The sequence below is a fragment of the Ursus arctos genome, unplaced genomic scaffold (genome assembly GCF_023065955.2).
Source record: "Ursus arctos isolate Adak ecotype North America unplaced genomic scaffold, UrsArc2.0 scaffold_6, whole genome shotgun sequence".
In the NCBI taxonomy this organism is placed as follows: Eukaryota; Metazoa; Chordata; class Mammalia; order Carnivora; family Ursidae; genus Ursus; species Ursus arctos.
This window is the reverse complement of record NW_026623078.1, coordinates 6865476-6937564: the sequence shown is the minus strand read 5'-3', so window position 1 is coordinate 6937564 and position 72089 is coordinate 6865476. Positions and strand designations below refer to the sequence as shown.

The 72089-nt window shown below is 36.9% G+C and overlaps 3 protein-coding genes across 3 annotated transcripts; 2 read left to right on the top strand and 1 right to left on the bottom strand.

Annotated features, from left to right (window-relative positions):
- The first annotated feature begins 18506 nt into the window (after positions 1 to 18506).
- Positions 18507 to 19466, top strand: LOC125281046 (olfactory receptor 4K2-like). The gene has a single exon (XM_048212467.2). The coding sequence runs from the start codon at positions 18507 to 18509 to the stop codon at positions 19464 to 19466; it is 960 nt and encodes a 319-aa protein (XP_048068424.1).
- Positions 19467 to 30078: 10612 nt separating this feature from the next.
- LOC113249633 (olfactory receptor 4K3) lies at positions 30079 to 31026 on the bottom strand. The gene has a single exon (XM_026491093.3). The coding sequence runs from the start codon at positions 31024 to 31026 to the stop codon at positions 30079 to 30081; it is 948 nt and encodes a 315-aa protein (XP_026346878.3).
- Positions 31027 to 53685: 22659 nt separating this feature from the next.
- LOC113249887 (olfactory receptor 4K2) lies at positions 53686 to 54633 on the top strand. The gene has a single exon (XM_026491331.2). The coding sequence runs from the start codon at positions 53686 to 53688 to the stop codon at positions 54631 to 54633; it is 948 nt and encodes a 315-aa protein (XP_026347116.2).
- Positions 54634 to 72089: the final 17456 nt, after the last annotated feature.

The following is a 72089-nucleotide window of genomic DNA, read 5'->3' as shown; positions in this document are numbered from 1 at the left end:
CCCTCTGGGAACCAAAGGTTTGTTCTCTGTATTTATAGGTCTGATTCTGTTTTTGTTTCTTTGTTTAGTATTCATTTGCTTTATTTTAGTTTGCATATATAAGTGAAATCATATGGTATTTGTCTTTCTCTCTTTTTTTTACTTATTTATTTAAATTCCAGTTTTTTAACATACAGTGTAATGTTAGTTTCGTGTGTACAATATAGTGATTCAGCGCTTCTATAAAACACCCAGTGCTCATCACAAGTGCCCTCCTTAATCCCCATCACTTATTTAACCCATCCCTCTATCCACCTCCCTTTTGGTAATCATCAGTTTTTCTCTATAGTTAAGAGTCTGTTTCTTGGTTTGCCTCTCTCTCTTTTTTATTTTCCCTTTGCTCACATGTTTTGATCATTAAATTCCACATACAAGTGAAATAATATGGTATTTGTCTTTCTCTGACTTATTTACCCAAAGAATACAAAAATACTAATTCAAAGGGATACATGCACCCAATGTTTACAGCAGAATTATCTACAATACCCAAATTATGGAAAAAGTCCAAGTGTCCATCAGCTGATGAATGGATAAAGAAGATGTATGTATGTGTGAGTGTGTGTGAGTGTGTGTGTGTGTGTGTGTGTGTGTGTATGGAATATTACTCGGCCATAAAAAAGAATGTAATCTTGCCATCTGCAATGACATGGATGGATGTAGAGTGTATTATGCTAAGCAAAATAAGTCTGTTTCACTTAGCATAATACACTCTAGGTCCATCCATGTTGTCACAAATGGCAAGATCTTATCCTTCTTAATGGCTGTGTAATATACCATTATATATATATATATATATATATATATATATATATATATATCACATCTTATTTATACATTCATCTATTGATGGGTACTTGGGTTGATTCCATAACTTGGCTCTTGTAAATAATGCTACAATAAACATAGCAGTGCACATATTTTTCAGATTGGAGTTTCATTTTCTTTGGTTAAATACCCAGTAGTGGAATTACTGGATGATATGGTAATTCTATTTTTAATTTTTTAAGGTACCTCCATAGTGTTTTCCAACAGTGCATGAGGGTTCCTTTTTCTCCACATCTTCACTAAAACTTGTTATTTCTCTTCTTTTTCATTCTAGCCATGTTGACATGCATGAGGTGATATCAGATTGTGGTTTTGATTTGCACTTCCCTGGTGATTGGTGATGTTGAGCATCTCTTTATGTGTCTGTTGGCCATCTGTCTTCTTTGGGAAAATGTCTATTTAAGTCCTCTGCCCATTTTTTTAATTGGATTATTTGGGTTTTTGTTTTTTGTTTTGTTTTGTTTTTGGTATTGAGTTGAATAAGTTCTTTATATATCTTGGACAGTAATTCCTTATCAGATATATCATTTGCAAGTATCTTCTCCTATTTAGTAGGTTGCCTTTTTGTTTTGTTGATGGTTTCCTTCACTGTGCAGAAGCTTTTTATTTTGATGTAGTCCCAATAGTTGATGTGTGCTTTTGCTTCCTTTGGTTATGGAGATACATCTAGAAAAACGTTGCTACAGCCAGTGTCAAAGAGATTACTGCCTATGTTCTCTTTTAGGAGTTTTATGGTTTCAAATTTCACATGTAGGTCTTTAATCCATTTTGAGCTTATTTTTGCTTATGGTGTAAGAAAGTGGTCCAGTTTCATTCTTTTGCACATAGCTGTTCAGTTTTCTCATCACCATTTGTTGAAGAGACTATATTTTCTTCATTGTATATTCTTTCCTCCTTTGTCATAGAGTAATTGACCTTGTAAGTGTGGCTTTATTTTTGGACTCTCTATCCTGTCCTATTAATCTGTGTGTCTCTTCTCTGGCACTACCATTCTGTTTTGATGACCACTTTGTAGTATATTATCTTGAAATGTGGAATTGGACACCTCCAGCTTTATTCTTCATTTTCAAGACTGCTTTGGCTATTTGGGTTCTTAGGTGGTTTCATACAAATTTTACTTTTATTTGTTCTCATTCTTTGAAAAGTGATGTTGGTATTTGGATAGGGATTGCATGGAGTCTGTGGATTGTATTGGGTAGGATGGGCATTGTAACAACATTAATTCTTCTAATCCATGAGCATGGTACATCTTTCCACTTTTTTGGTGTTATCTTCAAACTCTTTATCAATGTTTTATAGTTTAGAGTATAGTTCTTTCACTAACTTGATTAAGTTTGTTACTAGAGACTTTATTCCTTTTGGTGCAATTGTAAATAGAATTATTTTCTCAATTTCTCTTTCTGCTACTTTGTTACCAGTGTATAGAAACACAAACAATTTCTGTGTACTAATCTTGTATACTGCAACTTTACTGAATTAACTTATCAGTTCCTGTACTTTTTGGTGGAGTCTTCAGGGTTTTTTATGTATAGTATCATGTCATCTGCAAATAGTGACAGTTTAACTTCTTCCTACCAATATGGATGGCTTTTTCCCCTGATTGCTGTGGCTAGGACTTCAAGTACTACGTTAAATAAAGTGGTGATAATGGGTATCCTTCTCTTTTCTCCTTCTGGGACCTCTATAACGTGAATGTTTGTTTCCTTGGTGTTGTTCGAGAGATCTCTTAACCTATCCTCATTTTATTTTTAAAAATTCTTCCCTGCTGTTCACCTTGGATGCTTCCATTACCTTGTCTTCCAGATCACTGATCTGTATTTCTGTATCCACTAATGTACTGCTGATTCTCTCTAGTGTTTTTATTTCAGTTACTGTGTTCTTCAACTCTGGGTCCTTTTTATATTTTCTATCTTTTTATTGAATGACTCAACTGAGTTCTTCCACTCCAGCCTGGTGAGCATCTTTAAGATCATAACTTTAAACTCTTATTAGGCATATTCTTTATCTGCTTGTCATTTAGTTATTTTTCTGAGTTTTCTTGTTTTTTCTTTTAGGGCTTATTTCTCTGTCTCCCCATTTTGCTTGACTTTCTATATTTGTTTCTATGGATTAGGTAGAACTGCTGAATCTTTCAGTCTTGAGGGAATGGTCTTATGTATGGTTGTACCATATGCAGATTGTGTGTGTGGTGTCACTGGATGGCAGGAGCTGTGGCTGGTGTGGGCTGGGTCTGCCCTGGTAGGATGGCCACAGTTGAAGTTGGCTTGAGCTGCAGTGGCCCTGAGACTCTGTGGGTGCCCTGGAAGGACAGCAGAAGCTGAAGGAGGTGAAAGCTGAGGGGTCCCAGGGATCTCTATGTACTGTAAGCTCCAGGAAGAGTTAAAGCTTAAGTAGGTGCAGGTTGGTGTTAACAGTACCTGGGCTCACCAAGCAGCAGGTGCTCTGGCAGGAAAGCTAAAACTGAAGTGGGTGCAGGCTGGGTGGTTGGCGGGTAGGGGTTTTGGAGTTGTAAGCACAGAGGACACCCTGGCAGGACAGCTAAAGCTGAGGTGGGTACAAGCCAGGGAGTCCTAGGGCTCTATGTGCAGAGGGCACATGGACAGGATAGCTGAAATTGAAGTGGGTATAAACTAGGGTCCTGGGGTGCTCTGTGCTCTCCAGCAGAGCAGCTAGAGCTCAGGCAGTGTGCAGGCTGGGAGGTCCTGGGTCTCTTCATGCAGGTAGCACTATGGCAGGACAGTGGAAGTTGAAGTGGGTGCAAGCCTGGAGACCCCAGAGCTCTCCATGCAGAGGGTGCCCTGGCAGGATTACTAAGTTTAAGTAGACATGGGCTGCTATGGTCCCTGGGCTCTTCACACAGAGGATGCCCCAGCAGGGTAGCTGAAAATGAAGTGGGTGCAAGTGGGGGTGTCCCATGCACATAGGGCACCTTGGCAGGACAGCTGAAACTGAAAGGAGTGTAAACTAAGTTGTTCCAGGACTCTCTACACAAAGATGCCCCAGTGTGTTCCCTGGACTTTTCAAAATGTACCCTGACAGGACAGTTGAAGCTGATGTGAGCCAGGGTATCTCAAGGTGCTCAGTGCAGGGGCTGCCCTGGTGGGGTGGCTGGAACTGATGGAGGCACAAGCTGGGGGTCCGGGGGTACTCTACACAGGGGCACCTTGGCAGGACCACTGGAGCCAAAGTGGGCATTATTAGCTGGGAGGTCCTAGAGCATTCTGCTGCAGGGATGCCCCAGCAAGCTGGCTGAAGCTGAAGTGGTGTGGGCATGGACTGTTCTAGGATGCTTTGCCCTGTGTCACCTTTGCCCCTGTGTCACCTTGGTGCAAAGGCTGGAGCTGTGATGAGTGCTGATTAGGGGTGTCAGTGTGTACTAAACTGTGGCCACCTTGGTGGGACAGTTGGGGCTGGTATGGGCCAGGGGCTCTAGTGCTTGCTAAGTGCCTAGGGTACCTAGACCCTGCCCCAGGTCAGATTATTAAGGTAGAGGCAGAGCGTAAACGATGTCTCTCAGGAGCCCCTCTGACTTGCAGAGTTCCAAAAGCCCCCCCCCCCACTGTTTGGTGGAGTTCTAGGGCCAGGTTTTTTATATGCTAGTTGCTTTTAAACTGTGCTTTTATTCTGTGCCCCTGAGTGTCTAGGGCTGGTGTGGGCTAGGTGACCTGGGGCTGCTGAGGCAGCAGGCCAGTATGGCCTCTAGATCCTGCACTGGCCTGCACTTAGGAGGTGGAGGGAGAATGTAAACCACGGCACTCACCAGATACTCCAACCCTGAGAGAGTTCCAGCAGTGCCTCTGGCCATTTGGCAGAGTTCCAGGGTTGGATCTTTTATATACTAGTTGTTCTTTCAAATCACGCTTTTTTTTCTATGCCCCAGGGCAGAAGAATCTGTTCACAGTCCCTCATTATTATCCCTCCCACTGTAGTTCACAGTTTCAGGGATGGGCATTCCCTTCATTACCCTATCTCTGTCTCTCCTGCCATTTTCTTTTGCTGTCCTCTCTTTTGTGCAAATGCTGTTCAGTTAGCCCCCAGTTCTTCTTCAGGAGAAATTGCTCTATAATTAAATGTAAATTTGGTGTGTTTATGTGAGTTCAAGACCTCCCTACATGGCTATCTTGGACCAGAATCCCCCAAAACTGGTTATTTTCATATGAAAAGGTCATGGAAACTTTTTGTTTGTTTGTTTGTTTGTTTGCTTGTTTGTTTGTTTTTGTGTGTGTGTGTGTGTTTTTCTTTTTCTTTGAGTTCTAGCTGTTTGTTGATCTCATCCCCAGTTGATTTTACACTGAGTATAATAATTCTTTGGTGGGCCAGTCATGAATCTATTGCAGATAGCAGAAACTATCCTAGTTATTTTATTTTTAAAGATTTTATTTATTTATTTGACAGAGAGACAGCCAGCAAGAGAGGGGACACAAGCAGGGGGGGTGGGAGAGGAAGAAGCAGGCTCCCAGCCGAGCAGGGAGCCCGATGCGGGGCTCAATCCCAGGACCCTGGGATCACGCCCTGAGCCGAAAGCAGATGCTTAAGGACTGAGCCACCCAGGCGCCCCTATCCTAGTTATTTTAAACAAAGTATTGTCTGGTTTAGCCAGCAAACCCCGAGACAGCAAATGAAAAGATGACTCCAGACACCTTAGTAGGAGAAAGAGAGGGCCTGGGGACCAGACGCTCTAGTGTTGAAAGGTCCTCTGTCTCCGCTTTTATTGTGAGTTTATCGATACACCAAGAGCAAGTGCAAAACAAGAAGGAAATGTGTAGCTTTAATGATTAGGACGATAGTCTATGGGGCAACTGCGTGATGGGGTGAGCAGTGCTCGTGAAGTGCATGTGAGGCAAGGAGATGGTGAAATATGTGAGCAGCACAGGTGCCTGTTTTTCTTCAAAATGTAAACATGTACTCCTTAGATGAGAACCTGGAGCCACAGGAAGAATCTGGCTGCTTTCAGCCAAGAAATTTCAATGGAGGCCCAGGGTTCTGGGCTCATCTCTTTTGCTTTTCAATTAGTCTCATCCAGGGAGGCATATGCAAGTCAGATTTTATCTATCCAGACACTGTGAATCCCCACACAGTATGATTTAATATAGAGAATTATGTATTTACAAAACAACTGAAAGGTCTAGAAAAACTATAAGTTCGGCATCCAGAGATGTCTCCTAGAATAACACAGGAGACCCAGGCTGTCAAGCGAGCCATTCCTGCTATAATCTTTGTCCTCCGTTTGAAAAATTCCACCACATTAACCATAGGACTAGGGTCAAGAGAATGATCCAGAGCACTGTGTACCTATCAGATCTCCTCTACCAAAACAGAATCTTCTGCTACTGCCTCTCTGCCCCATTAAACTTACCCAAATTTAAGTCACTTATAACTACACTGAATAGGCAGTATCCAAAAAAAAAAAAAATCTGTAACCAAAAATGCAAATAAGTCTATGATTTTTTATATTTTATTTTTAAAAATAATAAGTTAAAATGTTTATGAATATAAATCATGTGCATGGTAAAAATATTCAGGCCATAGAAATGTTCTTATTCCTCAAATATCTCCTCCATCTTCACTCTCAGCTTATCATGTTGCTTCCTATTTCACTAAAAAAAGAAGAGAATTCCTCAAGCTCCTACCACTAAAACTACCCCTATACCTGCATCTGGGACCATGCTGCCTTTCATCCCTCCTGAAACTGAGTCACCTGATACTGCTCCTACAAAAATCCCCTCCCCCATCTACGCAGCAGAATCCATCCTCTCTTTGCTACTAAAGGCAATTACTCTGGTAATTCTTTTTTCTCTCTTCACCATTAACTTTTTCTTCCCAATTGTTTTTTTTTTTTCTTAGTGTATAACCACATATTTTCATATTAAATAAAACTGTTGCCTTTTCCCCTCTACATATTATCTCATTTCTCCTTTTTACAGCAAAATTCCTCAAAAGTTGTTTCTACGTAGACATTAGTAGACTTTTCCTGTGTAGTATTTAGGTTTACAGAAAAGTTGAGCAGGAATACAGAGTTCCCGTACTACTACTGCCCTCCACTACACATACATCACACACATATGTTCCCCTGCATTAGTGTAGTATATTTGTTACAACTGATGAGCCAATAGTGATATAGTTTTAGTAAGGTCCTTAGCTTATATTAGGTTTCGCATTGTGTGTACAACTGTATGGATTTTAACGAATGCTTGACATACATCCACCAATATAGTATCACACAGAGTAGTTTTAATGCCCTAAAAATCCCCTGGGTCTGCCTGTTCATCCCACTAAATTTGTAACTTAATTACAAATTAAAGCAATGAGATACTACTACATACCTACTAGAAGAGCTACAATGCAAAGAACCTGACAGTACTAAACGCTGCTGATGAAGTGGAATAAGAACACTTATTTATTGCTTGTGGAAACACAAAATTGTACTTTGGAAGTCTTTGGCAATTTCTTACAAAGCTAAACATACTCTTACTTTATGACCTGGCAATCATATTCCTAGGTATTTATGTAACTTATTGGAAAACATGTCCAAACAAAAACATGCTCAGGAATGTTTTTAAGAGTTTCATCCTAAAAGCTAAAGCTGGAAGCAACCACAATGTCCTTCAATGGGTGAGTGGATAAACAGACTGTGGCACATTCACACAACAGAACATTTTTTGGCAATATAAGGAAATGAGCTATTAAGGCGTTTATATATGGATGAATCTTAGATGCATACTGCTAAGTGAAAGAAGCCAGTCTAAAAAGGCTACATACTAAGTGATCTCAAATGTATGAAATTTTGGGAAACACAGAACTTTAAAGACAGTAAAAAAAAAAATCAGTACCTTGCCAAAGGTAGACAGGGATGTGGGGAGGGTTGAATCAGCGAAGCAAAAGGGATATTTTAGCATGTGAAATTTTTCTGTGTAATACTGCAGTGATGGATATATGACACTATGGATTTATCAAAACCCACAGAACTTTAGAGCACAAGAATGAACTTTAATTTAGGCAAATTAAAAAAGAAAGTCATTCAGGAAGTTAAAAGATTCCAGGATGGAACGTAGACTGTGACCACCCAAAATGTAACAAATGTATGAAATGACTTATTTAAGGAGATAGGAGAAAAGGGGCTGAGCTAAGTAACTTTGGAAATTAGTGGAATCTGTAAGACTAACGGCAAAAGGAACTGCACCTAAGCACTATATTCTAGTGACAGAGTTGTCTCCCATGGGGTATGGGTTAACAATTTTGACACTGCTATATATGTATCTACTGGAACTGAATAATTAAGTAAATGGATGATGGTAGCCAAGCTTCTCAATGCTGGAGTGGGAGTTTACAGATTATGTGAAGAGGCTAGAATGATCCATGAGATAATGGATTAAAGCTGAAGACATCGGTATAAATTCATATTTTAGCTCAATATAGATGCAGACTGTTACAGACAGAAAGACTTATAGATATGTGTGTATGTGAAGGTTGCTGTACAGGCATATATAGTCCCTCACTCTGTTGGCTGAGAGGGCCTAGGGCAATGACAGCCTGTGGCAATAAACACACCTAGTGTTAATCACAATGGTTTCTAATACCATTTTACAAGAAAAAGGACCAGGGCTTCTTAGGTTCTAGTAGTGGTCCAGGAAATATACGAAATGAGTGTTGGATATCTTATAGTACCAATGCTCAAAAAAAAGCATAAAAAAAAAACCCAAAAACCACGCTGTTGGGGAATATGTCAAAGTGACATAGGAACCAACTGAAGGAGCTCCCAGCTGAGAAAGCGCAACAATTTTGGAAATAAAATAAACGTAGTAGTGATGGATTATAACCTAAAGTATAAAATAAACATATGAGTCTTACTGCTGCTATAACAAATTCCCACAGACATAGGGGCTTAAAGCAAATAAAATGATCCCTTACAATTCTGGAGATCAGAAGTCCTAAAATCATGGTGTCTACAGAGTTGTGTTCTGAATGCCAGCCCTGCCAACCAACAAAAATCTCTCAGGAGGCAACACAGGGAGAGTTCCCTGCAGTTCAGTATGCAAGCAACTATGACAGAGTGCAGACAGCTAGCCTGACTGCTGACACTGCCCAACTACAAGCCCACAGAGGCCTCAGACCTCTCAACAGCACAGGGACCAAACACTGACCTATGCTCCACAGCCAGCAAAGTGGGCCACTGCAGCCAACTGAAGTGAAAGCAAACATGGCTCAGTCAAAATGCTAGGATACATGGACCCACACAGGAGACACCCATGGAGAGTCTGGTTCTGATGACCAGGTAGCACTGCACTACAGGGCAGGCACCACATGACTTCTTCATAAGGCCACTACATTCAAGATCAGGAGACACAGCGACCTTCCTAAACAGAGAGTTAGACAAAATAAGGAGACAGGATTATGTCCTAAATGAAAGAACAGAACAAAATCAGAAAAGAGCTTAGTGAAATGGAGATAAGGAATATGTCTGATAAAGACTTCAAAGTATGGTAAAAAGATACTCAGTGGACTTGAGAAAAGGAGAATCTCAATGAGACCTTCAACAAAGAGATCACAAATGTAAAAAAGAATCAGTCGGACGTGAAGAACTCAATAACTAAAGGGAATCAGTAGCAGATTAGAGGACGCAGAAGAAAGGACCAGCAGCCAGGGTAATGAAAGCAATCAAACTAAAAAGAAGAAAGAATAAAAATGAGAATAGGTTAATGAGACTCAGTGACATCATCAAGCATACTATCATTCACATTATAAGGATCCCAGGAAACATACTGGAAGAAGTAACAGCTGAATAGTTCTCTAATCTAGTGAAGGACACAGACCTCAGATTCAGGAGGCACAGAGAGCTCCCAACAAAATCAACCCAAAAAGGTCTACACCAAGACACAGAATACTTAAAATGGCAAGAAGTAAAGTGGTAAAGAATTTTAAGGAGAAAAGAGAACAGTTACATACCAGGGAAACTCTGTAAGGCTTCAACTGATTTTTCACCAGAAACTTTGGAGGCCACAAGTGAGTGACATCAGATATCCAAAGTGCTAAAAGGAAAAATAAACCTACAGTGCCAAGAACACTCCACCCAGGAAAGCTATCATTCAGAAAAGAAGGAGAGAGAAAGAGTTTCCCAGATAAAGAAAAGTTAAAGGAGTTCATCACTACTCAAGCAGCCTTAGAGAAAGGTTAAGGACAATTCTTTGAGTGGAAAGGAAAGTTCACAACTAGCAGTTAAAAAAAAGAAAAAAAAAACAGAAAAATAATTCACAAATAAATGCAAACACAGAATAAAGGTAGTGGATTAATCACATATAAAATCAGTAAGGAGGTTAAAACATGAAAGCAGTAAAAATCAGTTATATTGACCAAAATCATGAAAGGATGTAAAAACCTACATCATATATGTAAATGGAGGTGGGGAGTTAAATTTCGGTATTTTTAGAATGTGACCATCAACTTAATATAGATGGCTGTAGGCCTAAGATGATATATATGAACCTAGCAGTAATCACAAACAAAACCTGTAACAGACATACACCCAAAAAAGAGAACGAAATCCAAGCATAATAATAAAGCCATCAAACCACAAGGTAAGAGAATGAGAGAAGAAGCAGAGAACAATGACAAAAACAACCAGAAAACAAGTAACAAGGGCTTATGGCAATAAGTACATACCTATCAATAATTACCTCAAATGTAAATGAACTAAATTCTGCATCAAAAGACAAAGGGTGACAGAATGGATAAAAAAGCATGCTGCCTACAAGAGACTCACTAAAGACACATGCAGATTGAAAGTAAGGGGATGAGGGATGGCACCTGAAGTAATGAGCACTGGGTATTGCATGCAAGTGATGGATCACTAAATTGAACCACCGAAACTAATAATATGTTAAACTGATTTTAAATTAAAATTTTTTTAAAGTAAAGGGATGGAAAAACATTTATCATGCAATTGGAAGTCAAAAGAAAGCTGAGGTAGCAACACTTGTAACCAACGAAATACACTTTAAAGCAAAGACTGTAGTGGGAGACAAAGGACACGGAGACAGTAGACAAAGAGAAAAAGGAAACATTCCAACAAGAGGGTAGAAAAATTATAAATATCTATGCATCCCACATGGGAGCACCTAAATACATAAAGCAACTATTAACAGAGATAAAGGGAGAAACTGATACTAATACAATAGTAGGGGACTTGAACACCTTACTTACATCAATTCGATAGATCATTGAGACAGAAGGAAACAGGGAAACAGGAACAGGAACAACAAGGAAACAGGTCTATCTGGTCTTGTGTCACCCAAAGCCAAACAGACATATACAGATCATTCCATCCCCAAACAGCAGAATGCACCTTCCTTCCAGTGCACATGGAATATTCTCCAAGATATAACACATGTTAGCCCACAAAACAAGGCTCCATAAATTAAAGAAGATTGAAATAATAAAATACATCTTTTCTGACCACAGCGGTAAGAAACTAGAAATCAGTTACAAGGAAACATCTGGAAACAAACCAAATAATATAAGCTAAATAATATACATCTAAATGATGAATGGGTCATCCCAAGAAATCAAAGAGGGAAAAAAAAAACACAGGGAGACAAATCAAAATGAAAACACAACCATCTAAATTCTCTGGAATGTGGCAAAAGCTGCGCTAAGACACAAGTTACAGCAATACAGGCCTATCTCAAGAAACAGAAAAAAATCTCAAGCAACCTAACCTTACACCTAAAGGACCTAGAAAGAGAAGAGTAAACAAAGGCAAAGGCCAATAGGAGGAGGGAAATAATAATGATTAGAGCAAAAATACCAAAAATACCAAAACCAAAGACACTACAAAAAAACCAAAAAGCCAAAACAAAAATATAATAACCCTGCTGGCTAATATCTCTGATGAACATAGATGCAGAAATCCTCAACAAAATATTAGCAACCTGAATCAACAATATATCAAAAAATCATTCACCAGGATCAAGCGGGATTTATTCCCAGGATGCAAGTGTGGTTCCACATTTACAAATCAATCAACATTGTACATTGCATTAACAAGAGAAAAGATAAAAATCATATGATCATTTTAATGGACACAGAAAAAACACTGACAAAGTACATCCATTCATGATAAAAACCCTCGAAAAAGGTTTACAGGAACATAACTCAACATAATAAAGGCCATAATGAAAAAGTCACAACTAACCATCATAATCAATGGTGAGAAACTGAGAGTTTTTCCTCTAAGACAAGGAACAAGACAAGAATGTCTACTCTTACTACTTGTATCCAATTTATCTTGGAAATCCTAGATGCAGCAATCAGATAAGAAACAAAAGGCATCCAGATTGGTAAGGAAGAAGTACAGCTGTCATTATTTGCAGATGATTTAGTAGTATATAGAGAAAAACTTAAAGACTCTACCAAAAAGTACTAAAACTAAAATTCAGCAAATTCACAGGATACAAAATTAATATAGAGAAATCTGTAACGTTTCTATACACTAATAAGTAGCAGAAAGAGACATTAAGAAAACAATCCCACTTACAATTGCACCAAAAAGAATAAAATACTTAGAAATAAGCCTAACCAAGGAGGTGAAAGACCTGTACTCCAAAAACTATAGAACACTGATGAAAGAAACTGAAAACACAAACAAATGGAAAGATATTCCATGGTCATGGATTGGAAAAATGAATATTATTAAAATATTCATACTCCCCAAAGCAGTCTATAGATGCAATGCAATCTCTATCAAAATACCAATAGCATTTTTCAAAGAACTAGAACAAAAACACTAAAATTTGTGTGGAACCACAAAGGACCTGGAATAGCCAAAGCAGTCTTAAGAAAGAATAACAAAGCTACAGGTATTACAATCCCAGACTTCAATATATACTACAAAGTGGTAGTAATCAAAATAGTATAGTACTTGTTAGGTAGGAAGCTAGGCATGAGCAACAGAGGATGGACCACAGATGTCCTGACCGAGAGCCCCCAGGGAACACCCCATTCCACCCATCTAGCAGTCGGTTTGCAGTTACAACATCCCAGCAGAAAAGGAGTTAATTTGTTGTGCTTACTGCTCTTGGGCAGAAAGCAGCCTCTTGTCCTTATTTGACCTGTCTCTAGAATAGAAATAATGTGGTTTCCTACCCTGTGCAGGCATTTTGAATACATCTTGGGAAAGGATAGGCATAGTCGGCTATTATATAATCCCCTCCTGTCACTCAAATGTTGCGACCCTAGGACGCACCCAAAAGAAAAACATTGATCTTAACTCACACCCCAGAGTTTCCAGGGACTTTGTCTCTCCTGATTGGCCTGCTCCTCCCGTGGAGTGTACTTTAATAAAACTTGCTCTGCTTTACTTTAGTTCCATTGTACTTTCGTTTCTTTGCTGTGGCAGTGAAAAGAACCAAGACTTCTTTCCTTTTCTATCTAACTCTTGGTAATCGTACTCACGAAAATAGACACAAAGACCAATGGAAGAAAATAGCACAGAAATAAATCCACACTTACATGGTCAATTTATGACAAAGGAAGCAAGAATATCCAACGGGGAAAAGACAGTCTCTTCAACAAATGGTCCTGGGAAAACTGAACAGCTACATGCAAAAGAACGAAACTGGACCACTTTCTTAGACCATACACAAGCTAAACTCAAAATGGATTAAAGACCTACATGTGAGACCTCAAACTATAAAACCAGAAGAAATCCTAAGTCGCAATTTCTTTTATATCTGCCAGAGAAACATTTTTCTAGATATGTCTTCTCAGGCAAGTGCAACAAAAGCAAAAATAAACCATTGGGACTGTATCAAAATAAAAAGCTTTTGGACAGTGAAGGAAACCATGAACAACAACAACAAAACGCTGAATAGGAGAAGATATTTTCAAATGATGTATCTGATAAGGGGTTAACATCCAAAATATAAAAAGAACTTACACAATTTAATACCAAAAAAAAAAACCCAAATGCTCTGATTAAGTAATGGGCAGAGAACCTGATTAGACATTTTTCCAAAGACATACAGGTGGCCAACAGACACATGAAAAGATGCTCAACATCTCTAAACATCAGGGAAATGCAAATCAAAACCTCAGTGAGGTATCAGCTCACACCTGTCAGAATGGCTACTATCAAAAACACAAGAAACAACAAGTATTGGCGAGGATGTGCAGAAAGGGGAACCCTCATGCATTGTTGGTGGGAATAAAAAGGTGTAGTCACTGTAGATATCAGGATGGAGGTTCTCAAAAAATTAAAAATAGAAACTCCATATAATCCAGTAATTTCCTTATTGGGTATTTACCAAAAAAAACAAAAATACTAATTTAAAAAGACATATGCATCCCTATGTTTACTGCAGCATTATTTACAATAGCTAAGATATGGAAGCTACCTAAGTGTCCACAGATGGATAACTCAATAAAAAAGTGGTATATATATTGATATATATAATTGGTATATATTTTACATACATAAATATATTTTACATATATATATTTTTTACATACATATATTATATGTAATATATATATGATGGAATATTCAGCCATAAAAAAGAATGAAATCTTGCCATTAGCAATGGCATGGATGCAGCTAGAGAGTATAATACTAAGTGATATAAGTCAGAGAAAGACAAATACCATATGATTTCACTCATTGTGGAATTAAAGAAATAAACAGAAAAAAAGAGACAAACAAAAAAAACAGAATCTTAAATACAGAGAAAAACTGGTGGTTGCCAGAGGGGAGGTGAGTAGGGGAATAGGTGAAATAGAGAAAGGGGACTAAGAGGTACAAATTTTCAGTACAAAATAAAGTCATAGAGAGAAAAGTACAGCATAGGGAATATAGTTAAGGTCGTAATATGTTGTGTGGCTGATGGTGACTATACCATTGTGGGTGCTGATTATGTATAAAATTATTCAATCTTTATGCACACCTGAAACTAATATGCTGTATGTTAGTTATACTTCCATAAAAAAAATTTCCTTGTTGACCAATATTGTGTTTTTCCTTCCAATAACACAGCATGTATTTCAATTTGTTTTTTTTCCTTTTGTAGAGTATCACAGCTTGTCACACAGATACAACACATTTCAGATTAAGATTATTCCTATTTATGTATTCTGTTCCTTATCTGAAAAGGCTATTTTTTTAAACTATATATTTTAGCAGTTAATGTTGGTTTATCATGGTTTTATTTGCTTCTTTTGTAACAAAATTATCTAGTTTTGCTTTCTAAAATTCTACTTTATAAATTATCTTAAAGTAAAATTGATTTTGGTTTCTCTTGGTATTGTAGTGATATGAATTTTAATACATGTATAGATTTGTGTAAAGACCACTACAACCAAGATACAGAACAGCTGCATAATGTCCTCAAACTCTTTCATAACTCTCTTTCTGAATTATCTTTTATTTCTATTATTTTTTGTTGTTGTTAATTCTCTTGCCTTTCCAGGATAACTCTAGTAGTCTGTATACACTTACCTTTTGTTTTAAAGTGGGCAAATATTTAAAATTCACTGAATTTTTGCAACCGCTTTTGTGTTGGTTGGCCTTTTTTCCCCCTTTATTTCCTTTCTTTCTCTTTACAGATGAGAAATTTTTAAAATCTTCAAAACAAACTTGTTTTTTTATTTCAAAGCCTGTAAGAAATGTGGTCAGCTAGGGAAGATTTTCTTGGGCTCTACTGCTAGTCTTGTGGGGAATGTAGGATAGGTATCATACTCGTGAAGAGTTCAAATTACTGAGAAATTTGAGAAGAAATTTGTATTTGGAGAGCAATCCACAGATGAATGACTGGCCTTCAAGTAAATATGGTAAGACCCTCAGTGATGGTTTCAGGTTGAGAATCTACATTTAGTATCTTCCTGAACTATGTGTCATGGACATTTCCAAAAATAATGTTAATTAGAATCACCCCTGCTAGTTATTCCATATTTTATTCACCACTTTCTCTGTGTCGGTTATTGTGCTAAATGCTTTACATTTCTTTGTATAATTTAATTCATACACCATTCCTCTAGGGTACTTGCAAGTACCTGTCTTTACTTCTTTCTGTTACTTTGGGCTTTCCAGCTTCTCCTTCCCCAGATTTCACCTGCTGGTACCTACCAACCTGTACTACAATCTGTAGTGTCCTGTCAAAAACTTTAATGCATGATTTTTCCATTATACGATTCTTCCGGTAAGCAAGATTTCTTTTGGTGACGAAGTACCTAAGCCTACAAGAGTAATTTTCCAACTTTGAGACATTGAACACTGGGGTATAAAGGTGGGAATACTTCCACATTCAAAGGAACAATTTTTTGCTACTTAAATGCTCTTCAGACTGCTCAAAGGTGTCCTTCTCCTAGGCCAGTCCCAGTTGTGCTCTTCCTCTAACGAACACTGCAGCATCATAAATGTGTATCCTCACTTTAAATAGCAAAGACACACTCCACAATTCTTGCAACTTTGGGAAAAGTCAGAGGAACATTTTAATAACTCCTACTGCAAGTAGACAGGAGTATCCAATCCCTCAGCTCCTAAATGCCGCTGCTTTCTAGAGGCTTTTATACCAGGACTGGGAAAAACATATATCCATACTCCAGGCTTCTGATGCTTACTAAGGACCATGGTGATTTCAAAAGGCTTCTGAAGCTTGAAGGATGTAGTGTTTTTGATTCCTGATGTATAGCTGGTAGGTTAAAACCTGGAAATAATATGAAGGATCTTGAGAAGCAATCATGGTTTGTGTTCATCAGGTGGCAAAAGCAATTCATTTAATAATTCTATAGAGCAAATATAATGAAGGGGTAGTAAGGAAAATATATATATATAACTTGAAGACATAAAGATGGATGATTTCATTAAATAGGTATTAGAGATGCCTTTCTGGAAATGAAAGGAGAAAAAACCCAGCAACTGTTTATTCACTTATAAATGAATACACAATATATTCATCATATATACATATATGTGTATATATACATATATAAATTAGGTATAATAGTTTGCATTTTCATTACTAATTACATTATTAAGTTAGGAAAATAGAACAAATATTCAAATGAGTGAGGCTGAGATTTTTGATACATCAAGGTACTCATAATTTTCATTTGGAAAGAAGTAATTTAACTTCAAAAAGATGAAATGATTTTATAAGCACATATCTTTTTCTAAATCCCTGAATTAAAACTAGATTTGAATATTTTTACTGCAATTATTATAATTATTAATGAAATAAAACAAGCTGATTACTTTTGAGCAGTCTTCTTAAATTTGGATTTTGAAACCTAGAGAGTTCTTGAATGTTGTCCAGGAGATAGAAGGGCTTTATGCAAGCTATCTAATTTAATTATCTCAGGTGAAGACAGAGGCTACTCAGATATGATCAAAGTCACAAAGCAGGTTAAGGACACCTTAACACTTTTAACTACTTTGCCACAGTTCAGTTGTCAGATTTCTGGAATATTGTTCTCTGATAAGTCTTACAAATATTTATCAATATTGACAGAACAATTTGAATATGTGCAAATAAGTGAGGATGAAGACAAATTTTTCTCTAATGGGAAAACAGGAGGTTACTTAGATGAAAAACATCATAGAAGGTATTTGTAGCACTTGCAATGTGCTGCAAATAAAAAACTCAATTTTGAAAAATGAGTCTGAGTCCTTGAACTGTCTTTTTCTTCCCCCGCAGTGGCTCCTGTGTCACTTTGAAATACTACCACCTAAGTGGGTTTTTTGTTTGTCTTGTTTTGAGCACCTTATATTCTGGTATTACAAGATGCCAAACACTCATCTTGTATATTTCTGGCTAAGTTCTAGAATCTATTTTTCTTTTTAGTCTAAAAAAGCAGCTTTGTTGGAATAGCATGAGATGTAAAGGAGGGATATTCTCTCTTTTTTAAGTGTTTCTTTGAAATCATAAAATAAAATCGAGAATAACTTATGTTTCAGGTACCTTTTAGTTATCAATAGTTTTATGGAATTAAGAAATTATTTATATATTACATATTAAAAATAATACTTACCAATAGTGACAAAACAATTTGAAAATTTGCAAGTGAAGTGAGAATGGAACTGGATTTTTCTGTAGCTGAGAAAACAGGAGACCACTAAAAGAATCATTTATTACCCTCATAGGATACTTAATGGGTCTTTTGAAATTGTTATGTTAAACTATTAGTTACATCCAGCATTCAACAATGGATTTGACATAATTATATTTTTATTGTTGTTGTTTAACAGAAAGTTTGGAGATTCCAGCCCTCATTTAAACTTTTACATAACTGACTTATTAAGTAGAGCACACTAACTTAGGGTAAACTTACTCTATAAATATGGATTATGTAACTCCTTAGTATTCAGAATGGGAATATTATTGTGTGGGTATATGATAAGTATAGCCCAAAATGTACCGATGTTGGCCAAAACCAAGAAGATGTCCATTCGAAGTGCTATCTGATGGCAATTGTTAAGTTTGTTCCAAAAGGAAAAATCTTTACTGAGATAGTTATTAGTAGGCTTTGAGGTAATCAATGTTCTGGTGAATTACTAATTGATATAATAACTCCTTCATATGTAATCGTAAAAGTGTCACATTTTCTAACTATGTCATTTTGTCTTATTTTGTCATGACAGAGCAGTCTGCAGATCAATGAAGGGGTTCAACCATTCTAGAGTGTCTGAATTTGTATTACTTGGACTTTCTGATTCTCCTGAGCTCCAGACTTTCTTCTTTGTGATGTTTTCTGTTCTCTATTTGATAACTATGTTGGGCAATGACCTGATGTTGCTCACAGTTCTATCCACCCCACACCTCCACTCCCCCAAGTATTTCCTACTCAGCAACCTGTCTCTCATTGACGTGTGCCTGTCCTCCTTTGCCACTCCAAAGATGATCATGGACTTCTTTGCTGAGCGTAAGACCATCTCCTTTGAGGGCTGCATTTCTCAGATCTTCTTTTTGCACCTCTTTACTGGGACTGAGATTGTGCTGCTGATCTCCATGTCTTTTGACAGGTACATTGCCATTCGCAAACCTCTCCATTATTCAACAATTATGAGCCAAAGAGTATGTGCTGGGCTTGTGGTAACCTCTTGGACAGTGGGCTTCCTGCATACAATGAGCCAGTTAGCTTTTACCCTCTATTTACCCTTCTGTGGTCCCAATGTTGTAGACAGTTTCTTCTGTGACCTTCCTTTGGTCATCCAGCTGGCTTGTATAGATATGTATGTTCTTGGAATCTTCATGATCTCAACCAGTGGTGTGATTGCTCTTATAAGTTTTCTGCTTTTGCTCACCTCCTATGTCATTGTGCTTGTCACAATCAGGGACCACTCCTCTACAGGAACATCTAAGGCTTTGTCTACCTGCACTGCACATTTCATGGTTGTGTTAATGTTCTTTGGGCCCTGCATCTTTATCTATGTGTGGCCTTTCACCAACTTCCTGGTAGACAAAGTTCTGTCTGTTTTCTATACCATCTTCACCCCCTTTCTGAATCCACTTATCTATACCTTGAGAAATCAGGAAGTGAAGACAGCTGTGAAGAAGAAACTAAGTAATCAAAACTTAAACCTTGGGAAAACTACTCCAAGATACCCAGTGCAATGAATCTCCTGTCTGAGATTTACATCATCAGTTTTCTCCTTATAGCAAAAGATAATTAAACTTAGATCTTCATTTCAAGTTCTTTAGTCTAAATTCACAAAAATAAGAAGCCAGGGTTGAGAGATGTGAAATATCTTGCCTAGAAGTTAGTGAGATGTTTGCAAGCCTTTTGAGATTATAGATACATTTGAAAATCTGTTGAAATTATACGTTATTTTCATAGAAAAATGCAGATATCATCAAAACATAAATTCAGGGTTTCATATATCCCTGAGTCCTATCAACATTCCTCAGTCAACTTAGAGAAGCCTGAGAAAAATTACTATTCTCTTGTCTTCTAACCCAGAACATTCCCACTCAGTGGCAGCCTTGTGGCACTCTGATGGTGTCCATTTGCAGAACTCTGATTAAGAGTATTGGGCATAACAAGGTTTTTTTCATACATTGGGGATATTTTTGTGCGGAAATTCATATCATGAAGAGTTTCTTCTGAATAAAGCTGAACAATCCTGATTTATTACAACTAACTCCTTGAGTTCTGAGTCAGCTTTGAACAAAACAGAATAGTTTGGAGGATGTGACATTTAACAATATTTTTTTTAAGAAGTGTACAGATCACTACCACACTTGATATTTAATATAGCAAATAACTGATTAAATGGCCATTTGTGAAGTTTAAAATGTAGAAAGTGAACGGCTGAAGTCTGATTAACTTTTAAAACCTGACTGAATATTAGAGATATGATGAATTCATTTAATATCAAGACTAAATGTTTGGAAAATTAACTAATTCATTCATGACAAGTCTGTCCTTTCCAAAATATTATTAGTCTTAGTATGAGTTTTGTTTCTCATTTTCAATATAATGTAGCCTATAAGAAGAAAAGATGAAACTAATTTTAAAAACATATAGCACGATTCTCCCTATTCTGGTTTATTATGTGTTAAAGATATTTTTTATTACAAGATAGTCTTTGGAAATCAGCTGACCAAATCACTTCCCTAACAGCTGATGAAGAACCCAAGATGCAGAGAATTCATAGAGCTGGTCAAGACTGAATCACTGTAAGGGGCACAGATCATTTCTCTGAATATACGTAGAACTCAGAATTAAGTTTTGGGTCTGTCATTTCATAGTTGGGCTATCCTAGGATATTCACTTTATATCTCTAGCCTTTTTAATTTCTATTGTGAAGATAATAGATTGTTTGTTGTGACGATTTTATGGGAAGTGGACAGAATAGACTCTAAAAATGTCATTTTCTTTACCTTTCCCACCTGCACAAACTCTGACTGAAAATGCATCTTATTTGTAAGTAGTATGCTTTTAACGAATAACTGCATTCAGGTGAAACCAGAAGCTTATAAAATTTGATATTCTAGTTTTAGGATGTCTCTTTGTGGCTTCTTAAGACATATGGCAGAAAAACAAAAGAACACTTTCTATTTTTCCATTGCTGACACGGAGGGTAGTTGGAAAAAATTAGATTAGATTGCCAGATACTTTGATTTTTATGAATAACAGTATACTGATAGGCTGTATCTCTTTGAACTGACTAAAGTATATGAAAATAGTTTAGGAAGCAATCTGTTATGATAGATTTAGACAGTTTGGCATTAATGGTATTAATAGTTTCTGACATTTATTCTGTATCTCTAAGGTTTCAGCATGCTTCAACAAATCTCCAAACCAAATATTTAATATCCGAAGTTAAATAATGTGGCAGAAGTTTATGAAGAAATGTAGAGTTGGAGTTAGGTATAAAACCATATTCTATTTTAAAATACTAGTTCATTTTTAGCCAAATCATAAACTCTTCCTTCTTGCCTCAAAGTCAATCAGACAAATGAGAAAAAGTTAAGGTAAAAATGTCCTTTTGTCTCAATTCCATTCTTCAGTAAAAATTATCATCTTTGTTTTAGTTTTTTAAATTTAATTTAATTTTAGATTTTATTTAAATTCAAGTTAATTAACATATAGTGAATTATCAGTTTCAGGGGTAGAATTTAGTGATTCACAGTTGCATATAATACCCAGTGCTCATTACATCACGTGCCCTCCTTAATGCTCATTACTCAATTACCTCATTACCCCACCACCTCCACTCCGGCAACCCTCAGTTTGTTTCTTATAGTTAAGAGTCGCTTATGGTTTGTCTCTCTCTCTCTGTTTTTATCTTATTTTTCCTTCCCTTCTCCTGTGTTCATCAGTTTTGTTTCCGAAATTCCACATGAGTGAAATCATATGGTATTTGTCTTTCTCTGCCTTATTTCACTTAGCATAATATACTCTAGTTCCATCCACCTTGTTGCAAATGGCAAGATTTCATTTTTTGATGGCTGAATAGTATTCCATTGTGTGTGTGTATATATATATATATATATATATATATATATATATACACCACATCTTCTTTATCCATTCATCTGTTAATGGACATCTGGGCTCTTTCCAAATTCTGGCTATTGGGAACACTGCTGCCATAATGATTGGGATACATAAGCCCTTCTGAATCACTATGTTTGTATCCTTTGTATAAATACCTAGTAGTGCAATTGCTGGGTCATAGGGTAGTTCTATTTTTAGCTTTTTGAGGAATCTCCACGTCTTTGTTTTTAAATATAAACCCTGCTTCTGAAAAGTCTTTAGTTCAATAACTGCTCATTGAGAACCTACTCTGTTTAAGGATTTTTTCTGGGTGCTTGTGATACATTAATGTACAAGATCTGTTTCTCGGTTTTTAAGAAACATATATCTAATATTAGATGGGACCAGTCTGTTATAGGTGAAATTCCAGTCTCACCACTTTCTTGCTGTACAACTTTGAGCATGTATTCTTAATGTTTCTGAGACTCTGTTTTTTCACCTATAAAATGTAGACTAGGAATATCGTAAAAAACTAAACAAAAAGACATGTAACATAATTAACAGTGCTTGGCACTCATTTAAGGTTTAATGAATGCTAACTAATAATATCATTGTTATTGTTGCCATTGTGTTAGACATGCATAAATGACAGGGTAAATGGAATAGAAATAGATATGCTTACTTGAACTTCAAGAACATGGTTGTAAGACTGTAATAGGATGTGTCAATTTACCTAATATTAACTAATGTTAAAATATTGGATTTGTGCCAATTATTAATCTTTGGTGCATTGATGTAGTTAATGTCCTTTATAGGTCTGTGTTTTTCAAAGGAAGTATTATATTTTATGGACTCTGAGAAACAAACTGAGGGCTTCAGAGGGGAGAGGGGTGGGGGAATGGGATAGGCTGGTGATGGGTAGTAAGGAGGGCATATATTGCATGGTGCACTGGGTGTTATACGCAACTAATGAATCATTGAACTTTACATCAGAAACCAGGGATGTACTGTATGGTGTCTAACATAATAAAAAAATATGATTATAATAAAAAAAAGAAATTTCTTAATCATTTTAAGTTGAAATATATACCAAGATGGCATGAAAGGGGAAAATAATTAATAAATGTTCTACAGGTCAGTGTCTTGTTTTATCACAATGTTTTTAAGTAAAATTTATATGATTAAAAAGTGATAAAATATTGTTCACATATTTCGTCTCCCTTTATCTTTTACCAATTCAAAAGATAGTAGTGAAATGTTTAAAATTCTTATATAACTAGATTTATCATAAATATTAACTGAGAAATGAATGGTGACAATTACCTATTCACTTTATATTTAGCACATTAATAAAGTTACAACTACAGGCAGAAAGATTTTGTCCACATTTATGAAAATATAAGGGAATAGTTTATTTGGAGACATGGTAGAAGTATTGTTTAAGAAACTATAAAATTGGAACCATGAAGCATCAAGTCAGACTGGCTAGAATAAATCTGAAGCTGTAGGATAAATACCTAATTTCCACCAGGGCATTTACATGGTAAAGCCAATTCCTGGGGAATCGATTAAACCCCAAACGGTCCACATAGCACATTTTGATAACTATATTTCAATGTAATTGGTTATTCTTACAGTGCTATGTATTTTAGTTTATGCATTTGGAGTATTATTCTAATGAGGAGGCTTTGAGCTTGACTGAAGCTCAGAGGGGTCTGCGGTACACACAAGACTAAAAACTCTTGGAGTGGGGACTGTATCACCAGTGAAGCCTGGTTGTCTGATTGGAACCCAAGCTCTATACCACTTACTAGGTTTCTGGTTTGGGGCAAGTTTGTCAACTTCTATCCCAGTTTTCTCATCATTCTTTTAGCAGAGTTTGCAAGTCAACAGCCTGCATTCCCAATATATAGCAGAGTTTGCAAGTCAACAGCCTGCATTCCCAACATGTTTTTGTCTTTTCTCAAAGGTTTATAAAGAAATCAAACTAATTTAATAAATTTAGATAATGGGAGATTTCATAAGAAAATAGAGCTTGATAGATTTTCTTTAAAAATGAAAGAAAAACAAACCTGCCAACATTAGGCCAGAATCCTAAACTGTAAATGAGTTTTTAGATTGGGCTAACACCAGAGATCTTATCTGTTTTGTCTTGCACTAGGTAATATGCACTTTTTATAGCCTTCTCAGGTGATCTGACAAAAGCCTTGTCTTACTTATTTTTTCTACGGTGGATCACAGGGTACTAAACATATAGTTTGCACTTGAAGACTACATTGGAGCTACAGAAGAAAAGTTATCCTGGTCTTCTTATCTCTTTACAACTTTCCTGTATAATCCTGAATTTGCATATTTAACCAGAACACTGAATCTTAGGTTATAAGGTGAGATGACTTGGAACTGTTAGCCCAGCAATTTCTGGAACTAGGGTTCCCTTTTACCTCTTCTCTTCTTTTCCCATCACCTTGCACCTTAAAGCTATGCCCCAGAATCTCTTCTCCTCTCATACCCTGAAATAATCTTACTGGCTTATTGATGTCAGTTCTGAATGGCATTTTGGTGTGTTTTCATTGGGGGGATGACATGCAAGTTGGTGGAAACCTTTACATTAGGTGACAGAGAATACCTGGAGGGGAGCAGGAAGGATTATAGAAGAGACTTGGACATCCCCAGTGAGGCATATACAGCTCAGCACTTGTCTCTCCAAGGGTGAAATATTCTGATTTAATGCTGATTTTAACATTGCTCATTTTATTATTGATGAAGATGATGTATGTATTTACTCTCAGATATTTATTACTAAAAGCTTAAAATGTGACAGGCTTCATTCTATGTATCACAGAAAAAAAATACTAATGTGGCTAGGGAATATACAATAACAAATTCTTACAATGTATAGTAGGACATGAATCATCTGACTCTTGCTTACCTCCTTATTTTACATTCCTTTCCCCCTTAAACATTAATTTTACTCTTTCTCCCATGTGCTACACTCCATTTTTTTGAGGGCTTTAGACATGCTATTTTATCTGCTTAATTGTTACAACAACACTGCAAAGTGTGTGTCAGGGGGTAAAAGTATAGTTTTTGTACGCAATTAAAGTTAAGCTGTAATCAGTCCAAAACAGACAGTTATAACAAGAAGTTTTTTTGCAAGCCTCACAGTAACCACAAAGAATAAAATCTGTAGCAATACAAGAAAAGATAAAGAGAAAAGAATCAAAACATACTGTTACAAAGAACCAACACATCGAAAGTAAAGATGAGAAGAGGAACAAAAGGAACTACAAAACAGAAAACAACAAAACAGCTATAGTAAGTCCTTATCTAAAAATAATTACTTTAAATGTAAATAGATTAAACTCACCAAACAAAAGACATAGGGTCACTGAAGGGATAAAAAGCAAGATCCAACTATATGTTGTCTATAAGGTATCTGCTTTAGATTTAAGGACACACACAGGCTCAAAGTGAAGGGATGGAAAAATATATTTCATTCAAATGAGAACCAAAAGAGAGGCGGAGTATACTTATATTGAAAAAAAAAATAGATTTTAAGTCAAAAACTGTCACAAGAGCAAAGGTCATTATGTAATGCTAACGGGTCAATTCAACAGGAAGATGTAACAATTAGAAATATATATGCACATGAGAACACCTAAATATATAAAGCTAACATTGACATATCTGAAGGGAGAAATAGCAACACAATAAAGTAGGCTTCAACACCCCAAATGATAATGGACAGATGATCCAGACTAAATATCAGTAAGGAAACAGCAGGTGTGAACAACACTACAGACCAAATGGACCTAACAGACATATCCAGAACATTTCACCCAAGAGGACCAGAATATACATTCTTCTCATGTACACATGAAACACTCTCCAGAAAAGATCACATGCTAGGTCACAAAACAAGTCATTACAAATTTAAGAAGACTGAAATCATCCCAAGCATCTTTTCCAACCATACTGGAATGAAACTAGAAATCAATACCAAAGGGAAATGGAAAAATTCACAAATATGTGTAAATTAGCATACTTTCAAACAACCATTGTATATAAAAAAAACAACAACAACAACAGATGTTAGACCGTATCTCAAGAAAAATGAAAATGAAAACACAACACACCAAAATTTATGGGACCCACACCTTCCTGGGTATCCAGGATTATTTAAAGGATATAAAACCAGAGTCCCTTTTCCTATAGATTCTGACCTTCTCAATTTCCCTTGACTTTTAGGAAGTTTCATACTTGAACTACTACAGGATAAAATGAATCGACAATTAAAAGTCCTACACATGATAATAGTGCTTGAAAGGACCTCATAGAAGATCTAATCAGATCAGAGGTTTGTACAAGGTCCCATAATTAATGGCAGAATTCCAGAGTCAGAATTTGATACGGGCAACTACTTATCTCTGAAATTCTCTCTACCTCAACATTTCTGTGATTACTATGATACAAAGAATGGTGGAACAGTACCAAAGAAAACACAAAAGGACAGTTAGAAAACATAATTATTTTAAAAATTGTACCAAATCACTGCTTCTGACTGTGCTCTGAGTCAAATGCTATGGCAGATACTAAAAACAGATTTACAAGCAAATGAATAACAACAACAAAAACAAGCAAGGGCAAAGTTTCTGTTCTTAAAATGCTTATAAATTACAAGAAGAAAAGACACAGACTTAAGAAATGGTTAAGCAACAATCTAAAGCAATGTATAAAATCAATAATGCAGGAAATATTAGCTGTGAGAAGAGAGAGAAGTTAATAAAAGAGAGAGAGAAGTTAATAAAAGAATTGAAAAAGCCTCCCCTGAAGAGGTGGGGCTTAGGTTAAACCTTGAAGGTGGGTGTTATAAAATCATACTATGTCTTGGTTCTAAAATCACTGCAGTTTTTTGAAATGCAAACTGTAACATCTTCTAAGTAAAGTAGGTTTTCTGGTACAAAGGGACGGGGGAGCACAAACTGTTAACTGACCAGAAAAAATGGCACATGAAACAAATCACTTTTTTTCAAGTTTTTGATAATAAAGTGTCACAAATCCCCAGTTATATCATCAACATCATCAAATGAAAGGCCACATTCCTGATTATCCTTGCTCCTAGAATGAGCCGGGAACAGTAGGTCTTTGAGCAGAAACAATGGGTCTTTCTTTCTTTCTTTCTTTCTTTCTTTCTTTCTTTCTTTCTTTCTTTCTTTCTTTCTTTCTTTCTTTCTTCTTCTTCTTCTTCTTCTTCTTCTTCTTCTTCTTCTTCTTCTTCTTCTTTTCTTTCTTTCTTTCTTTCTTTCTTTCTTTCTTTCTTTCTTTCTTTTTCTTTCTCTTTCTCTCTTTGCTGGGAGAGAAATACATCTAAAGGGATTTTGGTACTGGGAACTCTGGGGCTGATGGCTTGCTGCTGTAGCTCATCCAGTCTCAAACAAATCTCAATTTTATTGTGTATGTGTACATTTAATTTTTGAACAATGTTAAGTATTCTGATATCCCTATATACATTTATTCCTGGTTGCATTTATTAGACTATAATTAGAGATCAACTTGTAAAACAAGCTCAACAGAGGTAAATGGAGAACATGGAATCTAATTACTTAAAGAATAAAAAAGAGAAGAAAAAATTTGCTCTACTGAACCACACTACACACAATTTCAATTAGGCTAATGACTCTCTGAGGTGAAGAGATGGCATCATAAAATCAGGTTATTTCCTGAAATTGTTTGCTAGGTTTGTCTTTCACAGAGTTGGGACTCAGTGTTATATGACAGGTAAAAAGGGATGCTCAGATAATTTATTGTCAGCAGAGAATACGAGGCAAGGAGGGAGAGGCCCCTGTAGGTGGAGGGCTTAGAATGGAGAATGGGAGTCCGTTATGCAAATTTTCCTAGGTTGATGCTTATGCCAACCATCTAGATTTTGTCTTTGGGGTTAACTTCCCATGTTGTTCTCCTAATACTTGGAATCTTATTTTCAAGCACACGTAAATTTCCAGATAATGAAACTCATGACATTTATATGGCTATAATCCTAGCAGTGTGTATGTTAAGATGCTAAACTGGAACACAAAATCTGCAGTCTGACAAAAGATTTGCAGCATTCCTTACCCTGATGAGCCAATCGTATGCTGTTGATCAGAACGAAATATGAAAGACTCAACTTGGAACCTTGATCTCATCACCAGAGTTGAGAAGGTGGGAGAACAGATTTGTAATATTCAGAGAGTCATAAATAAACCAAAGGTATTTAAATTATTATTTTAAGATTTTATTTATTTGACAGACAGAGAGACAGCCAGCAAGAGCGGGAACACAAGCAGGGGGAGTGGGAGACAAAGAAGCAGGCTTCCAGCAGAGGAGCCTAATGCAGAGCTCAATCCCAGAACACCCGGATCATGCCCTGAGCCGAAGGCAGACACTTAACAACTGAGCCACCCAGGCACCCCATAAATTATTATTATTTTTTACTAATGTTAATTCATTGGTGGATCTCTCAAGTGACCGTTAAATATATTCCTAAACCGAACTGGTTGTACTTCATCACAAGAAACACACTTCAGAGTATCCTGTTTTGACTTTACTAAATTCAATAGCCTTTCAAACAATTTTAAACAAGTGACAGTTGCAATCTATAGTTGTATAGATTCAGCACACGGACTATTGAGTCAATATAGTAAGATATTTTTTCACTTATTTATGATTTTAAGTATTTGTCTATCTTGCTATACAGCCATCCCCCCATCCATCTCCTTTTCCATTTATCTGCTCATCCATTCCCCTAATGATTGGTTTATCTTTCTTTCAACTCTTTACAATGTATTTATCCCATCAGTCATCTCTATATATTCATCTGTCTTTATCTAAACCCAAGCTAGTACAATATTACAATGTTATGCTAACTTTGACAAAGGCAGGCAGTTAGAAAATTATTTGTGGTTACAGTTCATCCACTTACATGCATTAAACATTTCTTCTATGTGTAGCTCTCAGAATGACAATGACCAAATGCTCTTGAAGATAACCTAGCCCTTGTTCAGTTGAGAGAGACAGAGAGAGAGAGAGAGGGCAAGAAAGAGGGAGACAGAGAGAGAGAGAGAAGACAGGCACATTCTAGGATAGACTGTCATTATATAGATACATGACCTTTGGAAAGTTACTCTATTCCCCGATTCTCACTTTCATGATCTGTAAAATCAATAGATACTGCTAGATGATTTTTATCTTCTAAAAACTCCCGTTATTATCTATATCAAATATGTCGAAAGACCACTATTTCATAGGTCCTTTAAGTCAAATACTGTGTTTAATCAGGGGGAAAATGGCTCAGACCCTTTAGGACATAACTATTTATCTTTTCATTACAGAAACAATATAACAAACAGTATAGCACCAAAATAACTTGTTACTGCTTAGAAAATAAACATGTATCTCTATTTGTAGGTGGATGACCTAGATCCTGCCTCTAGCATGACTCTGAAAAAGCTGTGTCCTTGGGTCTTAGTGTCATCTTTTAGAATGGGAGAGTGGATAGAATTTACTGTATACCACATATTAATCTTTTATATATATATAAAAGATTATATATATATATATATATATATATATATAATGACTATAAGAATTTTCTGGAGTTAACTGTACTACTTTAAAATTGGAAAATCCACTCTAGGGAACTTAGGGACAGAATATAAATAAGATACATTCTTATTCTCATCAAAGATGGGTTACAAAAACATTAAATACCGAATATTTTTACTTACCAAGAACCTTCCACTTTTTCCTGACTTTTAAATTAAAATAATCCATTCATCAGCACCTTTGTCACCAATAAAAATTTTCATTGTAACTTCAGTGTACAGGGGTACTATACTAGGTGTCGGTGTTTTCACACTTGCCTCTTTTCTTAGAGGCTATTACAAGAGACTAGGAGAGAATCTACTCTTAAAACATGCATATGTCTCAGGGGAAGGAATACTCAAATATATGTTTATATCTGACAGAAGTTGAATATTCCAAAAAGTGGGTCTCCGTGCAGTAAAATGTTGAGTATAGGTTTGATGGTGCCCTGTAGTTAAGTTATATTGTATGAGGAACAATTAACATGACCAGAACTCAGTGACTGCGGAGACTGATTACATAAATAGTTCTGCCATGAACTACCAGTTTCTTGCAGTAGCATCACTTTGCTGACGAATGAGGAGGATAAATGCGAAACAAGTATTTCATTTTTGTATGAGGAAATCAAGGGGTATGATCAGTCTTCCTAGACTTAAAGATGCGGCTACTAAGTTTTCTCATGGAATCCTTGACATCTTTATTTCTAAGGGTATAGATCACTGGATTCAAGAGGGGGGTGAAAATGGTATAAAATACTGAGAGCACTTTGTCTATTGGGAAGTTTGCGAAAGGCCATACATAGATGAAAATGCATGGGCCAAAGAAAAGAGTCACAACGGTGAAGTGGGCACTGCAAGTGGAGAGCGCTTTGGAGGACCCACCAGAGGAATGTTGCCGAACAGTGACCAGGATGATCGTGTAGGAAATCACCAAGAGGATGAAACACACCAGGGCAATCATGCCACTGGTTGAGATCATGAACACTCCCAGAATGTATGTGTCAACACAGGCGAGTTTGATCACCAAGGGGAGGTCACAGAAGAAGCTGTCCACTTCATTGGGTCCACAGAAGGGCAGATTCACAGTAAATGCTAACTGACTCAGAGCATGAAAGATGCCAACAATCCAGGAAAGCGTGACAAGCCCAACACACATTCTTCGGTTCATAATGGTTAAGTAACGTAGAGGTTTACATATAGCCACGTACCTATCAAAAGACATAGATATCAGCAGTACAATCTCAGCACCCCCTAACAGATGCAGGAAAAATATCTGAGTGATGCAGCCTTCAAAAGAGATGGCTTTGCACTCACTGAGGAAATCTGCAATCATTTTGGGGGTGGCGAATGAAGCCAGAGACATGTCAATGAAGGAGAGATTGCCCAGCAAAAAGTACATGGGGGAGCGAAGGCGTGGCTCTGACATGATGGTGAGCACAATAAGGAGGTTGCCCAGTACAGTGGATGCATAGACTATGGAGAAAAACAGGAAATAGAAGATCTGGAGTTCCCAAGAACTGGAGAGACCCCGTAGTATGAATTCAGTTACGACTGACTGATTATTCCAGGCCATTCAGTTTCATTTCTGGAAGGACTCTGACATTTCCAGATGGGAGGAGAACTAGGAAAAAATACAGTGATCAAATTCAAAGTGAGATTTTTTGCATGAAATAATTTAGTGGTAGCCTACTACCAGATAGTTCCGTTTTATCACTGCCCTGCTCACAGTGGTCAAATATTTCCCCATGTCTTTCCAGATATATTAATTGATTCAATTCAAGATGAATTCTTATGACTTAGAAATTTGCTTACAGGGGGTGTCTGGGTGGCGCAGTCGTTAAGCGTCTGCCTTCGGCTCAGGGCGTGATCCCAGGGTTCTGGGATCGAGCCCCACATCAGGCTTCTCTGCTAGAAGCCTGCTTCTTACTCTCCCACTCCCCCTGCTTGTGTTCCCTCTCTCGCTGGCTGTCTCTGTCAAATAAATAAATAAAATCTTTTTTAAAAAAAGAGAGAGAAATTTGCTTACAAGATGCAAATCTTCATAGAAAGAAAGAAAAATTCAGCTATTTTAAGATTTACTCCTCAGTTTATAAAATATCTAAAAAAAATTTCACAGCTAACTTCCAACAAGTTTTGAAGGGAAAGGGAATGGTAACCTTTTTCAAAACATCATGATGACTGAAGGACTGGAGTGAACAACGTTCGAGAATCATGATAGTGGGAACACAAAAGTGGAAAGGAATGTGGGCACTGTCTCCTTACAGTGGTTAGGATAAAGGAATAGAAATAAGGGGAGGGGAAATGGCTATAGAGAAACATAATATATTCCAATTTTCTAATGGAGATTGTCTAGAATAAAAATGAAATAGCCTCTCATTTTCAGTTTATTTCAGTTATGCAGACATGAATAACCCTTGTTCCATACCACCAAGGCCAAACATTTTTCAAAGGTTGGTGAACATTATGTAGCTAGAGCCTGAAGGTTTCATACATTTCCAAGTATATTTTACATAGAAAGACCATTAAGTAACATGCTGCCTGAATTTACATATTTTTTTAACTGCTAGATTTTATAGACTTTCACCAAAGCAGTTTGAAGCAGAAAACTCTTCCTGTTTCAGGAGTTCACTTGGAACAAATAGGAGACAGGTTTATATAGAGACAGAAGATGGTAGTGGTGAATCTAGGAGAAGTTAGATAATACTATATGCCTTAAAAAATTAAAACGAGACTTCTTAGGTAAACTAGTTCCCACTGAGATCTGAGACTTTACAAACTGCACTGAAAGCCAACTGAGAGGATGTGTACTTAAAATTCATGACAAACTCCTTTCATCTTGCCACTAAACTAGCTTTTTTTCTTTTTTCTTTCTCAAAACTCTGCCATAAGTATATTTTAAATGAACTGTTCTAAGACTAAACCAATTATTACATGCAATTACCTGTACTTGTTGGCTTTTTTCCCCTCCTGAAGTTTGGGTGCCCCTTCTTTAATTCCACATTGTTCTTCTGACTTTATCTATTCCAAAAACTTTTAGATTTGTTTCTTCGCCCACATACCTGATATTAAAATGGACGTTACAGCTCTCACTTAAATTGGCATAGCGGAAATAGCAGCAGCCTAAGATTCAGAAAATGTGAATTCAAATCTTGTCCTTGATATGTAAGATTGGATAATTTACTAAATCAACTGATGCCTTGATTCTTCATAAATAATGTAAGTGGGTTGATTTGGATGATTTTAAGATCCTTCCACACACATATTAATATTGCAATATTCAACTAATACCTGCAAGCAATGACAATTGCTCCAGAGTGACCTCACATCAATACTGTGCCTAATTTCTAAGTAAAGGAGGCTCACAATCCTTGGGACCATTGTATTTATAATGTCTGTATTGGTAAGAATCGATTCAGTAAATTACATGGCATGAAAAAGACCAGCTGCTGCTTGGGGAATAAACAGATGTTCAAGTTGCAGTGAGAGTTATTAAAACACTCAAGTTAGTTTGGTCAGAATTAAAGATGGATCACAAAATATTGTGATTGTTCTTAAGTGCTTTATGTACGCGGTATGGATACTGTGGGGCAGGGAAGCCATAAGGGATAATTTTTTTCTTGGACCACAGCAAAGATAAGTCAAGTAAGCTCTTTTAATTTGATTCGTGGAATTGCAAATGTTATCTCTCAGTTCCTCCACTAATTTTTAAGGATAAGGGCTGTGTTTACCTGTTTGGAGAAAAATCTATACTGCAAATAATAAAATCAATGAATGGTTGAGGGTTTAGATTTTATAATATTCACTGGAATCATTATGAAGTAGGGGAAGAAAAGAGAAATGAAAAGTGAGGAAACATCTGACATATAAGGATGTTAAGTGGTTATCAAGTCTTTAATATCTCTACATACTCAGAATAAAAACCAATAAAATTTAGATGACTATTAAATATTTCTATATTAACAAGAAATTTTGAAATATTTACATTGTGCTTAGCTTGTACTCATAAGGTAAAAGGAAATAATTCAGTGAAACTATATTATATGCAGCTGATGTAATATTAAGCACACTGGATGTCAGATTTGGAGGCCTGGGTTCACATCACAGGGCAAGATTTTACTACTTACCACATTATTTTGGGTTTAATTTCCTCATTTGTAATGAGAAATATAAAGCATACTCAGTTTCAGAAAAAATACTCAGCTTTTTGTAGTGAATTTTAAATGAGATAACACTAATTTAAAAAATATGCTAACCAAAACCACCCACACCTGTTAGAATGGCTATCATAAAAAAGATAGTGAGTGTTGCCCAGGATGCAGAGAAAAGGGAACTCTGGCACACCACACCACTGGTGGTGATATAATTGGTTCAGTCACTTGGAAGACAGTATGGAAGTTCCTCAAGAAATCAAAAATAGAACTATCATATATGATCCAGCAATCCCACTTTTGAGAAGATAACCAAAAGAAATGAAATCAGGATCTTTAAGAGATATCTGCACTCCTATGTTCAATGTAGCATTTTTCACAATAGCCAAGATATAGAAACAACCAAAGCATCAGTCAACAGATGAATGGATGAAGAAGATGTGGTAACATATACATATACATACAGAGGAATATTATTCACTCATGAGGAAGAGGAAATTCTGCCAGTTGCAGTAACATGGGTGCACCTTGACAGCATTATGCTAAGTGAAATAAGTCAGACAGAGAAAGAAAAATGCTACGTGGTATCACTTACATGTGAAATCTCAAGAAGTTGATCCTACAGACACAGAGTATAGAATGGTGGTTACCAGGGACTGGAGAGTGAGGAAGATGGGGAGACGCTGGTCAAACTTTCAGTTATAAGACAAACATGTTTTGTGGAGCTAATGCGGAGTGTGGTGATTATAGTTAACAATACTGTCTTACATACTAGAAGGTTGCTAAGAGAATACATTTTAAATGTTCTCACTACAAGAAGAAATGGTAATTATATGAAGTGATGGAGGGGTTAGGTAACTCTGTGGTGGTAATCATTTTACAATATATAAATGAATCAAGTCAACATGCTGTATACCTTAAAGTTATATAATATTATGTATCAATTATATCTCAGTAAAGCTGGAAAAAAATTTAAAAATAAAAAGGATATGAACCATGTAGATTTTAAAAATATCTTCTATTAAACCCTGGTGGCTAATAAATAAACTATAAATCAAAATTAGAGATTTTCTTAAAATTCATGATAATAAATATATGACATCTCTGAATCTATAAAGAATATTTAAAATAGTGATCAGAGGAAAATGTATAGCTTTAAACACATATCAAAAATAATGAATTAAATTCCAAACTCAAAATTTAGGAAAAGAATGTAGCACAAGCCAAAATAAAACAAAGCTGAAGAAATTAATGAAATAGCTAAGGGGAACAGAATTTAGTAATAAATCAAAATCTCAGTTCTTTAAAAAAATGTCTTTGAATATATCTGGGTTGTTAGTTTTTACTTAGGTTAGGGACTCTATCAGTCAGTGTTCCGTTTAGGAAGCAGAGCCACTATGCATTAAGAGATAAAGGATTTAATTGTAGAAATCAGACCTTGAACAACTGTGGAAGGACCTACAGAAGTGAAAATATGAAATGAGGAGTTGCAGAATCAGAGGCAACATCAATGAGTCAATCTAAGAAATCAAGCCCATCTAGCCAATGAAGTAGGGTCATAAAAGGGGTGTTGGTAAAGAAATTATGTGAGGCTGTAACTTCTGGGCGTAGGCAGCAAAGCATCTGGTCATGGCCTGTGGCTACTATAGATCCTCAAATCCAGCAGTCCAGAAAAGGAACTGGGATGCAGTGTCACAGAGCAAAACAAGCAGGAACCTGCTGGCATGTCTGCTGCATCTGCATGTTTTGTAACGTAACCATAATCATTAGAGCATAACGGCTACTGCTTTATGCTGACTCCGCTCACATCTCAAACAAACCTCCTTTTAGACAATACTAACCCAGAAACCTGCAGGGAAGGGAATTAAGGGAAATGCAGTTCTTACATAACCACGCTGACAACAGAAAAATGCAGTACACTTAGGCCACAGTCTACAGGAGAAACTCAAAACAGTTAAATTTACTAGGGAGCTTGCCTGGTGCTGGAACCTCCAGGACGGGTTATCTGGTGCTCAGCTGGAGTGACTGAAATGGCTGGGGACTTCCTCTTTCTACATGGTATCTAATTTCTAATAGTCTAGCCTGAGCTTATTTACACGCATGAGGGATGTAAAAGCTGCAGGGTTCAGCTCTGGAACTCAGGCAACAATCCTATAGCCACATTCCATTGTGCAAAGCAATTTACAAGGCCAACAAAGATTCAAGGGGTTAGGCAAAAAAACGTTTCTTATTTGAGGGAGATGTGAAATATTCTGGTTGTTTTCAATATGTCACTACCCACTGTCTGGACGCAATTATTTACATTCCTCCCACATAGAAAACATGCCTACTCAATTGCAAGACCCCCAAAGTCTCATGCAATTATGGCATGATCTTTTCTTCTGCATCCACTCCAGAAATACATGTGGCCCCATGGGTGCAGATCCTCTTAATATTTAGGATATCTCTGAACTGCTCTATTCTCCACATACTAGTCCCACATCAGGCTCCTCCGCTAGGAGCCTGCTTCTTCCTCTCCCACTCCCCCTGCTGTGTTCCCTCTCTCACTGGCTGTCTCTCTCTGTCAAATAAATAAATAAAATCTTAAAAAAAAAAGTTCCAACACAAGGGGCAATGGTGAATTTTTGGAGCTAAGGCAGGGATACCAAAAGCAGTTAATGAATAATACTACTCCCCCCCAATATATATATATATATATATAAAACATTTTATTTATTTATTTATTTTGACAGAGAGAGACAGCCAGCGAGAGAGGGAACACAAGCAGGGGGAGTGGGAGAGGAAGAAGCAGGCTCCTAGTGGAGGAGCCTGATGTGGGGCTCGATCCCTGAACACAGGATCATGCCCTGAGCCGAAGGCAGACGCTTAAGAACTGCGCCACCCAGGTGCCCCCCCCAAAATATATTTTATCAAGTTAAAAATTGTATACAAAAATTGTACCTGGCACAATTTAACCCCAATTATGAAAGGTTTGTGCCTTTTATTACCACTAATTAAAAATACAGTGATCAAAAAGAGGCTAACCAGGAATCCAGTACCAACCAATGGAGAACTATCGACGAAAAGTGGCATTTCTTGCTTCGCATTTCAATTATTTCACATTTCTCATCTTCCTTTTTTTGGGGGGGAGGGTCTACTCAGATTACTTGTACTCCAGCCAATTTAAGTAATTTGTGTATTTCTAGGAATTTATTCATTTCACCTATTTAATTTATTAGCATATAATTATTCAGAGTATTTATTATAATCTTTTTTATTTCTGTAAGGTCAGTAGTGGTAACCCTTGCTGAGCTTATGTTCATCATTTGACTCTTATCTCCTTTTCTCTGTCAGTCTAGGTGATGGGTTGTCAATTATGTCGCTCTTTTCAAAGAACCTGTTGGTTTCATTCATTTCGTCTATTATTTTACTATTTTCTAGTACATCGGTTTTTGCTCTAATCTTTGTTATTTAGTTCCTTTTCCTTGCATTAAGTTTTGTCTTTTTTTCCTGTGGCTTAAGGTGGAAGATTAGGTTATTGACTGGAGATCTTTATTCTTTTTTTAAATATATGTGTTTACAGCTGTAATTTCTCTGTAAACACTGCTGCTTTAGCTATATCCCATGTTTGGGTATGTTGTGTCTTCATTTTAATTCACCTCAAAGAATATTATAATTCTTTGATTACTTCTTTGAGTTGATTATTTAGAAGTATATTTAATTTCCACATATTTGTGAGTTTACCAAATTTCTTTTTTTATTTTTAATTGATTTCTTAACCTCATTCCATTAAGGTCAGAGAACACGTTTGTTACTATTTCACTCTATTTATGGATATTTGTTTTGTGGACTAGTATATGGTCTATTCTGGAGAATGAGCCATATGCTCTTGCAAATATATATACTGCTGTTTGGTGAACTATTCTACTGATATCTATTTGATCTAGTTGGTTTAGAGTATTGTTTGAGTCTTCTTTTCCTTGATATTCTGCCTAGTTGTTCTACCCATTATTGAAAGTGAGGTATTGAAGTCTCCAACTATGATCCAACTATTACTGTTGCGTTGTCTATATCCTCCCTCATTGTTGTCACTTTTTCCTTCATGCACGTTGGTGCTCTGTTATTAGGCTATATACTTTATGATTGTTATATCTTCCTGATGGATTGACCCTTTTATTATTATAAAATGTCTCTCGTTTTCTCTAGTAGATTTTTGTTTTAAAGTCTATTTTGACTGGGGCGCCTGGGTGGCTCAGTTGGTTAAGCATCTGCCTTTGGCTCAGGTCATGATCCCAGGTCTTTGGATCGAGTCCTGCATCGGGCTCCTTGTTCAGCGGGGAGCCTGTTTTTCCCTCTGCCTGCCTCTCCCCCTGTTTGTGCTCCCTCTCTGATAAATAAATGAATAAAATATTTTAAAAAAATCTATTTTGTCTGATGTTAGTATACTCACTCCAGCTTTTCTGTGGTTGTTGTTTGCATGTTACATTATTTTCCATTATTTGCTTGCAATCTCTATATTTCAATCTACAATGTGTCTCTTTTAAACAGAACATAGCTGTATCTTATTTTGCTTTTTATCCAGTTTGGCAATCTCTGTCTTTTGATTGGGTTATTTAATGCATTCACATTTAAAATTGGTATTAATATTATTGGATTTACATCTGCCATTTTACTTTTTATTTTCTCTGTGTCTCATGTTTTTTAAATTCTTCTACTTCTCCTTTACTATTTTCTTTTGCATTGAATATTTTTAATGTAAATGTCTTTAATGATTTAAAAAAATTTTTTTGAGGGAGAGAGAGAGAGAGAAAGAGGGAAGGAGAGAGAGGTGGGGGAGGGGAAAAAGAGAAGGAGAGAGACTCTTAGGCTCCATGCCCAGTGCAGAGCCTGACCCAGGGCTAGATCTCAGGACCCTGAGACCATGACCTGAGCCAAAATCAGGAGTCGGATGCCTAACTGACTGAGCCACTCAGGCACCCCTATTTTTCAATTATTTCCGTAGTGGTTGTTCCAGGTCTTACTGTGTATTTTAACTTATCAGCATCAGCTTCAGATTTATATTAACTTAATTACAGTGAGAACAGAAATAGTACTTCTATATAGTTCTATTCCCTTTTCTTCTTTTTTGTGATATTATTGTTACACATATTATACCTATAAATATTATACTATGTTACAATTATGGCCTTATATAATCTTTTTAATTTTTAACTTCTTAATTTTTTTTAACTTCACACCAAGGGAAGAATCTATTTTTTAAAAGTTTTTATTTAAATTCCAGTTAGTTAACATACAGTCTACTATTAGTTTCAGGCGTACAATATAGTGACTCAACACTTTCATAAACACCTGGTGCTCATCACAAGTGCCCTCCTTAATCCCCATCACCTATTTAACCCATCCCTCCACCCACTACCCCTCTGCCTAGTGAATAAAGAATTATTGGCTGCATATTTTTCCCATTCAGCACATTGAATATTTCCTTCCACTGCTTTCTGGCCTGCTATGCCTCTGGGGACAGATCTGCTGTGAACTTGACCTGTCTTCCCTTGTAGGTTAAGGACCTTTTTTCCCTTGCTGCTTTCAGAATTCTTTCCCAGTTTATTTCCTTGTGTATTTTGTGAATTTGACTATGATATGGCTTGGTGATGGCTGGCTTTTGTTGCATGTAATGGGAGTTCCCTATGCTTCTTGCATTTTGATGTCTGTGTCCTTCCCCAGGTTAGGGAAGTATCACCTATAATTTGTTTGAATAAACCTCTGCTCCTTTATCTCTCTCTTCATCTTCTGGTACTCTTATGATATCAATGTTATTATGATTTACTAAGTCACTGAGTTCTCTAAGTCTACCCTCGTGGTCCATTACCTTTCTTTCCCTTTTCTTTTCTGCTTCATTATTTTCCATAATTTTATCTCTACATCACTGATTTGCTCCTTTGCTTCACCCATCCTCGTTTTTAAGGTCTCCATTTATTTTGCATTTTGGTTATGGCATTTTTAATTTGGCCTGACTTGATTTTAGTTCTTTTATCTCTGTATCGAGGGATTCTCTAGTGCGTTCTATGCTTTTTTCAAGCCCAGGCAGTATCCTTATACTCAAGGTTTAAATTCGAGTTCAGACATCTCACTTATATCTGTGTTGATTAACTCCCTGGCTGTGAGTTCTACCTTGTGTTTGTTCTTTTGGGGTAAATTCTTCTATCTTGTCATTTTGTCCAGAAAAGAAGAAAGAGAAAAAAGAACAACAAAAACAAAACAAAACAAAAAAACCAAGAAAAAGCAAAAAACAAAAAAAGAACAAGAAAACAAAAACACAAAACAAGAAACAAACAAACAAAAATCCTAGGATCCTGGTGTGTTTTGGTTTGCTAGTTAAAAGAATTAAGATCCCTAAATAAATAAATAAATAAATAAATAAATAAATAAATAAATAAATATAGAAAAAAAACCCAAAAATATATCTATAAAAAGAAAATCTAAAAGAGTAATAAAAAATTAAAAAGGTATTGGGAAATATAAGAAAATAAATGAAAAAATAGTAAAAATAAAAGAAAGGGGTGCCTGTGTGGCTCAGTCAGTTAAGCCTCTGCCTCTTGATTTTGGCTCAGGTCATGATCTCAGAGTCCTGGATCTAGCCCACATCAGGCTCTGCACTCAGTGCAGTCTGCTTGTCCCTCTCCCCCCACTCTCAATCTTTCTCTCTCAAATAAAATCTTAAAAGAAAAGAAAGAATAAAAGTAAAAAGGAAGCTCAATCCTATTTCCCCTAGAGCTGAAGCTTTGTAGCACTCTATGATCAATAAATTTGGCGTGAGTGAATTGATTACGCTGGTCCTCTGGGAGAGGGGCCTGGGGCTGATTCTCAGGCTGACCTGTTTCAACGGAAATGCTCCTCCAGGGTGCAGGGGGGCGGGGCCTGGTGTAAGCTGCCCCCACTTCCACTAGGTGGTGCTGTTTTCCTCCTTGGAGGCTTTCAGTACTGATGGGCCAGATGAAAATGGCTGAGCCCAGCTCTCCAACCTTGGAGGTGAAAGTTCATGCCCCTACTCTTCAGTGAGCCCTCACAGAAAACCAATCAATCACCCTATTTGTTTTTCCTGGTTTCCCTATGAACCCCATATTTACCCTGGCCATGTCTGAGCCTTTTTATCTTAGGTGCATGACTGAGTTTCAAAATTCCAATTTTTAGGGACGTCTGCAGCATGGACCTGCAATGTTTCTCTGGAGGAGGGTCTTTCCAGGCTTGCCAGACGGTCCAAGGAAAGCAGCTGCAAAACTGTGCTGTGGTTCACAGTTTATACCAAAAAGCTGGCACCAAGACCCGCTGCCCTCAGCCAGCTTCCCAGCTCCTATGCCTGGGAACAGCACAGCACCTTGGTGTCACCTGTTCTTCTATGATCCAGGGGATCCTCAGACCACCCTGTCACTCCTGGGATTTTGCCCCACTTTGCCACCTGGACCACCTTTCATCGAGGCACGTCCTTCCCGGTAACCAACTAAACAGTTCAGATTTTGCGCTCCACTGCTTCTGCTACTTTGTGGTATCCTCCATAAGCAGGCTCTCTCCCCACCATTGCATCCACAGTTCTCTCTCTCCCAAGTGAACTTCCACACCTCCTACATTCCAAAAGGTGGTTGCTTTTCTACTTACAGACTTGCAGTTTTGTTTTCTCAGACCTCCAACTGCCTTCTTGGGTGTTCAGAATAATTTGATAACTATCTAAGCTGTGTTTGAGGGACAAACTCAGGGTCCTCCTACTCCTCCACCAGCTTAACTCCTCCTCCTATGTAACATAGATATTGTAATAAAATCTGTTCTTCTAATCCATGAGCATGGAATGTCTTTTCATTTCTTTGTGTCACCGTGAATTTCCTTCACTGGCGTTTTATACTTTTCAGAGTACAGGTCTTTCACCTCTTTGGTTAGGTTTACTCCTATTATTTTTGGTGCAATTATAAATGGGATTGTTTTCTTAATTTCTCTTTCTATTGCTTCACTATTACTGTATAAAATGCAACAGATTTGTGCACATTGGTTTTGTATCATACAACTTTACTGAATTCATTTATCAGACCTAGTAGTTTTTTTGGTGGAGTCTTTAAGATTTTCTATAAATAGTATCATGTCATCTGCAAACAGTGAAAGTTTTATATCTTCCATATCAATTTGGGTGCCTTTTATTTCTTTTTGTTGTCTGACTTCAGTGGCTAGGATTTCCATTACTATGTTGAATAAAAGTGGTGGGAATAGACATCCTTGTCTTGTTCCTGACCTTAGTTCAGTTTGTTACCAGAGGGTTTTCCATGTATGGACTTTATTCTGTTGAGGTATGTTCTTCTTTTTTTTTTTTTATAATTATTTTTTATTATATTATGTTAGTCACCATACAGTACATCTCCGGTTTTCGATGTAAGGCTCGATGATTCATTAGTTGTGTATAACACCCAGTGCACCATGCAATATGTGCCCTCCTTACTACCCATCACTGGCCTATCCCATTCCCCCACCCCCCTCCCCTCTGTAGTCCTCAGTTTGTTTCTCATAGTCCATAGTCTCTCATGTTTCATTCCCCCTTCTGATTACCCCCCTTTCTTTATCCCTTTCTTCCCCTACTGATCATTCTAGTTCTTATGCTCCATAGATGAGAGAAATCATATGATAGTTGTCTTTCTCTCCTTGACTTATTTCACTTAGCATTATCTCCTCCAGTGCCGTCCATGTTGTAGCAAATGTTGAGAACTCGTTCTTTCTGATAGCTGAGTAATATTCCATTGTATATATGGACCACAACTTCTTAATCCAGTCATCTGTTGAAGGGCATCTCAGCTCCTTCAATGATTTAGCTATTGTGGACATTGCTGCTATGAACATTGGGGTGCATATGGCCCTTCTCTTCACTACGTCTGTATCTTTGGGGTAAACACCCAGGAGTGCAATGGCTGGATCATAGGGTAGCTCAATTTTTAACTTTTTAAGGGACCTCCACACGGTTTTCCAGAGTGGCTGTACCAACTTGCATTCCCACCAACAATGTAGGAGGGATCCCCTTTCTCCACATCCTCTCCAACAATTGTTGTTTCTTGCCTTGTCTATTTTTGCCATTCTAACTGGTGTAAGGTGGTATCTCAGTGTGGTTTTGATTTGAATTTCCTTGATGGCTAATGATTTTGAACATTTTTTCATGTGTCTGTTAGCCATTTGTATGTCTTCATTGGAAAAGTGTCTGTTCATATCTTCTGCCCATTTTTTGATTTGTTTATTTGTTTCTTGTGTATTGAGTTTGAGAAGTTCTTTGTAGATCTTGGATACCAGTCCTTTATCTGTAGTGTCATTTGCAAATATCTTCTCCCATTCTGTGGGCTGCCTCTTAGTTTTTCTGACTGTTTCCTTGGCTGTGCAGAAACTTTTAATCTTGATGAAGTCCCATAAATTCATTTTATCTTTTGTTTCTCTTGCCTTTGGGGATGTATCATGAAAAAGTTTGCTTTGGCCGATGTCATAGAAGTTGCTGCCTATGTTCTCCTCTAAAATTTTGATGGATTCCTGTCTCACATCGAGGTCTTTCATCCATTTGGAGTTTATTTTTGTGTATGGTGTGAGATAGTGGTCAAGTTTCATTCTTTTGCATGTAGCTGTCCAATTTTCCCAGCACCATTTATTGAAGAGACTGTCTTTTTCCCACCGGATGTTTTTTCCTGCTTTATCAAATATTAGTTGCCCAAAGAGCCGAGGGTCCATTTATGGGCTCTCTATTCTGTTCCATTGGTCTATGTGTCTGTTTTTGTGCCAGTACCATGCTGTCTTTGTGATCACAGCTTTGTAGTACAGCTCGAAATCCGGCAATGTGATGCCCCCAGCTTTGTTTTTCCTTTTCAACAGTTCCTTGGCAATTCGGGGTCTTTTCTGGTTCCATACAAATTTAAGGACTATTTGTTCCAGTTCTTTGAAAAATGTCCTCGGTATTTTGATCGGGATAGCATTGAAAGTGTAGATTGCTCTGGGTAGCATGGACATTTTAACTATGTTAGTTCTTCCAATCCATGAGCATGGAATATCTTTCGATCTTTTTATGTCTTCCTCAATGTCTTTTAAGAGTGATTTATAGTTTCTAGAATAAAGGTCCTTTACGTCTCTGGTTAAGTTAATTCCAAGGTAACGTATGGTTTTTGGTGCTATTGTAAATGGGATGGATTCCCTAATTTCTCTTTCTTCGTTCTCGTTATTCGTGTACAGAAATGCAACTGATTTCTGAGCATTGATTTTGTATCCCGCCACGTTACTGAATTGCTCTATAACTTCTAATAGTTTGGGAGTGGCTTCTTTTGGGTTTTCCATATAGAGTATCATGTCATCTGCAAAGAGAGACATTTTGACTTCTTCTTTGCCGATTTGAATACCTTTGATCCCTTTTTGTTGTCTGATTGCTGTTGCAAGGACTTCTAGTACTATGTTGAATAATAGTGGTGAGAGTGGGCATCCTTGTCGTGTTCCTGATCTTAAGGGAAAGGCTTCCAGCTTTTCCCCATTGAGAATAATATTAGCAGTAGGCTTTTCATAGATGGCTTTTATGAGATTGAGAAATGTACCTTCTATTCCTACACTCTGAAGGGTTTTAATCAGGAAAGGATACTGTATTTTGTCAAATGCTTTTTCGGCATCGATTGAGAGGATCATATGGTTCCTGAGTCTTTTCTTGTTGATATGATGTATCACGCTGATTGATTTGCGAATATTGAGCCACGCTTGCATCCCAGGTATGAATCCCACTTGATCGTGATGGATAATCCTTTTAATGTATTGTTGGATTCTATTAGCAAGTATCTTGTTGAGGATTTTGGCGTCCATATTCATTAGGGAAATCGGTCTGTAATTCTCCTTTTTGAGGGGGTCTTTGCCTGGTTTGGGGATCAAGGTAATATTGGCCTCATAGAATGAGTTTGGTAGCTTTCCTTCTGTTTCTATTTTTTGAAATAGCTTTAGGAGAATAGGTATTATTTCTTCTTTGAATGTTTGGTAGAATTCCCCAGGAAAACCGTCCGGGCCTGGAGTTTTGTTATTTGGAAGGTTGTTTATCACTGACTCAATTTCTTCATAATTAATTGGCCTGTTTAAGAAATCAATTTCTTCCTGTTTCAATCTTGGTAGTTTATAGGTTTCCAGGAAGGATTCCATCTCTTCCAGATTGCTTAGTTTATTGGCATATAGCTGTTGATAAAAATTTCTAATAATCCTTCCAATTTCAATGGTGTTCGTCGTGACCTCTCCTTTTTCATTCATAATTTTAATAATCTGAGTCCTTTCTCTTTTCTTTTGGATAAGTCTTGCCAGTGGTCTGTCAATTTTATTGATTCTCTCCAAGAAACAGCTTCTAGTCCTGTTGATCTGCTCTACTGTACTTCTGGTTTCTGCTTGATTGATTTCAGCTCTAATTTTGGTCAACTGCTTCCTCGTGCGTGGATTAGGCCTGTCCCTCTGTTGCTGTTCCAGCTTCTTGAGGTGAGAATATAAAAACTGCATTTTAGATTTTTCTATTCTTTTGAGTGAGGCTTGGATGGCTATGTATTTCCCCCTTAGAACTGCCTTTGCAGTATCTCATAGGTTTTGGACTGTTGTATTTTCATTCTCATTGGTCTCCATAAATTGTTTAATTTGATTTTTGATTTCCTGGTTTATCGAGTCATTCCTGAGCAGGATGGTTCTTAGTCTCCAAGTGTTTGAGTTTCTTCCAAATTTTTCCTTGTGGTTGAGTTCCAATTTCAGAGCGTTGTGGTCTGAGAATATGCAGGGGATAATTTCAATCTTTTGGTATCGGCTGAGACCTGTTTTGTGTCCCAGAACATGGTCTATTCTTGAGAATGTTCCATGGGCATTAGAATAGAATGAGTATTCTTTGGTTCTAGGGTGTAGTGTTCTATATATATCTAAGAGGTCCAACTCGTCAAGTATGGCATTCAAAGCCTTTGATTCTTTGCTTAGTTTTTGCCAGGGTGTTCTGTCTATTTCTGAGAGTGGAGTGTTGAGGTCCCCTACTATTAATGTATTTTTATTTATATGTCTCTTTATTCTGGTTAAGAGTTGGCTTGTGTATCTTGCTGCTCCCCTGTTGGGGGCATATATATTTATAATTGTCATATCCACTTGTCGAATACTTCCTTTAAGAATAATATAGTGCCCTTCTGCGTCTCTAACTATAGTCTGTAGTTTAAAATCCAGTTTATCTGATATGAGAATTGCTACCCAGCTTTCTTTTGAGGTCCATATGCGTGAAAGATGGTACTCCATCCCCTTACTCTCAGTCTGAATGTATCTTTGGGTTCGAAATGAGTCTCTTGTAGACAGCAAATGGATGGGTCATTTCTTTTTATCCAATCTGCAACCCTGTGTCACTTTAATGAAGAATTTAAGCCATTAATGTTAAGACTGATTACTGAGAGATATGCTTTTAATGCTGCCATGTTGTCAGTAAAGTCTTTGTTTGTATTGGCTATGACTTTCTGTTCTGTATCACTCTTGGGGCCTTTTTACTTTTATAGAACCCCCCATAATACCTCATGTAGGGCTGGTTTCACGGTTACAAAATTGGTTAGTGACTGTCGTTTCTGAAATGTCTTTATTTCTCCATCAATTCTGAATGACAGCCTTGCTGGATAAAGGATCCTTGGCTGCATGTTTTTCTCTGAAAGAGCTTTAAAAATGCTCCCCCAACCCTTTCTCTCATTCCAGGTCTGTGTAGACAGGTCTGACGTAATTCTGATGCCTTTGCCTTGGTACGTGAGAAATTTCTTTGCCCTGGCCGCTTTCAATACTGTATCCTTGGATCTAATATTTGCGAAATGCACTATGATGTGACGTGGCGTAGGTTTGTCGTGGTTGAGCTTGGGAGGGGTCCTCTCTGCCTCTTGGACACGAATGTTTGTTTCCCTTGCTAGATTAGGGAAGTTTTCAGCTACAATTTGTTCAAATATCTCTTCTAGACCTCTGTTTTTCTCCACCCCCTCGGGGAAGCCGATGATTCTAACATTGGATCATTTCGTTGAGTCAGTAATCTCCCATAGCCAACATTCGTGGGAGTGGATTTTTTTTAAGACCATCTTCTATTTTCACTTTTTCCTCTATTAACCCATCCTCCAATTCACTACCCCTTTCCTCTGCTTCCGTGACCCTGGCCGTCAGAGCCTCTAGTTTTGCCTGCATTTGGCTCATAGAATTTTTAATTTCTGTCAAATTCGCTCTCATTTCTGCCCTTAGGGATTCTATATTCTCAGTAACATTTTCTTTAATACTTTTTTCAAGTCTACTCATCATCTTGACCATTGTTACTCTGAATTCCATTTCTGATAATTTGGTTACATCCATATTCGTTACTTCTGTGGCAGAGGCCACAGACTCACTGTCTTTTCTTTGCTGGCGGGGGGGGGCTTCTCCTTCTTGTCATTCTGATGAGGAGAGGTTGCGGGGTTGTCCAGAGCCCAAATTATTGACTGGGTCCCAGGCCGTGCCCCTTGTTTTATAGGGATCTTAGAGATGTGGGCTTCTTCTTCAAAGATTTTATTTATTTACTTATCTGAGAGAGGGAGACAGACAGACAGCAAGAACGGAGAGAGGAAGAAGTCGGCTCCCAGCGGAAGAGCCCGATGAGGGACTCCTTTCCGGAACTCTGGGATCACGCCCTAAGCCGGAGACTGGCGCTCAATGACTGCACCACCCAGGCGCCTCGGGTTGTGGGCTTCTTGATTTTTCAGCCTGCCTTCTGTGTTCTGGGGGAGGGGCCTGCCGCGCCAATACTCAGGCAACCCTGTTTGGTTAGAGTCTCCGCGTCCCCTGTGAGGGGGGATGGGGATGGGCACTCTCTGAGCTGGTATTTCCAGGCTTTTGTTCTCTGGCGGCTTTCCCTGGCGGCCGGCCATGCCTCTTCTGAGAGTCAGAGCAGCAGAGGCTGCATTGTCACAGAACAGAGGGATTGCGGCCTGTTCTCCACTGATATTCTGGCCACTTTAACTCTGTTACTGTTGGTGCTGCTCAACCCTGCAGCGTCCTGGGATGTGCGCACCAACTCGGCGTCCCTGCCCTCACTTCCAGGGCCGGGGCGTCTCTGTCCTTTGTGTTTCTAATGCCGTCAGCCACCGGCCACCCCGCGCGCTCCCGGGTCTCCCGGTCTCAGTCTATGCCCGGTGAGCACACCGCGATTCCAGAGTTCCGTGAGAAGCCTGGTGGTGCGCGCACCCGGTTCAGGGTCTCAGTCTGCTCTTTCGTGGGTGCCGACTGCGAGTCCGCCCGCTCCCCCGTGTAGGTAGCCCGCCAGCTGCCAGCCGCCCCTTGCACGCTCCAGGAGCTCCTGGTCTCAGTATGGATCCCGTGAGCACACCGGGATTCCGGTGTTCCGGGAGATGCCTGGTGGCGCGCGTTCATGGCTCACCGGTCTCAGTCCGCTCTCTTGCGGGTGCCCTCCGTGAGTCCGCCTGCTCCCCCGTGCAGGTGGCTGCTGCTTTCCGGCGCCCAAACGCGGCGGCTCCCTCCCCCTTCCGTTTATCTTCCGATATCTGTGCGCGGTTTTAGGGCTCCCCTCTTGGTACCTCAATACTCAGCGCTGGAGATGTTCATTTGTAGAGATCCAGATGTATCTTCCTGCGTCTCAGGCTGATTCCATGGTTATTTAGGCTGGTCTGTTACCTATCCAGCTCGACTCAGGGGACCAGCTGAAAATGGGGTCCCCTACTCCTCCGCCATCTTAACTCTGTCTCTCGAGGTATGTTCTTCTAAACCCACTTTTTGGGGGGCTTTTATTATGAATGAATGTTGTACTTTGTCAAATGCTTTTTCTACATCTATTGAAATGATCATATGGTTTTTATCCCTTCTCTTATTGATGTGATTGATGTATCACATTGGCTGATTTGCAAATAGTGAACCACCCTTGCATTCCTGGAATAAATCCCACTTGATGGTGGTGAATTATTTATTTTTTTAAATGTATTATTGGATTTGGTTTGCTAATATTTTGTGGAGGATTTTTGCATCTATGTTCATCAGAGATATTGGCCTATAGTCCTCTTTTTTTTGTGGCATCGTTATCTGATTTCAGTATCAGGGCAACAGTAGCCTCATAGAATGGATTGGAAATTGTCCTTCCTCTTTGATTTTTTTCGAATAGTTTGACAAGAAATATGTAGTAACTCTTCTTTGAATGTTTGGTAGAATTTGCCTACAAAGCCATCTGGTCCTGGACTCTAGTTTTTTTGATTACTGATTCAATCTCCTTGCTGGTAATCAGTCTGTTCAAATTTTTTATTTCTTCCTGCTTCAGTTTTGGGAGGTTATATGTTTCTAGGAATTAATCTGTTTCTTCTATGCTGTCTAATTTGTTGGCATGTGGTTTTTCATAATATTCTATTACAGTGGTTTATATTTCTATTGTGTTGGTTATTAGTTTTCCTCTGTCATTTGTGATTGTGTGTATTTGGGCCCTTTCTCTTTTATTCTTGATGAGTCTGGCTAGAGGTTTTTTAAAGATTTTTAAAAAGATTTTATTTATTTATTTATTTATTTATTTATTTATTTATTTATTTATTTAAGAGAGAGAAAGCATGAATGGAGAGGGGTAAAGGGAGAGGGAGAAACAGATTCCCTGCTGAGCAGGGAGCCCAACGCAGGGCTTGGTCCCAGGACCCGGAGGTCAGGACCTGAGCCAAGGGCAGATGCTTAACCAAATGAGCCACCCAGGCACCCTGAGGTTTATCAACTTTATTAATTTTTTCAAAGAATCAGCTCCTGGTTTCACTGATTTGTTCTTTTTTTTAGTTTCTATATGATTTATTTCTGCTCTAATCTTTATTACTTCCTTCCTTCTGCTGGTTTTAGGTTTTATTTGTTGTTCTTTTTCCAGCTCCTTTTGGTGTCAGGTTAGGGTATTTATTTATTGGAAATTTTTCTTGCTTCTCAAGGTAAGCCTGTATTGCTACCAACTTCCCTCTTAGAATTGCTTTGCTCTATCCCAAAGGTTTTGGACCATTGTATTTTCATTTTCATTTGTTTCCATGTGCTTTTTGAGTTCTATGATTTCTTGGTTGACCCATTCATTGTTTAGTAGCATATTATTTAACCTCCATGTGTTTGTGGTCATTCCAGATTTTTTCTTGTGGTTGATTTCTAGTTTCATAGCACTGTGGTCAGAAAACATGCATGGTAAAAAAAAAATGCATGGTATGATTTCAATCTTTCTGAATTCGTTGAGACTTCGTTTTGCGGCTATGTGATCTATTTTGGAAAATGTTCTGTGTACCCTTGAAAGGAATGTTTATTCTGCTGTTTTAGGATGGGATGTTCTGAACATATCTGTTAAATCCATCTGGTCCAATGTGTCATTCAAAGCTACTGTTTCTTTGTTGATTTTGTTTGGATAATCTGTCCAGTGATGTAAGTGGAGTGTTAAAGTTCCCTACTATTAATGTATTACTATAAATTAGTTTATCTTTGTTATTAACTGTTTTATGTATTTGGGTGCTGTCATTCTGGGTGCATAAATATTTATAATTATTATATCTTCTTATTGTATTGTCCTCTTAATGATGATACAGTGTCCTTCTTTGTCTCTTGATACATTGTTTGTTTTATTTTATTTATTTTTAAAGATTTTATTTACTTATTTAACAGAGAGAGAGAGACAGCCAGCGAGAGAGGGAACACAAGCAGGGGGAGTGGGAGAGAAAGAAGCAGGCTCCCAGCGGAAGAGCCTGACGTGGGGCTTGATCCCAGAACTCCGGGATCACGCCCTGAGCCGAAGGCAGATGCTTAATGACTGAGCCACTAAGGCTCCCCACATTGTTTGTTTTAAAGTCTATTTTGTCTGATATAAGTATTGCTACTCCAGCTTTCTTTTCATAGCCATTTGAATGATAAATGTTTCTTGATCCCGTCACTTTCAATCTGCATATGTCTTTTGGTTTGAAATGAGTCTCTGTTGGCACATGGACAGGTCTTTTTTTGTTTGTTTGTTTGTTTGTTTGTTTGTTTCATCTTTTGACCGGAGGACTTAGTCCATTTGCCATTTTATTACATTCCTTGGTGTGGACCTCCTTGGGTTGATTTTGTCTGTGGCTCTCTGTGCCTCCTGGATCTGGATGTCTGCTTCCTTCCCCAGATTAGGGAAGTTTTCAGCTATTATTTCTTCAAATAAATTTTCTGTCCCTTTTCCTCTCTCTTTTTCTTCTGGAATCCCTATAATGTGAATGTTATTTTGCTTGATAATGTTGCTGAGTTCACTTGACCTACTCTTCCTCCTCCTCCTCCTCCTCCTCCTCCTCCTCCTCCTCCTTCTTCTTCTTCTTCTTCCTTCTTCCTTCTTCCTTCTTCCTTCTTCTTTCTTCTTCTTTCTTCTTCTTCTTTTGTTCTCCTTGGTTGCTTTCCATTATTCTACCAGCTCGCTGATTCATTCTTCTGTTTCCTCTCACCTACTATTTATTCCCTCTACTGTATTTTTTTTAAGGTTTATTCATTTGAAAAATAGAGCACATGCATGAGTGGTGGGAGGGGCAAAGGGTGAGAGAATTCTCAAACAGACTCCCTGCTGAGTGTAGAGCCCAGTGTGGGGCTCAATCCCAGGACCCTGAGATCATGATCTGAGCCAAAATCACGAGCCAGCCTCTTTAACCGACTGTGCCACCAAGTGCCCCATCTAGTGTATTTTTAATTTCAGTTATTGATTTCTTCACCTCTGATTGTTTTTTTTTATATTTCCTTTCTCTTTGTTGAAGATTTCTTTGAGATTCTCCACTCTTTTCTCAAGTCCAGTGAGAATATTTATGACCATTAGTTTGAAATCTTTATCAGGCATATTGCTTTTCTCCACTTAGTTAAGTTCTTTTGCTGTGATTTTATTCTGTTCTTTCACACCCACATGTACAGACCTTTTTCACTGAGAATGTTTTTAAGATTCATCCATGCTATAGTAGGTATCACTCTTCATACTTCATTTCATTTTATGGCTAAATAGTAATCCATTGCAATCATGGCTCTACCACATTTGTTCATTCATTTATCAGTTGATAGATGTTTCCACCTTTTGGTTATTGTGAATAGTACTGCTATGAATATTTGTGTACAAGTTTTTGATACAAAAAAACCAGTAAAAAATAGAAAAAAGTGAAAAATATTCAAATACATATAAATAAGAAAATTCATCATCTCCCTGCCCTCCCTTCTCTTTGTGAGGTAACCAGTTTTTAATAGCCTAGTTTGCTTTGTTATTTGATTTTACAAAATCAAGATCATAATATACACATTACACTTCAATTTGCTTTTCACTTGAGATTATACTGTGGACATATATATTTTTTTACATTAGTATATTCAAGTGAAGCTTTTCTTTTTAAGACAACTGCATTTTTTTTTCGTTCAACCTGCTAACGGAATATCTTGCTCCTGCAAATAACTTGCACTGTTTTATTCCACATGTGCATTTTTTTCTCTTACCAATCAAGATTTTAGTGTTCACTCTAGGTCAAGCTCATGGTATTTCTTCTGCAAGAACACTTTCTTGATTAATTAAACACATTATAAATTTTCCTTTATCTAAAATTCCATTCACTCATGATCTCCGAGAATTGTGTGAACATTAAATTTGTATTTTTTCATTAATTTTTTAACTTATGGGTATTCAGTATTTCCAAACAAATAATAAATTATCTGAAGCAGAGGTGAATGTTTTTGGATTTCATTCTCTGCTGCCTCTAGAACAGAGTTAGATAATCAGAAGTGCTTATTAAAACTCATTGATTTGATATTTCTGGCTACCTCTTAAATGATGGCTTTTCCAATTTCCAATTCCTGAATCTCTCTGGTCCAGGTAAAATAATCATTGTAAATTCCCATAAGACTCTTGACATATATTCCTGTGGTGAACCAAATAACACCATCTTTGCTATTTAATGAATCCCATTGCAGATGTTTTCTTGGTCAATCCCCAAGTTCCTACAACATACATTTTATCTAGAGCTGCTAAACAACTAATGATTCAACTAGGTCATTAATTTATATTTAAAATTACCTCCTATATGCTCTCTATCACAGCCTACTTAACACTAAATAATCTAAAGCCCTGATTCTACTACAGATCTGGTAAGCTTAAGTGTTTTACAAATACTGAAAGATTTTAAATCTCTGCTCTTCCCACCTCCAATCTCCTAACCCTGTTCCGTGGAGCTGAGATCAATAAAACAGTTTACATATGTTGGCAGATATGAAGGGAGAATTTAAACATGGGAGAGACTAAAGAACTTAATCTTTGAGCTCTTTCTCATAAAGATGATGTCATATAGTCTTTAGGAGACAAAGATAAAAATTTAAGTCATAGTATTACAAATATTTGTAAGAGGAACAGACTCTTACTTTAACAAAAAAGAAGCCATGAAGAAAAGTTAAATGCCTTTTCCTAGGCTGTATGACTATATAGTAGTAAACTTGGTAATAAAGCAGTCTTCTTCCATTGGATTCTTACTTATTTTCTCTGTTTCTGATGAGCTCAATGAGATAATTTATCTGTGAATATGTTAAAAATCTTCTCTGGAAATTTATAACACCTTTGCAACTGTTCACTGAAATCTTTCTATAATGTCACTTATATGTGATATAATTTTTATATGTTCTTTCAGTAAGGATATTCCTAGGGCTGAATTCTAAATGACTAAAGTGTGTGTGTGTGTGTGTGTGTGTGTGTGTGTGTGTGTGTGTGTTTAACACACTGTCATCCCAGAGACAGTGCTTACTTAATGTTAGCTATTATCTTTAAGATTATATAGATAAATAGATGGACAAATATGTAGATAAGTATATGCCTTCTGGATGATATAATAATCTCAATTTGATTGCTATTTAATATCAAAAAAGAAAGTGTTATTTCAACACCTATGACTTCAGTGGTATTTTGCTATGATCTCTAATATCCTATAATTATCTTTCAAACCAACATACCAATGAAGATGGAAAGAATAGTAAAGATAAGTTTTCGTAGAGGAACCAAAGTCTGTGAAAGTGGATTCTTGTACCTTTTGCTTAAATAGAATCATATTTTCTCTTTTTCTTCCCCTTGATATAGGTAGGTTTTCAGGACAATGGATGTGGCCAATAAGTCTGTTTCTGAATTTGTTTTGCTGGGACTCTCTAGTTCCTGGGAACTACGGCTGTTTTTCTTCATGGTATTCTCACTGTTTTATGTAGCAACAATGCTTGGTAACAGCCTCACAGTCATCACAGTTATAGCCGACTCTCACCTGCACTCGCCTATGTATTTCCTGCTCACCAACCTTTCCATCATTGATATGTCACTTGCTTCCTTTGCCACCCCTAAGATGATTACAGACTACCTCACTGGACACAAAACCATCTCCTTTGATGGCTGTATCACCCAGATATTTTTTCTACACCTTTTTACTGGCACTGAAATTATTTTACTTATGGCCATGTCCCTTGATAGGTATGTTGCGATATGCAAACCTCTCCGCTATGCTTCAGTCATAAGCCCTGGGGTGTGTGTTGCCCTCGTGGTGGCTTCCTGGGCTGTAGGAGTCATGCATTCGATGAGTCAGGTCATATTTGCTCTCACATTACCATTCTGTGGTCCCAATGAAGTAGACAGCTTTTTCTGTGACCTTCCTGTGGTGTTCCACCTGGCCTGTGTGGACACTTATGTTCTGGGCCTCTTTATGATCTCAACTAGTGGCATAATTGCCTTATCCTGCTTTATTATTTTATTCAATTCTTATGTTATTATCCTGGTCACTATCAAGCATCATTCAAAAGGATCATCTAAGGCTCTTTCTACCTGCACAGCTCATTTCATTGTTGTCTTCATGTTCTTTGGGCCCTGCATCTTCATCTATATGTGGCCACTAAACAGTTTCCTTATAGATAAGATCCTGTCTGTGTTTTATACCATCTTTACTCCCATTCTGAACCCAATAATCTATACCTTAAGGAATCAAGAATTGAAGGCAGCTATGAGGAAACTGAGAAATAGGCTTCTAAATCTCAACAAGACAACTCCTTTGCTTTATTTTTAGTCTTAAATTCTAGTTCTTGTTTTAACTTCCTAGGCATTATATGCTACAGTTTTTGTGTACATAGCATTGTGACTAGACTTTTATTTCTGGAGTTTTCATCAAATTGTAATTGAATCAAATTGTATATATTAAAATTACTCTCATATGGTTAAAATACATGTTAGATTTCAAAAAAGCAAATTGACAGAAACAATTTCTTCCAGAAGCAAAGACTATCTATAAAATGCCAAGAGTCCCTGTTCCAGGTAGGAGATTCAATATTAATAATCTATTCACTGGGAAAGATAAACAAAAGGTGTGAAGAGGAAGTACAGATTAAAGGGGAACTAGAAGATAATAGCATTTATACACAATTTGTCACTGAGAGGCACCTTGGTGGCTCAGACAGTTAAGTGGTTAAGTATCCAACTCTTGATTTCTGCTTAGGTCATGATCTCAGGGTCATGAGATGGAGACCCGTGTTGGGCTTCATGCTCGGCACGGAGTGTGCTTAGGATTCTCTCTCCCTCTCCCTACCATGCCCTCTCATCCTGGCTCTCCCCACCCCCTCTAAAAATAAAACAAAACAGCTAATCACTGAGTTACTTAGAGAATTATCCCTAAAGTATGGCAAATTAGTAAGATTTCTATAAGCCTTAGAAACTCTATACTGCTACAGGAGTATCCTCTGACAGGCAGTGATTTCCTACATCTATCCCTGAATCATTTCTACTTAACATTTAACACAATTTGTAATCTTTTCTATTGAAGAAAACTCTAGACATATTTCATTACGAATGCTGATGATGTCCAAAGCAAATGCTATAAACTGAAGCATCTCCACCACTCACTTCCAGCTAGTAAGCAAAGAAATACAGCCATGACAACTTTTGATAATGTATTATGAATACAGAGGCTGAATAATTCTGCAAATTAGAAAATATTGTGAAATGAGTTTCAAAGCACTACATTTTGTTTCATACAGGTACTATGTCAGCTTATGGCTGGGAAGTTAAAACTGGAATTAAATTAAGATAATTTATGGGGAGCCAATGGTTTCATTTTAAAGTATTACATAGATTTACAGTTTGGTTAAATTACTTTTCCCTTTTAATATTTGGTTGCAAAAATAAGAAATCTGTGCTTAGTAATACATTGTCAATGTAGTAAGTATATTTCTTTATACAAATAGGGTTTTCTTTGGTTTTAAAAAGGTTCAAAATTAGCTTTAAGGTACACAAGCTATCACTACCACATGCTGGTAGTTACTGGAATTGCAAGCATTGAAAGTCATGAGAAATAATTTTACTGTGTGCCCTGCTTTGCAAATCATGTTTAAATGATGGCACACATGAAAGAACGAATTGTTATTTGAAACTGACTAAATGATACTTATAGTGTTCAATATATTATCCAACTTTTAAGAACAAGAAAGTATCTGTTACAACCACAGTATTTGATAAATATGAAGTTGTTCTTCTTTGGCATTATTAAGTAAAAAAAAAAAAACAATTATATATGCAGTAATTATCAATGGGGACAGACAAGTTAAGAAAAGGAAATTCCTAACTGTTCGTTTTAAGCCAAATGGTAGGAGAAATGTGTTTTTTCTTCATCAGTGTGTGTTTTTTTTTCATTAATGTGTTAAATAAGGAAACATTCTTACAGTTAATAATGGGTGATATTATTGTGTTAAAAACATAGTAATGGTTGTAATTGTTGGGTAAAAATGTAGATACTGTAATATCTACAGTATCTATGTCTAATACTGTAGCCTATTAACGCTAGCCTGAAATGTGCTTATATCCACGAGATAATAGCATCATTCTATTTGAAATAGGGATACAAATGGACCAACTCAGGATGAGTGTGCGTGTGTGTGTGTGTGTGTGTGAGAGAGAGAGAGAGAGAGTGACCTTTCAGCTACATGTGCAAATATGTTTAGGATCTAGAAATTCATTTATGTATAAATTTTATAGCCAGTGTTTTATAAATTCCATAAATAATTCTTTCAAATAATACAATTATTTGAACAGGGAGTATATATTTTTTTTAATGAACTGCTTTTTGCAAGACAAAACCGTTGAGCTTTTTCAAAGGAATGTCATCACTCTTTAGTACTTGTGTGGAGAATTATAAAACTCAAAGACATTTGCCAAAACCCTCAAAGGTGCAACTGATCAACAGACAATTCTGTAAGGGAAGTCAATAATGAGATTGATTAGTTGGAATTACAGTAAGACCCTACAGCCGAGAATGAAAAGAATCACAGCCTCCGGAGGACTTGCATATATAAAAGGAACTACCTACTACCTTTCTCGGCGGCTCAGCATGAACAGTAAATGTACAAGCAATCTCTGTGTGTACCATAAAACTTAAATCTTAATTAGGAGCTCCAGGCAGATTATTTTATCACCATGTATCCTCATCACTCTGCTGACACTTTTTTATACAAGGGTAAGTAAGTACAGTGACGGGGCACAGGCTCCTTATGCAGTAGTAAAGACAGTGCCATTTGCCACTAAGGCATCCAAAGCCAGAAATAATGTTTTCAAAGCATTCTAGGTGAACAGAAACCAGCTAATATAAACAAACCAGGTCGAGGATGGCTTTAAATGGTCTAAATTTCCAGTAACACAATTGAGAGCGTATTGCAATTAGAATAATCTATAAGAAGACTTTGTTGACAAGCAACTCCCCCCTTCAGGTGTTTGGGAAGCTTCACAATGACAAACCTATGAGCTTTCAAAATTAAAAAAAAAAAGTCTTGTAAAATTAAGCAGAATAATCAAATGCAGCTGAAAAATATTAAAAATCAGGTTTAGATGAAATGATACAATGTAAACAGTGGTACAGGAAGGAACTAGATATATGTAATGACAATAAAACTGTACATGATGTGTACTTCCAAAAATCTTTGAGGAAAATTTCAGAATACTATAGAGTGTAACGGTGGTGGGTTTATATCGAAGCCTGTTTCAGACCCCCTTCCTTGCATGTGTTTCCTCAAGGTCCTGGAATGGACCCTAACAACCATTTACTCACAATTTTGACTTTTTATTTTCTTAAAGAAGTCGCCTCAGACTAGACAGACTTTAGTTCTACAGAACCTAGATCCACCCTGCATGTGGGGGTAAAAGTCTTAGACTCCGGTATGTTTTTATCAGAGCTAAAGGCCAATTCTACTGTTTGTTAGTGGTGTAAACTTGAGCAAGATACTTGATATCCCTTAGCCTCAGTTTCTACATCTGTAAAAGAAGATAATAATAGTACTAACACTGCAGAGTTATTTTCATATTTCTATGAAGTCATTCATATAAAGTACATAATGTACGTTCAACAAATGTTATTGTACTATTGTTCTGATCAACTTTGGATAGCTTTAAGGGCCTCGATACTTACTGAGCTAAGAACTGACATGTTTAATTTGAAAGGTAAATTTTTATTTTATAAATTTTCAGTATTTGCATGTAGGTATGCATAAAGTTAATGTGTATGAGGATTAATTTGGAAAATTAAAAGTAACTCCCATTTTTTTGTTTTTCACCTTATCATTTAAAAAATTTAAAAGAGATTTTTTAAAAAAGCAACTTCCATTAGCAAACTACATTGATTTTTATATTTATTCCAGTCTCCAGAGATTGTTTTCCTCACCGCTCATAATTTTTATAAATCAGGAAAAATTCTGAATTATTGTTTAATTAGTGTGTGATGGCTTCTTTACAATGAGTAATTATTAAATCGATTTACAGATTTTAGAATGGATTTTCACATTTTTTCAGAATAAGAATGATGATGTCTGATCCTGCATATTATTAAGGTAAAGACATAGATGCATAGATTAGTAAATAGTTTCTTGGACAAGTATAACTTTGTATGATATAGATAGTCTTATGTGAAGTATTTTTCTCCTGCTAAGAGCTTGGGAGAATGTGATCACTGGACTACACTGCCAAACAGAACAAGTTCTTGGTAGATGGTAACATGTGAACATCTTCAGACTCTTCATAAAAGTGTTTTCAGACTTAAACAATGACCAATGAAACTTTGTTTTCAAATGAGCTTTTGGAAAAAACAGTTTAAGTTGAAAAGAGAAATGAATAAGCATCTCTACTCTCCCTGTTTATTCCCATTTACTATTTTGCATGGAGATTTTTGGATGCATGTTTCCAGACTGAAAACCAGGGAAAAAACAACCATGGAAACCTAATTCATCTGAACTTTTCGCATGTACTTTCAGAATGCAGTGAAATACACTGAGCAATTTGATAGTCTTTCAATTTATATGCTTCTGTAAGGATGATTAATTTTATAAAGATGGGAGTTTTTTGTTGTGCTTTTTAAATTTGATTAAGTTAGCCAACATATAGAATATCATTAGTTTCAGATGTAGTGTTCAACAATTCATTTGTGTATAACACCCAGTGCTCATCACATCATGTGCCTTACTTAATGCCCAAAACCCAACTCCATCCCCCCACCCACCTCCCCTCCAGCAGCCCTCAGTTTGTTTCCTGTAGTTAGGAGTCTCTCACAGTTTTTCACCCATTCTGATTACTTACCCTTCAGTTTTCCCTCCTTTACCCTATGATCCTCTGTGCAGTTTCTTAAATTCCACATATGAGTGAAACCATATGATAATTGTCTATCTCTGATTGACTTATTTCACTCAGCACAATACCCTCCACTTCCATCCATATTGATGTAAATGGTACATTCATCCTTTCTGATGGCTGAGTAATATTCCATTGTGTGTGTGTGTGTGTGTGTGTGTGTGTGTGTGTGTGTGTGTGTGTGTATTACCACATCATCTTTATCCATTCATCTGTTGATGGACACCTTGGCTCTTATCACAGTTTGGCTATTGTGGACATTGATGCTATGCACATTGGGGTGCAGGTTCCCCTTCAGATCACTACATTTCTATCTTTTCGGTAAATAGCTAGTAGTGCAATTGCTGGGTAGCGTAGCCCTATTTTTAACTTTTTGAGGAACCTCTATACTGTTTTCCAGAGTGGCTGTACCAGCTTGCATTCCCACCAGCAGTGTAAGGGTTCCCCTGTCTCCAGATCCTCACCAACATTTGTTGTTTCCTGTCTTGTTAATTTTTACCATTTTGACTGTGTCAGACTCATTGTGGTTTTGATACTGTCCATGTCCATGTCCAAACCCAAACAGAAAACAAATGGATGGTTTCCAGAAGAAAGCAGGTACAGTGAGGGGCAAAATGGGTGAAGGAGAGTTGGAGATACAGGTTTACAGTGATGGAATAAGTAAGTACAGATAAATAAATAAAGGGCACAGAATAGGGCATCGAGTCAATGATACTGTGACAGCAAACTATGGTGACAGTATCTACACCAGTAAACACTGCATAAAGGAGGAATTAGATAAACTGAATCACTGTGTTGTACATGTGAACCTAATGTAACATTGTGTGTCAACTATACTGAAATAAAAAAATAAAAAGATTGCTATTTCAGGGAGGAAGCACCTGGGTCAGTCTCATGTCACATGGTCACCTTCTGGCCACTAGGAAAGGAGATTCCTGGGGCCCTGCTGACTGGAGTAGTACAAAGATGTCTACTTGGGGTCACTATCCCTCCAAGAAAGTAGCCAGTGAGGAAGAAATAAACCTTTAAGTGAAATTTGGGTGCTGTTATGAAGGTGAAATGAACACAGGGTGGCTCAAATGCCTAATAGTTGTTCCCCGTTCTTTTGTGTGTAATGATAATATTTTTTGTGAGAGTACTATGCAGTTTGAAAGTGTTGTATCTACTTCTCAGTCTCATTTGACCCTTGCAAGGACCATGGAGTGCAGGTGAGCAAGAGGGGGATAATTTCCCTACTGTTACAGGCATCAGAGCTCGGAGGCTAGTCATTTGTGCAGCATTAATTTATTAAATAGTACACACTGGTGCTGGGGGTAGAAACTTTGGTTGGTTGGGTTGTGTGGTTAGTAGGTAGTGGAGCAGAATAAATAAGTAAGTAAATAAATAAGTAAATATGTTAAAATATAAGCAAAAATGTACATTTGGCATTCTATATAGGAAATTGGGGGGGGGAACCTAAAGAATAAAGAAGTACAAGGATAAAAATTATAAAGTGCAGAAAATAATTTTTCTTTCACTCCTTCTATAAATTTAGCTTAAGCTTAATATCAAAACCCAATGAGGATTTTGGAGTTTTAAAGAAGTTTTTTGTTGTTGTGTGTTTTTTGTTTGTTTGTTTGTTTTTGAATATCGTGTATTTATCAGTTAGGATTCGATGAGGGAAGCTGAACCGCTAAAGAGTGAGATGGAGTAAGAGATGTATTATGAAGATTAGGTTTGACACAATAATGGGAATTAGTGGAGAATACTAGGGAAGGTTTTTGCTTCTAAGTATGGTGCTGAATCTGAAGTTGCTGTATGTCAGCAGGACTGATGGCTGAGAAGAAAAGCTGGATGTGGAATTTGAAGTGTGTTTTCTGTTGACAGCATAAAATTGCATCTTTTTTTTCTGGTCTGATAATCTTGTCATTTTGTTTGGAGTGTTCGTTTGCATTTAACACAGTGATTGATATAACAGGATTACATCTACAAATTTGATTTCTGTATGTCCCAAGTCTTCCTTTGTGGTTGTAGTTACCTGGTTCTTCTATTGCTTTCTTATGAAATAGAGACTTTCTAGTGTGCCATTCTAAATTCTTTGTTGCTTTTACATTAAAATTTTTTGAAGTTATTTTATCTGTGGTTGCTCTAGGGATTAATATACATGTTAATTTATCACAATTTACTGATTAATATTAACTTAACATCAGTAAAATCCAGAATCTTTGCTCCAGTCTACCTTCATTTCCCCTTTCTTTGTGCTATCATTGACAGATACATTAATTATATCTTCAAATTTATAAGTCAAAAAATAAAATCCCATGATGACTTAATGCAATCAAATCTCAAGTCAGGTTAGATAAGGAAAGGTAAAAAAAAATCTGTTAATGGAGGCTTTTATATTTAATTACGTAATTAGTGTTACTGTGGCTCTTTAATTCTATGTTAAATGAAGTTACTCTCTGGTGTCCTTTTCAGCCGCAACAGATTCTTATTTCCTGTAAAGCAGATCTAGCAATGAATTATCTTAGTTTTTTTTCTTTAAATCTAGAAATTTCTTTATTTGACCTTCATTTTTGAGATTTTTTTCTAGATATGTAATAATTCTCTGTTGACATTATTTTTTCCTATTCATATTTTGAACTGGTTATCTCATTGTTTCCAATGAAAAGTTAGCTGTTAATTTTACTGAAGTTCCCTTGTCCTGATAAGCTGGTTTTCTCTTATCAATTTCACAATTTTCTCTTTGTCTTCCAACAGTTTAAGTATAATAGCCTATACTAGGCATAGATCTATTTGCGTTCATCCTTCTTGAAGTTTGCTAAGCTTTTTGGATCTGGACATTAGAGTGTTTCTTCAACACCGGGAAATTTTCAGACATTATATTAATATTATATTCATATTATATTCGTATTATATTCATATCCTTCTGTCTTCCTTTCTGGGACTCCCATTAAGGGCACGTTGATATACTTTGATTATGTCCCAACAGGTCTCTGAAGTACTGTTCCTTTTTCTTCATTCTCTTTTTGTTGGTTTATTATTCAGATTGGATAAGTTCTATTGATCTTCAAGTCTGCTGATTCTTTCCTCTGTACATTCAAATTTGCTATTATCCCCTCTAGGGAATTTTTCTTTTCACTTAGGAATTTTGACTTTAGGATATCTACTATTTCTTCTTAATAATTTCCATCTCTTGATTATTATTCTCTACTTGGTGAATCATTGTAATTATGCTATCCTTTAATTCTTAAACATGTTTTTCTTTAGGTCTTTCACCATATTTTAGTATCTACTTTGAAGTCCTTGCTTGCTAAATCCAACATCAGAGACTCTTCAGAAATCATTTCTATTGACTGTTTTTCTCCCATGTCTAAGTCACATTTTCTTCTCTCTCTTTTTTAGCATGTCTCACTTTTTAAAACTGAACAATTTAGGTAATATTGTAGCAATTATTTATTCTTATGCCTTGCCTCCAATGAGTTGTTATTGTTTTTATTATTGTTGTAATTTTTGTTATTTTTTTATTTGTTTAGCAACTTGATTAGACTAATTCTATAGTCTATTTTCCTGAAGTATATTGCTACTGATGTCTCTTCTCAGGTTTGTTGTTAATTCTTGTTTTTATTTCATCATCTTGACCAGTAAGTCTTTCATCTTGGCAGGCATTTTACAAGTCATTCTGGTTTTTACCTTCTGCTACCTCCTCATGTATCCTCTGCCTGTGTGTAAGGATTCACATTCATCTAGGGGCAAGTAGTTTCTTATGGTCTTTTCTGACCTCTCCTGAGCATGCATGTAGTCTTGTGCATGTCCATAGTTGTCCAAACATTCAGGAATACATGAGAGTTTATCAAGGCCTCTTATAACTGTTTCATTTATTGGGTCTCCCTCTTAATATTCTGGCTAGTCTGACAGTTTCTTTCTTGTTCCATCCAATATATCAATAAAGACTACCTGCAATGTTAGACTTTCCTAATTTCTTGCACTGAGGTTATTATTATTATTATTTTAGACAACACTTCTGGGCATGGGATTTTCTGTCTTCAGTTCTAAATCTGACAGCAAACCTGCTGGTTTCCACAGTTTGCCCCACTCTGGTAGAACAGTCATGCTGAGAGAGCTGATGTCAGTTGTGATAATGTGAGAAACCTCAAGCAAAGGTACTACAGTCTTCTACTGTTCCTACCTGACTAATGTTCAATAGTCTTTTACAAATTAATGCTTTTCATTTTTTGCATGCTGGTGTTCAATATCCAGAATTCTGAAATTATTTCTGACAATTTTTTCCAATTTTATTGTTATTTTGGGGGAAAGAATTTGTTGAGCTCCCTACTTTCCATTTTACAAATAGGTCTTACCTTCCTATAATTGATTTTGTACCCTCTGGACAAAGAGAAACTTCTAAAATATAAATCTTATCACGATACTCCTTTTAATAATGCAATGCTTTTCCCCAACCAATGGCTTTTTATTGTTCTTAAAAGAAGTTTAATACTATGTAATTTTTCTTATCTAGATAAATCCTATCTACTCTAGATTTCAGTCAAATTAAATTTCTTTTAGTTCTTCAATTTTACGTCTTCACCAAATGTTTACATGTTGACATACAGATACTGGTGTTTTTGTTATTTTCTTCCTGATTAAAAATATCCCCCTCTAGAAACACGGCCATCCACTAAACTGGCTAACTCTGATTCATCTATTATGTAACAGCTGAAACCTTCCATACATTTTTAATGTAAGCTTAAAGCCTTCCATAACTATTCATACCACTCCCTACCCCTGCTCCATGGTAATTTTATTTGTCAATTTTACTTTATTTGTCAAGGTATCTGCTTTCTGTCTTAGAATATATATTTTGTGAAGTCAGGAACTATTTCATATATACCCTAATGCATTTCTACCTCCTAGTTTACTAACTGGGAAATAGTGTTTAATAACCATTTGGTGAAGGAAAGCAGTACTATATTGTTAAGAAATTATTTCATATTAACCAGACATTTGACTTGAGAAACTTAAAATAAAACTACAAAACAAGCTATGTAATATGAAGAACTTATAAAGACAGTTAAAGCAGAAATCATTTTTTTAAAGATTTTATTTATTTATTTGACAGAGATAGAGACAGCCAGCGAGAAAGGGAACACAAGCAGGGGGAGTGGGAGAGGAAGAAGCAGGCTCATAGCAGAGGAGCCTGATGTGGGGCTCCATCCCACAATGCCGGGATCACACCCTGAGCCGAAGGCAGACGCTTAACCGCTGTGCCACCCAGGCGCCCCCAGAAATCATTTTTTAAACTTAATTTAAACTATATATATATATATACATACACACACACACACACACACACACACATACAGAAAAGATGAGGAAATGCTCACAAACTCCCCTCTATGCATTTATTACTCAGCTTCAACAGTTATCAACACATGTGTAATCATGTTTTCCCCATTCATCTAAGTAAAATTGCTAAGTACAAGAGTCAATTGTATGTATGATTTTCTAGCCATTGCTAAGTGCATTTCTATAATGATTGTTGCATTTTGCATTCCTATTTGCATATATAAGTCCCTCAAAGCCTTGTCAAGAGAGTATATTGTGAAATTTTGAATTTTTACTAATATATGTTGGAGATGGTATTTCAGTGTAGTTCTATTTTTGTAACAGGAGTTCTTGAAATAAAAACAAATAATGCAGTTACCAGTGAAACTAAAAATACAGTTCTTGAAAGGCAAGAATAACAACAATAGGATCAGTGTTTATCCAAACAAAAAAGGAACCATACAAGTAATCTTTGAAGATTAGAAAAATGACCTTAAGTTTCTATGTTGAGGAGATCAATTAAAGAATGCTACGTAAAAGCAAAAGACAACATATTCATCCAGAATTTATTTCCTAAGAAAGAATAAGTTGCCAAATTTGCCTAAAAAGAGGAAGAAAACTGAAGTCAACAATGATTATAACACACATTGAAAAAGAACTTCAAGGAGACTTCCAGGTAAGATGGTAGAGTAGGAGGATCCTAGATTCACCTCATCCCACAGATACACCCACATCAGAGCAAACAAACCAGAAAACAACCTGAAGAGTAGGAGAACTGACTCCCTATAGCTAAATGTAGAGAAGAGGCCAACTGAAGAGGGTAGGAAGGGCAGAGATCTTGTAGGGAGTCAAACTGACTCCTAGCACTGTCTGTGGGAAGGAGGGTCACCATGGGCACAAGATGAGAGAAGAGCAGACCCCACTCTCAGCACCCCAGGCACAGGAAAATCACACTGGAAAGACAAATCCCCAAAACATATGGCTATAAAAACCAAAGGGGCCTAACTTTGTAAGTTGTTACAGTCAGTGCAGCTTACCACTTGGAACATTAAAAATCACTATATAAAAAAAGAGAATTACAGGCCAATATCTCTGATGAACATAGGTGCAAAAGTCCTCAACAAAATATTGGCAAACCGAACCAACAATATATCAAAAAAAACATTCACTGCAAACAAGTGAGATTTATTCATGGGATACAAGGGTCATTTAATATTCACAAAACAATCAATGTGATACATCACATCAACAAGAGAAAGGATGAAAACCATATGATCATTTCAATAGATGGAGAAAAAGCGTATGACAAAGTACAACATCCATTCATGATAAAAACCCTCAATAAAGTAGGTTTACAGGGAATATACCTCAACATAATAAAGGCCATATGAAAAATTCACAGCTAACATCGTACTCAATAGTAAAAAACTGTGCATTTCTCCCCCCTACCCCAAGATCAGGGCAAACATATCCACTCTCACCAACTTTATTACACCTAGTACTGGAAGTCCTAGCCACAGCAATCAGACAAGGAAAAGAAATAAGACACATCCATATAGGTAAGAAAGAAAACTTTCACTATTTGCAGATGACATGATACTATTTATAGAAAACCCAAAAGACTCCAACAAAAAACTACTAGAACTGATAAATGAATTCAGGAAAGTCACAGGCTAGAAAAACAATATACAGAAATCCATTGCATTTCGATACACAAATAATGAAGTAGCAGAAAAGAAATTAAAACACAATCCCATTTTCAAATGCATCAAAAAAATTACCTAGGAATAAACCTTACCAAAGAGATGAAAAACCTGTTCTCTGAAAACTATAAAACATGGATGAAAGAAATTGAAGATGAAACAAATGGAGACAAACCATAAGAGACTCTTAATCATAGGAAACAAACTGAGGGTTACTGGAGGGGTGGTGGGTGGAGGGATGGGGTAACTGGGTGATAGGCATCAAGGACAGCATGTGATGTGATGAGCACCAGATGTGATATACAACTGATGAACCACTGACCTCCACCTCTAAAACTAATAATAATCTATATGTTAATTAATTGAATGTAAAAAAGAAACAAATGGAAAGCTATTCCATGCTCACAGAGTATGAGAATAAATATTGTTAATATATCCATACCACCCAAAGCAATCTACAGATTTAATGCAATCCCCATCAAAATCCCAACAGCATTTTTCATAGAACTAGAACAAACAATCCTAATATTTCTACGAACCCACAAAAGACCCTGAATAGCAAGAGCAATCTGGAAAAAGAAGAACAAAACTGGAGGAATCATAATCCCACATTTCATGATATACTACAAAGCTGTAGTAATCAAAACACTATGGTACTGGCACAAAAACAGACATGTAGACCAATGGAACAGAACAGAGAGCCCAGAAAGAAATCCACGATATATGGTCAATTAACCTATGACAAAGGAGGGAAGAATACGCAGTGGGAAAAAGACAGTCTCTTCAGCAAATGGTGCTGGGAAAACTGGAGAGCTAGATGCAAATGAATGAAACTGGGCCACTTTCTCACACCATACACAAAAATAAGCTCAAATGGATTAAAGACCTAAATGTGAGACCTGAAACCATAAAAAGAAGAGAGCACAGGCAGTGATTTCTTGGACATTGGCTGTAACAGCAATATTCTAGATATGACTCCTGAGGCAATGGAAATTAAAATGAAACAAACTATTGGGGCTATATCCAAACAAAAATCTTCTGCAGAACAAAGGAAACAACCAATAAAACTAAAAGACTACCTACTGAATGGGAGAAGATACTTGCAAATGACATACCCGAATAAGAGTTAATATCCAAAATATATAAAAAACTTATAAAACTCAATACCCCCAAACCCCAAAAATCCAAAGAAAAAATATGCAGGAGACATGAATAGACATTTCTCCAAAGAAAACATCCAGATGGACAACAGACATAAGAAAACATGCTCAACAACACTAATCATCAGAGAAATGCAAATCAAAACCACCATGAGCTATCACCTCACACCTGTCAGAATGGTTAAAATAAAAAGCACAAGAAACAGCTTTGGTGAGGATGTAGAGAAGAAAGAACTTCTTGTGCACTGTTGGTGAGAATACATATTGGTGCAGTCACTGGAAAATAGTAGGAAGTTCCCCCAAAATTAAAAATAGAATTACCATAGATCCAGTAAATTCACTATTGGGTCTTTACCCAAGAATATGAAAACACTAATTTAAACAAATGGAAGTTCCCCTCCGTACATGGCTTTTGTTATGTACATAATACAAAATAGAATCAAGGCTGAATAGCATGATTATGTGCAATACATAACTACATAACATCTGTACACATCAGCGGATCTGAGAACCAAGGCATGAAATTGAAAGCAAAACTGAATGCTTTAATATAAGTCAAAACCAGGATTGAACACTGCAATAAATCCGAAGTCCCTCCATGGACATACATAACTATTTACAGCTAAAAACAGGCATTACAAGACCAATCTAACTATACTCATTGATATATAAAAACACAAATTTCATACATCACATAAAGCTTCCATTAGAACGAAGTGATATTACCAGACAAGCATCAGTGAAGTATAATGCCTCTTCTAGTTGTCACTACACAATGCTGTAGATAATGCAGCCCACGCAATACACCCAACACCACCAGAGTCCTATACCCAAGTACAATTAATGTGTTCAAGAAGCCCTCTGCAAGTGGTACTGGATACCACTAAGAAATCTACTGCAGCCATGCTGGTTACGATTTTCAAGGCAGAAGGGTAGAGTTACATTAAGAATCGAAGTATTTTAAAAAGCTTTAAATATTCTTTCTTGAACCAAAACATTCAACAATAGGTACACACGAAAAATTAACTTTTCAGATATCTTTGCAATTTAAAAGTCAGATGCATTTTATTCAGCAGAGCTGCTGTATGTAAAAACCAAATGTAGTTTTAGTCTCTTCTTATAAACAAATTAATCTGAGTGCAGTCCTATGCTACACAACATTTTCAGCAATAAGAGTAATGCAGACACAGTCTGGTACAGGCCAGCAAAATAAGCTTCAAAGGTATCTCAAGACCCTGTTGGCTTCATGGTTTTACTCACGATAACCAGTTGTGACGTTTACCTGTCACAGAATGTCTTATTTTACAGCTTGTAGAAGACCAATTAACCACACTTCCATATGGCACCAAATACCAGTTTCATGGAAAGATATGATCCTCATTATAGCTTCCCTCCTACTTCCAAACAACATGCTGCAGAAATTAACACAGTAATATTTAACTATGGTACAACTAGAATGCCAGTCCTTTTCCAGTATACCATCTAAAAAAAAAAAAAATACAGGCATATGACACTAGCCAAAGATTATATCTTGATTATATTCCCAAAAGGCAGATACACTGAAAACATGAAGAGATTTCAAGTATTATGTTTAGTACATGGGAACTAAATTTTGTCCCTATTATCTCCATATTTCAATTTGCTGTGCAGATTTTCATACAATTTTATTCACAGGAGGACATATACATTTTATAGGGCTGTATCTATCTAATTCTGCCTGTAACAAACACCCAAACATCCTAAAATGCCAATTATAAGGCAGACAAGTGTAAGGAAAACACTGGAGAAGAGCAAACGAAAATGGCCTTGCATCTGCTCTTTTATATTTTCCCATGATATAAGAAAATAAAACAACATTTCACTCTCTTAGGGAAAAAAGGAAAAGAAGTTAAGGATTTAACCCTATAAGGTCACTAGGCACATTGAAGTTTGTGTACAATGTCTTCTGATTCTTCTAGGAACAGATAGACTAGGGTATAAGAAGTACTTTCTGAGTACTCCAACTTAATTTTATGAGTCTATCATTGTCTCAGTACCAAAACTGGATGTGGTGGCACAAACAACTCCAAAATACTACAGGCTAATTTCACTTGTAAACCTATATGCAAAAATCCTACATAAAATTAGCATATCAAATCCAGGCTGATATTCTCATATAACATATTACAATTTAGTAGAATATATGCTAGGAACACAAATATATCCACAATGGATGCTCTATTAATGGTATTTAACAGTTAAGATTAAAAGAGGAATTCATTATCTATCCCCACTGTGTGGGATTAGATGTTCTCTGAATTTTTCCCTTTTTCCCCACTAACGTAGGAGAATATCACTGAAGATTCAATTCTTTTTTTTTTAAGATTTTATTTATTTGTTAGAAAAAGAGAGATGGGGGAGGGAGAGGGAGAGAGAGAGAGAGAGAGAGAGAGAGAGCAAGCTTGTACAAGCATGGGGAGCAGAGGGAGAAGCAGGCTCCCCGCTGACCAAGTAGCACAACCTTGGACTCGACCTTGGGACCTAGGGATCATGACCTGAACCGAAGGCAGACACTCAACTGACTGAGCCAACCAGGTGTCCCTGAAGATTCCATTCTTGTTCAAGTATTTCAGAAACCCTGCATGTCAACATTTCCCCAAATCTATTAGAAACATAGTGCATGTAATTAGTAATAAGTAAGACACAGGGGAAATGCTTGGGGTGTTGCTGAGACAAAGGTAAAAGTAGTTTGACTCTCTGACTTAAGCCATTTTCCCTGTTTGACAAGTCAGTGAGTATCTAATGACAAAAAATCTCCATGGGACACATCTATCCCCCCATAGTCCCAGTTCAATCCACAGTCTAGAATGAAGTAGAGAAACGGAAAAATGGACAAAGGGTGAAACAGAATGCTGAGGCTTGCCTAAGTCAATATTTACTATAGTTATGATATCTCAGCTCAGAAGCATGTATACATCTGATGTAGCTCTTTTATAAGAGAATTTGATTTGAAAGAAGCCAACACTTACTTCAATTTCCTTAAAAATCTTCAGATAGCTGAATCAGGTATGTTTATTTTATGTCAACCATTTGTTTCATCCATTTGCTTTAACTACAGAAAGAAACTTAGAGCAATGGCTTATGGTATTTGGACTTGCAGCTTTGAGAAAACTCTTTCGCCTCAACTGCAAAATATTTATGTCCACATTAGTCTGGTACATACAATTTGACTTGGCTGTGATAGAAAATGGTTTAAGGATCAATTTCTGTACTTTTGGTAACATTTGAGCTGGGTTTTTGTTTGTTTGTTTTGGGTTTTTATTGTTTTTTTTTTTCTTTCTTTTGAAAGCTGAGTAGAAAGGGGGGGTAATCAGAAGGGGAAATGAAGCATGAGAGACTATGGACTCTGAGAAACAAACTGAGGGCTTCAGAGGGGAGGGAGGTGGGGAATGGGATAGACTGGTGATGGGTAGTAAGGAGGGCACGTATTGCATGGTGCACTGGGTGTTATACGCAACTAATGAATCATCGAACTTTACATCAAACACCTGGGATGTACTGGATGGTGACTAACATAATATAATTTAAAAAATATTTTAAAAAAAGAAAAGCTGAGTAGAAGAGACTCTACAAGAGCATACTAATATCATTTTATATTTATCATAGTTCATCCCAGCCCAGTCCAGCACCCAGACAAAACTGGCATTCAGAACAAGTTGCAGTGTCACTCTCTGTGAAGATTTCTGGCATTTTTCTTCTGCTTCCCAGACCCCTTTATGTCTGATTCATTTTCACTGAAAGAAAGTTGTCACTTCATAAGTGACTAACCAAGTTAAAAGATATGGTCAAGAATAATTTTACTCCCAATCCTTTCTTAAACCCATACTTCATCCTTCTGAATATAAATTCCCTTCCCCACAAGAGAATGCTCCAGGGAGGATGCCCCTTCTCATTCTAAGTGATAACTATTGACCTACATATCCTTTGGAGCGGTTCCATTATAGTTACACTGCCAGAGTATTCATTATTCATTCACTTGATTGTTTTCCTTTTTCACTTGTTTTTGGGAGACTCTTTGTATGGCACCATACAGCAACAACCCAGTCAGCAAATACTACCAGGGAATAAAGTTTTCCAGGCTAATACATTTTAAACTAGAATTTATCCCTTTAAACAAAAAGCATTAACCATTTTGGAAACCAAAATATATATCACTCTCCTACCTTTGTAAATAGAAAGGGCTATTATTATCAAGTGCATTTATGGTACATTTAGTAATATTTAATGGTGCTTTACATCAACTACTTAAACTAATTTCTCATTTTCCAATCTTGATAATTCTACTTGTCTATTTTAGGTTCCATTAGAGATTCTACTGTCAAGGACTGTGGAAAGAGCTTTGAAGAACTGGGATGAGGTTCTGAAATTGTTATTTGTTGGTTGTACACTATTGAACATATTAGTTAACCTTTCTGAGTCTCAATTTCCTCACGTGAAAACTGGGACAACAACCTCCTCCACACCAGATGGTTGTAAGAAGTTTAATGCTCACATACCGCATGCAAAAACACTTTCAAACTAGTTTTTCTCACAGACATCATCCTTTTTTCCTGTTTTTTTACAAAGACTGACACCACTTCTAATTGTCACAGAAAACGAAAAGTGAGAGTGTTCTTTCTTTAAAAAGTATAAACTAACTGCCTTCCTTTCAACTAAAA

Coding starts and splice junctions, on each gene's coding strand:
- LOC113249633 (XM_026491093.3), bottom strand. CDS start 31,026: ATGGCCTGGAATAATCAGTCAGTCGTAACTGAATTCATACTACGGGGT.
- LOC113249887 (XM_026491331.2), top strand. CDS start 53,686: ATGGATGTGGCCAATAAGTCTGTTTCTGAATTTGTTTTGCTGGGACTC.
- LOC125281046 (XM_048212467.2), top strand. CDS start 18,507: ATGAAGGGGTTCAACCATTCTAGAGTGTCTGAATTTGTATTACTTGGA.